Source organism: Taudactylus pleione, unplaced genomic scaffold, assembly GCF_031769625.1.
Source record: "Taudactylus pleione unplaced genomic scaffold, aTauple2 ptg000338l, whole genome shotgun sequence".
Lineage (NCBI taxonomy): Eukaryota > Metazoa > Chordata > Amphibia > Anura > Myobatrachidae > Taudactylus > Taudactylus pleione.
Genome location: NW_028284739.1, coordinates 488749 through 560837, shown reverse-complemented (window position 1 = coordinate 560837; position 72089 = coordinate 488749).

The following is a 72089-nucleotide window of genomic DNA, read 5'->3' as shown; positions in this document are numbered from 1 at the left end:
GTGCAAGGGACACTACTGTGTGGTGTAATGTGACTGAGGGGCATTACTGTGTGGCATAATTTTAATTGGGGTGCTATCGTGTGATCACGCCCTTTCCCAGCGAGACTACACCACTTTTTTTTTAAGCACACCTGCATCGCGCTCTTTTCCTCCTTTAGATGTGGAGGTGGGCAAATGCTCTTTATGTACACAGAACAGCAAAATATGTACTTTCGGCTTTACTTTGGTGGCACAGATGTGTCTTCTTCCGTGTTCAGCTCCACTGCCCTAAAAAATTCATACAGTGATCACTAACACTCTACATCTGCTAAACTAGGGCTTGGTCAGTTGGGAAAATGCATTTCCTTATCCTTGTGTGTGACCTATACCAATGAAGTGCCAGCTTTACCTACCAGAACCAAACACATACCAAATTTCTGACTATGGCACATGTATGAATCCCCTGCAGGATGAGCTCTGTTGTATGTATTTTAATACAGAGAATTATATATAATTGTATGTTGTTACTTATTAATGATGTGATTAATTATATTTATTTATAAAAGTATAGACTAGGAAGTAGGAGGAGTCAAAAATAGTAAGGGGAGAAGTTTACGCCTGGGGCCAGATGCTGACGCCAGTGTGGGCCGTGTGTATTTTTAGTCACAGTCTGGCCCTGGTCTTGGGGTACCTGCTCTGCTGTATCAGTCCAGTGGTGCTGTGCTGCTGCTGTATCAGTCTGGGGGTGACCTGCTCTGCTGTATCAGTCTGGGGTGACGTGCCCTGCTGTATCAGTCCAGTCCAGTGGTGCTGTGCTGCTGCTGTATCAGTCTGGGGTGACGTGCTCTGCTGTATCAGTCTGGGGTGACCTGCTCTGCTGTATCAGTCTGGGGGTGACCTGCTCTGCTGTATCAGTCTGGGGTGACGTGCTCTGCTGTATCAGTCTGGGGTGACGTGCTCTGCTGTATCAGTCCAGTCCAGTGGTGCTGTGCTGCTGTATCAGTCTGGGGGTGACGTGCTCTGCTGTATCAGTCTGGGGTGACCTGCTCTGCTGTATCAGTCTGGGGGTGACCTGCTCTGCTGTATCAGTCTGGGGTGACGTGCTCTGCTGTATCAGTCTGGGGTGACGTGCTCTGCTGTACCAGTCCAGTCCAGTGGTGCTCTGCTGCTGCTGTATCAGTCCAGTCCAATGGTGCTGTGCTGCTGCTGTATCAGTCTGCGGGTTACCTGCTCTGCTGTCAGTCCAGTCCAGTGGTGCTGTGCTGCTGCTGTATCAGTCTGGGGTGACGTGCTCTGCTGTATCAGTCCAGTCCATTGGTGCTGAGCTGCTGCTGTATCAGTCTGGGGTGACGTGCTCTGCTGTATCAGTCTAGTCCAATGGTGCTGTGCTGCTGTATCAGTCTGGGGTGACGTGCTCTGCTGTATCAGTCCAGTCCAGTGGTGCTGTGCTGCTGCTGTATCAGTCCAGTATAGTGGTGCTGTCCTCTGCTGTATATTCAGTCCAAATAATTTTTTACAGGGGCTGCCCTGTGTGGTGTAGGGGTACATTGCCCTGTGCTGTGTATTCACTCCAGTCTCCAAATCAAAAGGGGTGATTTAATTAATCAAAATAATTTTTACAGGGGTTATTTAATTAATCCAAAAATATACAGGGCCTTCCCGTGTGTATTGTAGGGCAATGGGGCCCTGTGCTGTGTATTCACTCCAGTCTCCAAATAAATAGGGGTGATTTAATTCATCCAAATAATTTTTATAGGGCCTTCCCATGTGTATTGTAGGGCTAAGCTGACCTGTGTCCTGTGTATATTCACTCCAAATAAAAAGGGTGATTTAATTCATCTAAATAATATCACTCCATAAAAATAATGCACTCAATAAAAGTAATGGAGGACAAAAATTTGGAGGACAAAGTAGAGAAAGATCAAGAACCACTTCCTCCTAGTGCTGAAGCTGCTGCCACTAGTCATGACATAGGTGATGAAATGCCAGCAATGTTGTCTGCCAAGGCTGATGTCCAATGTTATAGTAGAGGGCATGTAAAATCCCAAAAGCCACAGTTCAGTAAAATAACCCAAAAAATACATTTAAATCATCTGAGGAGAACCATAAACTTGCCAATATGCCATTTACAACATGGAGTGGCAAGGAATGGCTAAGGTCCTTCCCTATATTCATGACTAGTGGTTCAGCTTCACATGATGATGGAAGCCCTCCTCCTCCTGCTAGAAAACTGAAACGGGTTAAGCTGGCAAAAGCACAGCAAAGAACTGTACATTCTAAGAAGATATCACAAATCCCCAAGGAGAGTCCAAGTGTGTCGGCGGTTGCGATGCCTGACCTTCCCAACACTGGACAGGAAGAGGTGGCTCCTTCCACCATTTGCATGCCCTCTGCAAGTGCAGGAAGGAGCAACCACAGTCCAGTTGCTGATATTCAAATTGAAGATGTCACTGTTGATGTACAACAGGATGAGGATATTGGTGGCGCTAAAGAGGAAGTTGACGAGGAGGATTCTGATGGTGATGTGGTTTGCTTAAATCAGGCACCAGGGGAGACAGTTGTTGTCCGTGGGATGAAAAATACCATCATCATGCCTGGGCAGAAGACCAAAAAATCCACCTTTTCGGTCTGGAATTATTTCTATCCAAATCCGGACAACTGTCTTGCGTAGCTTATGTAAAGGTCTAATAAGTAGGGGTTAGGATGTTAACCACCTAGGAACAGCCTCCCTTATAACTCACCTGCAGCGCGTTCATAAAAATTCACTGTCAAGATTAGAAACTGTCACTAAGACCGTAAGCAGTTCAGGGACATCTAAATCCCTTTGTCCTGTTGTATCCAAGTGCCTGCAATCCACACCAGCAACTCCCTCCTCATCAATTTCCTCCTCAATCTGAATCAGAAGTAGTCCTGACTCCTCTCCTATCTGGGATTCCTCTGGAGGATCCTGCATTGCTATGCCTACTGCTGCCACTGCTGCAGTTGCTGCTGGGAGTCATTCATCATCCCAGAGAGGAAGAAGGAACACCACTACTTCTTTTAGTAAGCAATTGACCGTCCAACAGTCCTTAGTTAGGAGGATTAATTATGACAGCAGTCATCCTGTTGGAAAGCGGATAACTGAGGCAAGGACAGCTATGTTGGTGTAAGACACGCATCCGGTATCCGCCATTAGTGCAGTGGGATTTAGACAATTGATGGAGGTAGTGTGTCCCTGGTACCAAATCCCGGCAGGTGATACTGAGAATGTACAGAGACGACAGAAAAAGTGTCCTCAGTGTCTTAAAAAATGTGGTTGCACTAAATGTCCACTTAACCACAGACATGTGGACAAGTGGAACAGGGCAGATTAAGCACAATATGACTGTGACAGTCCACTAAGTAGATGTATCGCCTTATGCAGCAACAACAGCAGCGTCACCAGTAGCAGCATCTCAGAAATGCCAGCTCAGTCCAAGGCAGGCTACGCTGTGTATCACTGGTTTTAGTAAGAGGCACACTGCCAACAACCTCTTAGAGAAACTGAGTGAAATCATCGCCCAGTGGCTTACCCCACTTAGACTCTCCTGGGGATTTGTGATATCTGACAACACCACCAATATTGTGCGGGCATTACATCTGGGCAAATTCTAGCACATCCAATGTTTTGCTCACACAATAAATTTGATGGTGCAGAATTGTTTGAAAAACGACAGGGGTGTGCAGGAGACGCTTTGGGTGGCCCAAAAAATTTCGGGCCACTTTTGCCATTCAGTGACAGCGTGCCGAAGACTGGAGCACAAGCAAACACTTTTGAACCAGTCCTGCCATAACCTGAAGCAAGAGTTTGTAACGTGAAGGAACTCAAACCTCTATATGCTTCAGAGGATGGAGGAGCAGCAAAACGCCATTCAAGCATATAGATCCACCTATGACATAGGCAAAGGAGGGGGTAAGCACCTGGCTCAAGTGCAGTGGAGAATGATTTCCGTGTTGTGCAAGGTTCTCCAGCCCTTCGAACTTGCCACACGTGAAGTCAGTTCAGACACTGCCAGCTTGAGTCAGGTCACTCCCCTCATCAGGCTTTTGCAGAAGCAGCTGGAGAAAGTGAAGATGGAGCTAAGTCAGAGCAATTTCACTCGGTATGTGGGACTTGTGGATGAAGCCCTTCATTCGCTTTGCCAGGAATCGAGGGTGGTCAATCTGTTAAAATCAGACCACTACATTTCGGCTACTGTGCTCGATCCTAGGTTTAAAGTCTATGTGGTGTCTCTCTTTCTGGTGGACACAAGCCTGAAGAGGTGCAAAGACCTACTGGTGAAAACACTATCAGCTGAAGCGGAATGTGACATGGCAACAGCTCCTTCTTCCTTTTCTGCCGCAACTGGGGCTGCCAGGAAACAACTTAGATATCCTAACTAACCTGCTGGTGGTGATACAGGGCAGTCAGGACCAAGTTTGGACATCTGGTCTGGACTGAAGGACCTGGCAACAATTTCTGACATGTCTACTATCACTGCATATGATGCTGTCACCATTGAAAGAATGGTGGAGGATTACACCGGTAACAGCATCCAAGTAGGCATGTCAGACAGTCTGTACCTATACTGGCAGGAAAAATAGGAAATTTGGAGGCCCCTGTACAAACTGGCTCCACTTTACCTAAGTTGCCCCTCCTTCAGTGTGTACTCTGAAAGAGTTTTTAGTGCAGCCGTGAACCTTGTCAGCGAAAGGTGTAGGAGGTAGCTTCCACAAATTGTGGAGAAGATGATGTTCATCAAAATGAATTATCAGTTCTTCCGAGAAGACCAGCCTCCAGAAAGTATAGAGGGACCTGTAGTGGTGGATTCCAGCAGAGACGAATTAATACTCTGTGAGCCAGGTTGTGCAGGGACAGATTAATTGCCAGCTTGTTTTGTGGGGGCCCAAACAAACCAATCATTTCAGCCACAGTCATGTGGAAGACCCTGGCGCTGAAATGATTGGTTTGTTAAAGTGTGCATGTCCTGTTTATACAACATAAGGGTGAGTGGGAGGGCCCAAGGACAATTCCATCTTACACCTCTTTTTTTCTTTGCATTATGTACTATTTGGGGCCTAGTTTTTCAAACTGCCATCCTGTCTGCCACTGCAGTGCCACTCCTAGCTGAGCCATGTGTTTGTGCCGCCCACTTGTGTTGCTTAGCATAGTCATACAGCTACCTCGGTGCAACCTTTTCGCCTAAAAACAATATTGTGAGGTGTTCAGAATAGACTGGAAATGAGTGGAAATTAATGTTTTTGAGGTTAATAATAGCGTAGGAACAAAACACCTGGAAGGGTGGTTTTAGGCAAAACCAATCCAGATCCAAAACACGAAGAATGTTCCAGATCCAAAACCAAAACACCAAAAGTGGCCGGTGCACACCCCTAATAGAAAGATATACATTCGATATTAAAATAATTGTTATGAATTATCCCGTAAGAGATATCCAGTATCTATTATTACTACAGTAATAATCAAACTGAGTTTCTATTTGGATATCTCTTGCAGGATAATTGAATGTATATCTTTCTATGTATGGGTGTATAAATTATTATTAATAAACCTTTTATAGGTAATTTACAATGAGTATGTAATTTTTACCATACCTATCTTCCTTTGTAATATTAGCACAAATATATATTGTATTGAATGTTTGTGTATTGCAGAGAAGCTTGTACTGGGGGGGGGGGGGGGTGAAAGTGGAAAGTGCTACTGTGCACACTCCATTTTCTTCCTCCAGGGAGGTTTCATTACCTTTTCTAAGATGGCCATCAGGCTTAGCTACTGTGCATGCATAGCACCATCTTGTCACTGTGTTGAGTGTCACAGTGGGAGATAGTTGTCTCCCACTTAGCTCCAGGGAGACTCCTGTGTTACCACCACCCACAATACCTTCCAGCATCCCTGTATAGCTACCTGGTCATCAGATGGTGACTTGTATATCACCCTGCTCCACTCACTCAAGCTCTGATCCATCAAACCAGTGTATATCAGTGAGTACAGCTGTATATCATATGACACCAATAAAATCACTCCACAGGTTAAGCAGTTGGGTTGTTCATGGTCTCAGGGCATCTGCTGGTGTGTACTGGAAGTCTGCTACACCTACAAACCTGTACACACATATCTCCAATACATTCTTTTCCCTTTCCTTATTATGGGGGAAGACCACCTTTCCACAGACACCCATGGTGGCCTAGCAGCTGCCTGGGATCACCCTTTATTGGTAACAAAATGAGTAGGGTTCCACTGTAAATTAGGTACCAGCACCCGGCTGCAGGGCCAGTCCTGGTTTTAATTATAGGGGTAAAAAATCTGTGTAGGGGTACCCCTAAAATTAAAATCAGCACTGGACCCATTCTAGCGGGGGGTTGATGCCACAGTGTACCTAATATTTCTATAGACACAAGCTTCTCCACTCTCTCATCAATGGTTCAATATGTAGGAATCAGATAACAGGTGAAAGCAGAAGTGGGGAACACTTGAAGTGTCTTACTTATACTTTTTTATGTTATACATCTATAGGTACTGTGACCCATTACACCTGCTATTACACCAATAATACACTGGGTTCTAAATATGATACTTACCGCAAACGAGAATGTATGCTATTTGAAGTAAACAAGGAAAGAAGTCTAGTACTATTACACTAATTGTCGTTGAACATTTTGTGCAATATCATTAGAGAATATGCAATGATATCTTTCAGTAGGTATCTGTGCAATACTGATGACAACATAATCCATGCAAATAAGGCTTGATGCTATAATCAGTATTAATGTCCTTTTTCAGTCTACAGATTGATTAATAAGGAAATCGAGCAATATAAGTATATTTTGTGCAATTGATTTGCCCTGTATTGATGCCACATGGGACAAATGCAATTGAATTGAGTGTAGCAATGATTACCTCTGCCTCTAATAGATTGGTACAAAATTAACTATATATGTTCTTAAATTCTGAAAAGGGGGACTTGTGCAATATAACAAAATAACTTATACCAACAGTATGAATGACTTCACGGGCGATGTGCAAAATCTTTTTGATTACATGCTGCTATCACATGGGATAGCAAATGCTGTGATGATTATTTCTTTTTCTAAAGAACTGGTGCAATATTGAGTACAAGTGCTCCATATAACTTATGTACATCTATGAACAAGGGAATTGTGCAATATAAAAAGTGCATCATAAATATACAAGGAGGTGAATTCATCATTCTCTATTACAACAGTATTAACGGTCTCACGAGTGATGTGCAATTATTGATAAGCTTTGATTATATGCTGCTGCTTTTAGGGATATGTGCAATCTTTCATAACCTGCTGCTATAAGGGTTTTATGCTCTATCTTACAGTACTGTGATATTGTTGATTGGCATGGATTTATAGATATCTTTATCCCATATATCTACAGCAATTAAAAAACAACACTACCTCATGGAAGATGTGCAATAACTTTACCCCTTATCTATATACATTGCACACTATTGAATGATCTTGTGTCATTGGAGTATATAATATTGCATTTCTACACACTCAAATATTTCTTTTGCAGGTAAGAACCAGACAAGAACCCATATAATATCAGATATCATTTATAGCACTGGTTGTGACCGGATTTTGGTACACATTATATGACACATTATCTAATAATATATGACATATGATCTAGGATTAATGTGCAAACCATTTTAATATTTTTGTCAATATTGTTTTTCTATTGCTTTTTCTGTTTTTCATTTATTTTAGATAAGTAGGTAATTAAAAGTTAAGTTTTAAAAAATCATAATACACTAGTTACATAAAGAGTGCCCCAAAAAGGATTTTTTCTTCTTTTTTTGCCCTAGCAAAAATATTTTTTAGATATATTATTATATTAATTCCTGGGAGCACCACCAACACCTTATTACTAATACGGATATATACCAAGAATAATTTACAGTTGGTCTCAATACATTACATATTACTATCATTATTCCTGTGTGGGATCCATTTTTCCATTTTCCCTATTTCCCAACCACTATATGGAATCCAAAATATCACAATGTATCATTATTTTACATCTGATCATCTCTTTATAACAACTACTTTCACCAATTTCTACATTTACCTGAGACTGCCGGTTCACACATTACCCATACAGTAACAACCATGGCTTTCCCCAGACAACTACAGTAACAAACATGGCTTTACTCTGACACCTACAGTAACAACCATGGCTTTCCCAAGATACCTACAGTAAAAACCATGTCTTTCCCCAGACACCTACAGTAACAATCATGGCTTTCCACAGCCACCTAGAGTAACAACCATGGCTTTCCCCAGACACCTACAGTAACAACCATGGGTTTCCCCAAGACACCTACAGTAACAACCATGGCTTTCCCCAGACACCAACATTAACAACCGTTGCTTTCCCCAGACATCTAAAGTAACAACCATGGCTTTCCCCAGACACCTACAGTAACAACCATGGTTTTCCACAGACACCTATAGTAACAACCATGGCTTTCCCCAGACACCTACAGTAACAATCATGGCTTTCCCCAGACATATACAGTAACAACCATGGCTTTCCCCAGACACCGACATTAACAACCATGGCTTTTCACAGACACCTACAGTAACAACCATGGCTTTCCCCATACACCTACAGTAACAACCGTGGCTTTCCCCAGACACCTACAGTAACAACCATGGCTTTCCCCAGACACATACAGTAACAAACATGGCTTTCCACAGACACCTACAGTAACAACCGCGGCTTTCCCCAGACACCTACAGTAACAACAATGGCTTTCCACAGACACCTACAGTAACAACCATGACTTTCCACAGACAACTACAGTAACAACCGTTGATTTCCCCAGACACCTACAGTAACAACCGTGGCTTTCCCCAGACACCTACAGTAACAACCATGGCTTTCCCCAGACACCTACAGTAACAACCATGGCTTTCCCCAGACACCTACAGTAACAACCATGGCTTTCCCCAGACACCTACAGTAACAACCATGGCTTTCCCCATATACCTACAGTAACAACCATGGCTTTCCCCAGACACCTACAAATACTGTCACGTATGGTAGAATGTCATAGGTGTAAAGCTTACTCCATCTTACTTGCTCACATAATGTAAAACAGGAATCCACCCATCTGTCATTCTAACCCTCTATCCCATGCTCATTATCTATCCCATCTGTGTCACCTCTGTCTGTCTGTCCTTCTCCTGTAAGCTCTCACGAGCAGGGCCCTCTTCCCTCATGTTGTTTTCCTTCCTCAGCTGCTTTTTCCGTGATCATGCCTTGCTGGCGAAACGCGCGTCGGTTTCCAGGTTGCCCTGCATGTGCACGATGTAGGACACCCCTACACTCAAGTTATATTTGGGACTCAATTTCTTTATTGTACCATAGTTTGGAGTTTCTCCCATGTACAGCGTTTACGACATAGACGCTCTATCTGCAGCAGCTGTATACTTATATTGATGTATTGCTTATAACTATTATATGCCTGTGAGTGACTCTAATTGATACTGGAACAGATTTCTGGTGCCCTATTTAGGCTATATACAGATTACTACATTCTGCGGTATAGCAGACTTGGCTACTGTTACATTTCTGTATTATAACTAGGGGTGTGCACCGGCCACTTTTCGTGTTTTGTGTTTTGGTTTTGGATCTGGATCTTTCTTCGTGTTTTGGATCTGGATTGGTTTTGCCAAAACCACCCTTCCGTGTTTTGGGTTCTGGGTTTTGTGTTTTGGATCTGTATTTTTTTTTTAAAAAGCATAAAAACAGCTAAAATCACAGAATTTGTTGGTTTCTCTGCTCCTATGCTATTATTAACCTCAATAACCTTAATTTCCACTCATTTCCAGTCTATTCTGAACACCTCACACCTCACAATAGTGTTTTCATGTCCAAAAGGTTGCACCGAGGTAGCTGGATGACTATGCTAAGCGACACGAGTGGGCGGCACAAACACGTGACCCATCTAGGAGTGACACTGCAGTGGCAGACAGGATGGCAGTTAGAAAAACTAGGCCCCAAACTGTACATAATGCAAAGAAAAAAAAGAAGTGCAAGATGGAATTGTCCTTGGGCCCTCCCACCCACCCTTATGTTGTATAAACAGGACATGCACACTTTAACAAATCAATCATTTCAGCGCCAGGGTCTGCCACACAACTGTGGCTGAAATGATTGGTTCGTTTGGGCCCCCACAAAACAAGCTGGCAATTAATGTGTCCCTGCACAAACTGGCTCTACGGAGGCAAGATGTCATCCTCATCCTCCTCATCCACCGATTCCTCACCCTCTTCAGTGTGTACATCCTCATCCTCACAAAGTATTAACTCGTCCCCACTTGAATCCACCACCACAGGTCCCTCTGTACCTTCTGGAGGCTGGTCTCCCTGGAAGAGCTGATAATTCATTTTGATGAACATCATCTTCTCCACATTCTGTGGAAGCAACCTCCTACGCCTTTCGCTGACAAGGTTCCCGGCTGCACTAAACACTCTTTCGGAGTACACACTGGAGGGGGGGCAACTCAGGTAAAATAGAGCCAGCTTGTACAGGGGCCTCCAAATTGCCTCTTTTTCCTGCCAGTACAGGTATGGACTGTCTGACATGCCTACTTGGATGCTGTCACCGATGTAATCCTCCACCATTCTGTCAATGGTGACAGTATCATATGCAGTGACAGTAGACATGTCAGAAATTGTTGCCAGGTCCTTCAGTCCGGACCAGATGTCCAAACTTGGTCCTGCCTGCCCTGCATCACCGCCAGCGGGTTGCTTAGGATACCTAAGTTTTTTCCTGGCAGCCCCAGTTGCGGGAGAAAATGAAGAAGGAGCCGTTGACGTGTCACGTTCCGCTTCAGCTGACAGTGTGTTCACCAGCAGGTCTTTGCACCTCTGCAGGCTTGTGTCGGCCGGAAAGAGAGACACCACATAGGCTTTAAACCTAGGATCAAGCACGGTGGCCAAAATGTAGTGGTCTGATTTCAACAGATTGACCACCCTGGAATCCTGGCAAAGCGAATGAAGGGCTTCATCCACAAGTCCCACATGCCGAGCGGAATCGCTCCGTCTTAGCTCCTCCTTCACTTTCTCCAGCTGCTTCTGCAAAAGCCTGATGAGGGGAATGACCTGACTCAAGCTGGCTGTGTCTGAACTGACTTCACGTGTGGCAAGTTCGAAGGGCTGGAGAACCTTGCACAACACGGAAATCATTCTCCACTGCGCTTGAGTCAGGTGCATACCCCCTCCTTTGCCTATGTCATAGGTGGATGTATAGGCTTGTATGGCCTTTTGCTGCTCCTCCATCCTCTGAAGCATATAGAGGGTTGAGTTCCACCGCGTCACAACCTCTTGCTTCAGGTGATGGCGGGGCAGGTTCAAGAGTGTTTGCTGGCGCTCCAGTCTTCGGCATGCAGTCGCTGAATGGCCAAAGTGGCCAGAAATTTTTCGGGCCACCCAAAGCGTCTCCTGCACGCCCCTGTCGCTTTTCAGAAAATTCTGCACCACCAAGTTTATTGTGTGAGAAAAACATGGGACGTGCTGGAATTTGCCCAGATGTAATGCCCGCACAATATTGGTGGCGTTGTCAGATATCACAAATCCCCAGGAGAGTCTAAGTGGGGTAAGCCACTGGGCGATGATTTCCCTCAGTTTCTCTAAGAGGTTGTCGGCGGTGTGCCTCTTACTGAAACCGGTGATACACAGCGTAGCCTGCCTTGTAACGAGCTGGCGTTTCTGAGATGCTGCTACTGGTGACGCTGCTGCTGTTGCTGCGTAAGGTGATACATCTACCCAGTGGGCTGTCACAGTCATATAGTCCTTAGTCTGCCCTGTTCCACTTGTCCACATGTCCGTGGTTAAGTGGACATTGTGTACAACGGCATTTTTCAGGACACTGAGGACACTTTTTCTGACGTTTCTGTACAGTCTCGGTATCGCCTGCCTAGTGAAGTGGAAAATAGACGGGATTTGGAACCGGGGACACACTACCTCCATCAATTGTCTAAATCCCACTGCACTAATGGCGGATACCGGACGCACGTCTAACACCAACATAGCAGTCAAGGCCTCAGTTATACGTTTTGCTTCAGGATGACTGCTGTCGTACTTCATCCTCCTCGCTAAGGACTGTTGGAGGGTCAATTGTTTAGTAAAAGTAGTGGTGTTCCTACTTCCTCTCTGGGATGATGAACGACTCCCAGCAGCAGCAACAGCAGCAGCGGCAGCAGTAGGCGTAGCAATGCAGGATCCTCCAGAGGAATCCCGGATAGGAGAGTCAGTCATGCCAGTGACATGGCCTGCAGGACTACTTCCGATCCTGACTAAGGAGGAAATTGACGAGGAGGGAGTTGACGGTGTGGTTTGCAGGCGCTTGGATACAACAGGACAACGGGATTTAGGTGTCCCTGGACTGCTTACGGTCTTAGCCAAAGTTTCTGAACTTGACAGTAACTTTTTATGAACGCGCTGCAGGTGCCGTATAAGGGAGGATGTTCCTAGGTGGTTGACGTCCCTACCCCTACTTATTTCACCTTTACATATGGTACATATGGCAAGACAGTTGTTCTCCGGATTTGGATAGAAATATTGCCAGACCAAAGAGGTGGAATGTTTGGTCTTCTGCCCAGGCATGACCGTGATGGGCTTTTTCATCCCACGGACAACAACTGTCTCCCCCGGAGCCTGATTTAAACAAACCACATCACCATCAGAATCCTCCTCGCCAACTTCCTCCTCAGCGCCAGCTACACCAGTATCCTCATCCTGTTGTACTTCAACAGTGACATCTTCAATTTGCATATCAGCAAGTGGACTGTGGGTGCTCCTTTCAGCACTTGCAGGGGGCGTGCAAATGGTGGAAAGAGCCACCTCTTCCCGTCCAGTGCTGGGAAGGTCAGGCATCGCAACCACCACCACACTTGGACTCTCCTTGGGGATTTGTGATATCTTCTTAGAAAGCACAGTTCTTCGCTGTGCTTTTGCCAGCTTAACTCTTTTGATTTTTTTAGTGGGAGGAGGGCTTCCATCGTCATGTGAAGCTGAACCACTAGTCATGAACATACTAGGGATCGACCTTAGCCGTTCCTTGCCACTCCGTGTCGTAAATGGCATAATGGCAAGTTTACGTTTCTCTTCAGCTGATTTAAATGTCTTTTTCAAGGTCATTTTCCTGAACTTTGCCATTTGGGATTGTATGTGCCATCTACTATGACATTGGGCATCGGCCTTGGCAGACGACGTTGATGGCATGTTATCGTCTGTGTCATGACTAGTGGCAGCAGGTTCAGCACTAGGAGGAAGTGGTTCTTGATCTTTCTCTATTTTATTTTTATCGGAGAAAGTTTGGTCCTCCATTTATGTTATATCGATTTGATATATACGTGCGGCTAAACACAGAAAATTATTTTTTTTTTGGTTTGGACTGGAGTGTACTTTGGGGGTTACAGCACCCTTTATCGGTCAAGCCAGCCGGCCCTTATGACACAGGCGCACTCTTGGCACTACTTTGTTGATGCACGTGCGGCTACTGCGCACACAATTCACAAACACAGAAAATAATTTTTTTTTTGGTTTTACTGGAGTGTACTTTGGGGGTTACAGCACCCTTTAATTGTCAAGCCAGCCGGCCCTTTACTTATGACACAGGCGCACGCTTGGCACTACTTTGTTGATGCACGTGCGGCTACTGCGCACACAATTCACAAACACAGAAAATAATTTTTTTTTTGGTTTGGACTGGAGTGTACTCTCGGGGGTTACAGCACCCTTAACGGTCAAGCCAGCCGGCCCTTTACTTATGACACAGGCGCACGCTTGGCACTACTTTGTTGATGCACGTGCGGCTACTGCGCACACAATTCACAAACACAGAAAATAATTTTTTTTTGGTTTGGACTGGAGTGTACTTTCGGGGGTTACAGCACCCTTTAACGGTCAAGCCAGCCGGCCCTTTACTTATGACACAGGCGCACGCTTGGCACTACTTTGCTGATGCACGTGCGGCTACTGCGCACACAATTCACAAACACAGAAAATAATTTTTTTTTGGTTTGGACTGGAGTGTACTCTCGGGGGTTACAGCACCCTTAACGGTCAAGCCAGCCAGCCCTTTACTTATGACACAGGCGCACGCTTGGCACTACTTTGTTGATGCACGTGCGGCTACTGCGCACACAATTCACAAACACAGAAAATAATTTTTTTTTTGGTTTGGACAGGAGTGTACTTTCAGGGGTTACAGCACCCTTAACGGTCAAGCCAGCCGGCCCTTTACTTATGACACAGGCACACGCTTGGCACTACTTTGTTGATGCACGTGCGGCTACTGCGCACACAATTCACAAACACAGAAAATATTTTTTTTTTTTGGTTTGGACTGGAGTGTACTCTCGGGGGTTACAGCACCCTTAACGGTCAAGCCAGCCGGCCCTTTACTTATGACACAGGCGCACGCTTGGCACTACTTTGTTGATGCACGTGCGGCTACTGCGCACACAATTCACAAACACAGAAAATAATTTTTTTTTTGGTTTGGACTGGAGTGTAGTTTCGGGGGTTACAGCACCCTTAATGGTCAAGCCAGCCGGCCCTTTACTTATGACACAGGCGCACGCTTGGCACTACTTTGTTGATGCACGTGCGGCTACTGCGCACACAATTCACAAACACAGAAAATAATTTTTTTTTTTGTTTGGACTGGAGTGTACTCTCGGGGGTTACAGCACCCTTAACGGTCAAGCCAGCCGGCCCTTTACTTATGACACAGGCGCACGCTTGGCACTACTTTGTTGATGCACGTGCGGCTACTGCGCACACAATTCACAAACACAGAAAATAATTTTTTTTTTGGTTTGGACTGGAGTGTACTTTCGGGGGTTACAGCACCCTTAACGGTCAAGCCAGCCGGCCCTTTACTTATGACACAAGCGCACGCTTGGCACTACATTGTTGATGCACGTGCGGCTACTGCGCACACAATTCACAAACACAGAAAATAATTTTTTTTTTGGTTTGGACTGGAGTGTACTCTCGGGGGTTACAGCACCCTTAACGGTCAAGCCAGCCGGCCCTTTACTTGTGATACAGGCGCACGCTTGGCACTACTTTGTTGATGCACGTGCGGCTACTGCGCACACAATTCACAAACACAGAAAATAATTTTTTTTTGGTTTGGACTGGAGTGTACTTTGGGGTTTACAGCACCCTTTAACGGTCAAGCCAGCCGGCCCTTTACTTATGACACAGGCGCACGCTTGGCACTACTTTGTTGATGCACGTGCGGCTACTGCGCACACAATTCACAAACACAGAAAATAATTTTTTTTTTGGTTTGGACTGGAGTGTACTTTCGGGGGTTACAGCACCCTTAACGGTCAAGCCAGCCGGCCCTTTACTTATGACACAGGCGCACGCTTGGCACTACTTTGTTGATGCACGTGCGGCTACTGCGCACACAATTCACAAACACAGAAAATAATTTTTTTTTTGGTTTGGACTGGAGTGTACTCTTGGGGGTTACAGCACCCTTAACGGTCAAGCCAGCCGGCCCTTTACTTATGACACAGGCGCACGCTTGGCACTACTTTGTTGATGCACGTGCGGCTACTGCGCACACAATTCACAAACACAGAAAATAATTTTTTTTTGGTTTGGACTGGAGTGTACTTTCGGGGGTTACAGCACCCTTTAACGGTCAAGCCAGCTGGCCCTTTACTTATGACACAGGCGCACGCTTGGCACTACTTTGTTGATGCACGTGCGGCTACTGCGCACACAATTCACAAACACAGAAAATATATTATTATTTATTATTATTATTATGACCCTACTCTGTATTCCTTATAACAGCACCTGACCCTACTCTATACTCCTTATAACAGCACCTGACCCTAATCTATACTCTTTATACAGCACCTGACCCTACTCTATACTCCTTATAGCAGCACCTAACCCTACTCTATACTCTTTATAACAGCACATAATTCTACTCTATAGTCCTGATAATAGCACCTAACCCTACTCTATACTCCTTATAACAGCACCTAACCTTACTCTATACTCCTTATACCAGCACCTAACCCTACTCTATACTACTTATACCAGCACCTGACCCTACTCTATATTCCTTGTAACAGCACCTGACCGTAGTCTATACTCCTTATACCAGCACCTAACCCAACTCTATACTACTTATAACAGCACTTGACCCTAATCTATACTCTTTATACAGCACCTAACCCTACTCTATACTCCTTATACCAGCACCTATCCCTCCTCTATAGCCCTTATAACAGCACCCAACACTACTCTATACTCCTTATAACAGCACCTAACCCTAGTCTATACTCCTTATATCAGCACCTAACCCTACTCTATACTCCTTATACCAGCACCTGACCCTACTCTATATTCCTTATAACAGCACCAGACCCTAATCTATACTCCTTATAACAGCACCTGACCCTAATCTATACTCTTTATACAGCGCCTGACCCTACTCTATACTCCTTATACCAGCACCTAACCCTACTCTATACTCCTTATAATAGCACCTAACACTACTCTATACTCCTTATAACAGCACCTAACCCCACTCTATACTCCTTATAACAGCGCCTAACCCTACTCTATACTCCTTATAACAGCACCTTACCCTACTCTTTATGCTCCTTACACCAGAACCTAACCCTACTCTATACTCCTAACAAAAGCACCTCACCCTACTCTATGCTCCATACACCAGCACTTAACCCTACTCCATACTCCTTATAACAGAACATAGTCCTACTCTATACTCCTCATAATAGCACCTAACCCTACTCTAAACTCCTTATAACAGCACCTAACACTTCTCTATACTCCTTATAACAGCACCTAACCCTACTCTATACTCCATACACCAGCACTTAACCCTACTCCATACTCCTTATAACAGAACATAGTCCTACTCTATACTCCTCATAATAGCACCTAAACCTACTCTATTCTCCTGATAACAGCACCTAACACTACTCTATACTCCTTTTAACAGCACCTAACCCTACTCTATACTCCTTACTCCAGCACCAAACCCTACTTTATATCCCTTATACCAGCACCTAACCCTACTCTATACTCCTTATGCCAGCATCTAACCCTACTCTATACTCCTTACACCAGCAACTAACCCTACTCTATAATCCTTATAAAAGCATCTAACCCTACTCTATTCTCTATATAACAGCACCTACCTCTACTCTATTCTCCTTACACCAGCACCTAATCCTACTCTATACTCTTTACACCAGCACCTAACTCTACTCTATATACTCCTTATAACAGCACCTAACCCTTCTCTATACTCCTTACACGAGCACCTACCCTACTCTTTATTCCTTATAAGAGCACCTGACCCTAATCTAAACTCTTTATACTGCACCTGACCCTATTCTATTCTCCTTATACCAGCACCTGACCCTACTATATATTCCTTATAACAGCACCTGACCCTACTCTATACTCCTTATACCAGCACCTAACCCTACTCTATGCTCCTTATAACAGCACATAATCCTACTCTATACTCCTTATAGCAGCACCTAACCCTACTCTATACTCCACATAATAGCACCTAACCCTACTCTATACTCCTCATAATAGCACCTAACCCTACTCTTTACTCCTTATACCATCACTTAACCCTACGCTATAGCCCTTATAACAGCACCCAACACTACTCTATACTCCTTATAACAGCACCTAACCCTAGTCTATACTCCTTATACCAGCACCTGACCCTACTCTATACTCCTTATAACAGCACCTGACCCTAATCTATACTCTTTATACTGCACCTGACCCTACTCTATGCTCCTTATACCAGCACCTAACCCTACTCTATACTCCTTATAACAGCACATAATCCTACTCTATACTCCTCATAATAGCACCTAACCCTACTCTATACTCCTCATAATAGCACCTAACCCTACTCTATACTCCTTATACCAGCACAAAACCCTACGCTATAGCCCTTATTACAGCACCCAACACTACTCTATACTCCTTATAACAGCACCTAACCCTAGTCTATACTCCTTATACCAGCAACTAACCCTACTCTAAACTCCTTATACCAGCACCTGACACTACTCTATATTCCTTATAACAGCACCTGACCCTACTCTTTACTCCTTATAACAGCATCTGACCCTAATCTATACTCTTTATACAGCACCTGACCCTACACTATACTCCTTATACCAGCACCTAACCCTACTCTATACTCCTTATAACAGCACATAATCCTACTCTATACTCCTCATAATAGCACCTAACCCTACTCTATACTCCTTCTAACAGCACCTAACTCTACTCTATACTCCTCATAACAGCACCTAACCCTTCTCTATACTCCTTATAACAGCGCCTAACCCTACTCTACACTCCTTAAACCAGCACCTAACCCTACTCTATACTCTTTATACAGCACCTAACCCTACTCTATACTCCTTATAACAGCACCTATACCTCCTCTATAGCCCTTATAACAGCACCCAACACTACTCTATACTCCTTATAACAGCACCTAACCCTAGTCTATACTCCTTATATCAGCACCTAACCCTACTCTATACTCCTTATACCAGCACCTGACCCTACTCTATATTCCTTATAACAGCACCTGACCCTACTCTATACTCCTTATAACAGCACCTGACCCTAATCTATACTCCTTTATACAGCACCTGACCCTACTCTATACTCCTTATACCAGCACCTAACCCTACACTATACTCCTTATAATAGCACCTAACACTACTCTATACTCCTTATAACAGCACCTAATCCTACTCTATACTCCTTACACCAGCACATAAACCTACTCTATACTCCTTATAACAGCAACTATCCCTACTCTATATAATCCTTACACCAGCACCTACCTCTACTCTATACTCTTTATAACAGCACCTAAACCCAACTCTATACTCCTTATAACAGCGCCTAACCCTACTCTATACTCCTTATAACAGCACCTTACCCTACTCTTTATGCTCCTTACACCAGAACCTAACCCTACTCTATACTCCTAATAAAAGCACCTCACCCTACTCTATGCTCCATACACCAGCACTTAACCCTACTCCATACTCCTTATAACAGAACATAGTCCTACTCTATACTCCTCATAATAGCACCTAACCCTACTCTATTCTCCTGATAACAGCACCTAACACTACTCTATACTCCTTTTAACAGCACCTAACCCTACTCTATTCTCCTTACTCCAGCACCTAACCCTACTTTATACCCCTTATACCAGCACCTAACCCTACTCTATACTCCTTATGCCAGCATCTAACCCTACTCTATACTCCTTACACCAGCAACTAACCCTACTCTATAATCCTTATAGAAGCATCTAACCCTACTCTATTCTCTATATAACAGCACCTACCTCTACTCTATATACTCCTTATAACAGCACCTAACCCTTCTCTATACTCCTTACACGAGCACCAACCCTACTCTTTATTCCTTATAAGAGCACCTGACCCTAATCTAAACTCTTTATACTGCACCTGACCCTATTCTATTCTCCTTATACCAGCACCTAACCCTACTCTATACTCCTTATAACAGCCCATAATCCTACTCTATAGTCCTCATAATAGCACCTAACCCTACTCTATACTCCTTATAACAGTACCTAACCGTACTCTATACTCCTTATAACGCACATAATCCTACTCTATAGTCCTCATAATAGCACCTAACCCTACTCTATACTCCTTATAACAGTACCTAACCCTACTCTATACTCCTTATACCAGCACCTAACCCTACTCTATACTACTTATACCAGCACCTGACCCTACTCTATATTCCTTATAACAGCACCTGACCCTACTCTATACTCCATATACCAGCACCAAACCCTACTCTATATTCCTTATAACAGCACCTGACCCTAATCTATACTCTTTATACTGCACCTGACCCTACTCTATGCTCCTTATACCAGCACCTAACCCTACTCTATACTCCTTTTAACAGCACATAATCCTACTCTATACTCCTCATAATAGCACCTAACCCTACTCTATACTCCTCATAATAGCACCTAACCCTACTCTATACTCCATACACCAGCACTTAACCCTACTCAATACTCCTTACACCAGCGCCTAACCCTACTCTATAATCCTCACAATAGCCCCTAACCCTACTCCATACTCCTTACACCAGAACCTAACCCTACTCTATAATTATTACAACAGCACCTAACCCTACTCTATACTCCTTAAACCAGCACCTAACCCTACTCTATACTCCTTATACCAGCACCAAACCCTAGTCTATACTCCTTATACCAGCACCTAACCCTACTCTATACTCCTTACACCAGCACCTAACCCTACTCTATACTCCTTATACCAGCACCTAACCCTACCCTATACTACTTATACCAGCACCTGACCCTACTCTATATTCCGTATAACAGCACCTGACCCTACTCTATACTCCTTATAACAGCACCTGACCCTAATCTATACTCTTTATACAGCACCTGACCCTACTCTATACTCCTTATAGCAGCACCTAACCCTACTCTATACTCTTTATAACAGCACATAATTCTACTCTATAGTCCTCATAATAGCACCTAACCCTACTCTATACTCCTTATAACAGCACCTAACCTTACTCTATACTCCTTATACCAGCACCTAACCCTAGTCTATACTACTTATACCAGCACCTGACCCTACTCTATATTCCTTGTAACAGCACCTGACCGTAGTCTATTCTCCTTATACCAGCACCTAACCCTACTCTATACTATTTATAACAGCACTTGACCCTAATCTATACTCTTTATACAGCACCTAACCCTACTCTATACTCCTTATACCAGCACCTATCCCTCCTCTATAGCCCTTATAACAGCACCCAACACTACTCTATACTCCTTATAACAGCACCTAACCCTAGTCTATACTCATTATATCAGCACCTAACCCTACTCTATACTCCTTATACCAGCACCTGACCCTACTCTATATTCCTTATAACAGCGCCTGACCCTACTCTATACTCCTTATAACAGCACCTGACCCTAATCTATACTCCTTTATACAGCACCTGACCCTACTCTATACTCCTTATACCAGCACCTAACCCTACGCTATACACCTTATAATAGCACCTAACACTACTCTATACTCCTTATAACAGCACCTAATCCTATTCTATACTCCTTACACTAGCACATATACCTACTCTATACTCCTTATAACAGCAACTATCCCTACTCTATATAATCCTTACACCAGCACCTACCTCTACTCTATACTCTTTATAACAGCACCTAACCCAACTCTATACTCCTTATAACAGCGCCTAACCCTACTCTATACTCCTTATAACAGCACCTTACCCTACTCTTTATGCTCCTTACACCAGAACCTAACCCTACTCTATACTCCTAACAAAAGCACCTCACCCTACTCTATGCTCCATACACCAGCACTTAACCCTACTCCATACTCCTTATAACAGAACATAGTCCTACTCTATAATCCTCATAATAGCACCTAACCCTACTCTAAACTCCTTATAACAGCACCTAACACTACTCTATACTCCTTATACCAGCACCTAACCCTACTCTATACTCCTTATACCAGCACCTGACCCTACTCTATATTCCTTATAACAGCACCTGACCCTACTCTATACTCCTTATAACAGCACCTGACCCTAATCTATACTCTTTATACTGCACCTGACCCTACTCTATGCTCCTTATACCAGCACCTAACCCTACTCTATACTACTTTTAACAGCACATAATCCTACTCTATACTCCTCATAATAGCACCTAACCCTACTCTATACTCCTCATAATAGCACGTAACCCTACTCTATACTCCTTATACCAGCACATAACCCTACGCTATAGCCCTTATAACAGCACCCAACACTACTCTATACTCCTTATAACAGCACCTAACCCTAGTCTATACTCCTTATACCAGCACCTGACCCTTCTCTATATTCCTTATAACAGCACCTGACCCTACTCTATACTCCTTATAACAGCACCTGACCCTAATCTATACTCTTTATACAGCACCTGACCCTACTCTATACTCCTTATACCAGCACCTAACCCTACTCTATACTCTTTATAACAGCACATAATCCTACTCTATACTCCTCATAATAGCACCTAACCCTACTCTATACTCCTTCTTACAGCACCTAACTCTACTCTTTATTCCTTATAAGAGCACCTGACCCTAATCTAAACTCTTTATACTGCACCTGACCCTATTCTATTCTCCTTATACCAGCACCTAACCCTACTCTATACTCCTTATAACAGCCCATAATCCTACTCTATAGTCCTCATAATAGCACCTAACCCTACTCTATACTCCTTATAACAGTACCTAACCGTACTCTATACTCCTTATAACGCACATAATCCTACTCTATAGTCCTCATAATAGCACCTAACCCTACTCTATACTCCTTATAACAGTACCTAACCCTACTCTATACTCCTTATACCAGCACCTAACCCTACTCTATACTACTTATACCAGCACCTGACCCTACTCTATATTCCTTATAACAGCACCTGACCCTACTCTATACTCCATATACCAGCACCAAACCCTACTCTATATTCCTTATAACAGCACCTGACCCTAATCTATACTCTTTATACTGCACCTGACCCTACTCTATGCTCCTTATACCAGCACCTAACCCTACTCTATACTCCTTTTAACAGCACATAATCCTACTCTATACTCCTCATAATAGCACCTAACCCTACTCTATACTCCTCATAATAGCACCTAACCCTACTCTATACTCCATACACCAGCACTTAACCCTACTCAATACTCCTTACACCAGCGCCTAACCCTACTCTATAATCCTCACAATAGCCCCTAACCCTACTCCATACTCCTTACACCAGAACCTAACCCTACTCTATAATTATTACAACAGCACCTAACCCTACTCTATACTCCTTAAACCAGCACCTAACCCTACTCTATACTCCTTATACCAGCACCAAACCCTAGTCTATACTCCTTATACCAGCACCTAACCCTACTCTATACTCCTTACACCAGCACCTAACCCTACTCTATACTACTTATACCAGCACCTAACCCTACCCTATACTACTTATACCAGCACCTGACCCTACTCTATATTCCTTATAACAGCACCTGACCCTACTCTATACTCCTTATAACAGCACCTGACCCTAATCTATACTCTTTATACAGCACCTGACCCTACTCTATACTCCTTATAGCAGCACCTAACCCTACTCTATACTCTTTATAACAGCACATAATTCTACTCTATAGTCCTCATAATAGCACCTAACCCTACTCTATACTCCTTATAACAGCACCTAACCTTACTCTATACTCCTTATACCAGCACCTAACCCTAGTCTATACTACTTATACCAGCACCTGACCCTACTCTATATTCCTTGTAACAGCACCTGACCGTAGTCTATTCTCCTTATACCAGCACCTAACCCTACTCTATACTATTTATAACAGCACTTGACCCTAATCTATACTCTTTATACAGCACCTAACCCTACTCTATACTCCTTATACCAGCACCTATCCCTCCTCTATAGCCCTTATAACAGCACCCAACACTACTCTATACTCCTTATAACAGCACCTAACCCTAGTCTATACTCATTATATCAGCACCTAACCCTACTCTATACTCCTTATACCAGCACCTGACCCTACTCTATATTCCTTATAACAGCGCCTGACCCTACTCTATACTCCTTATAACAGCACCTGACCCTAATCTATACTCCTTTATACAGCACCTGACCCTACTCTATACTCCTTATACCAGCACCTAACCCTACGCTATACACCTTATAATAGCACCTAACACTACTCTATACTCCTTATAACAGCACCTAATCCTATTCTATACTCCTTACACTAGCACATATACCTACTCTATACTCCTTATAACAGCAACTATCCCTACTCTATATAATCCTTACACCAGCACCTACCTCTACTCTATACTCTTTATAACAGCACCTAACCCAACTCTATACTCCTTATAACAGCGCCTAACCCTACTCTATACTCCTTATAACAGCACCTTACCCTACTCTTTATGCTCCTTACACCAGAACCTAACCCTACTCTATACTCCTAACAAAAGCACCTCACCCTACTCTATGCTCCATACACCAGCACTTAACCCTACTCCATACTCCTTATAACAGAACATAGTCCTACTCTATAATCCTCATAATAGCACCTAACCCTACTCTAAACTCCTTATAACAGCACCTAACACTACTCTATACTCCTTATACCAGCACCTAACCCTACTCTATACTCCTTATACCAGCACCTGACCCTACTCTATATTCCTTATAACAGCACCTGACCCTACTCTATACTCCTTATAACAGCACCTGACCCTAATCTATACTCTTTATACTGCACCTGACCCTACTCTATGCTCCTTATACCAGCACCTAACCCTACTCTATACTACTTTTAACAGCACATAATCCTACTCTATACTCCTCATAATAGCACCTAACCCTACTCTATACTCCTCATAATAGCACGTAACCCTACTCTATACTCCTTATACCAGCACATAACCCTACGCTATAGCCCTTATAACAGCACCCAACACTACTCTATACTCCTTATAACAGCACCTAACCCTAGTCTATACTCCTTATACCAGCACCTGACCCTTCTCTATATTCCTTATAACAGCACCTGACCCTACTCTATACTCCTTATAACAGCACCTGACCCTAATCTATACTCTTTATACAGCACCTGACCCTACTCTATACTCCTTATACCAGCACCTAACCCTACTCTATACTCTTTATAACAGCACATAATCCTACTCTATACTCCTCATAATAGCACCTAACCCTACTCTATACTCCTTCTTACAGCACCTAACTCTACTCTATACTCCTCATAACAGCACCTAACCCTACTCTATACTCCTTATAACAGCGCCTAACCCTACTCTACACTCCTTATAACAGCACCTAACCCTACTCATTATGCTCCGTACACCAGAACCTAACCCTACTCTATACTCATTATAAAAGCACCTCACCCTACTCTATGCTCCATACACCAGCACTTAACCCTACTCGATACTCCTTACACCAGCGCCTAACCCTACTCTATAATCCTCACAATAGCCCCTAACCCTACTCCATACTCCTTACATCAGAACCTAACCCTACTCTATAATTATTACAACAGCACCTAACCCTACTCTATACTCCTTATACCAGCACCAAACCCTAGTCTATACTCCTTATACCAGCACCTAACCCTACTCTATACTCCTTACACCAGCACCAAACCCTAGTCTATACTCCTTATACCAGCACCTAACCCTACTCTATACTCATTATACCAGCATCTAACCCTACCCTATACTACTTATACCAGCACCTGACCCTACTCTGTATTCCTTATAACAGCACCTGACCCTACTCTATACTCCTTATAACAGCACCTGACCCTAATCTATACTCTTTATACAGCACCTGACCCTACTCTATACTCCTTATAGCAGCACCTAACCCTACTCTATACTCTTTATAACAGCACATAATTCTACTCTATAGTCCTCATAATAGCACCTAACCCTACTCTATACTCCTTATAACAGCACCTAACCTTACTCTATACTCCTTATGCCAGCACCTAACCCTACTCTATATTCCTTGTAACAGCACCTGACCGTAGTCTATACTCCTTATACCAGCACCTAACCCTACTCTATACTACTTATAACAGCACTTGACCCTAATCTATACTCTTTATACAGCACCTAACCCTACTCTATACTCCTTATACCAGCACCTATCCCTCCTCTATAGCCCTTATAACAGCACCCAACACTACTCTATACTCCTTATAACAGCACCTAACCCTAGTCTATACTCCTTATATCAGCACCTAACCCTACTCTATACTCCTTATACCAGCACCTGACCCTACTCTATATTCCTTATAACAGCACCTGACCCTACTCTATACTCCTTATAACAGCACCTGTCCCTAATCTATACTCCTTTATACAGCACCTGACCCTACTCTATACTCCTTATACCAGCACCTAACCCTACTCTATACTCCTTATAATAGCACCTAACACTACTCTATACTCCTTATAACAGCACCTAATCCTACTCTATACTCCTTACACCAGCACATAAACCTACTCTATACTCCTTATAACAGCAACTATCCCTACTCTATATAATCCTTACACCAGCACCTACCTCTACTCTATACTCTTTATAACAGCACCTAACCCAACTCTATACTCCTTATAACAGCGCCTAACCCTACTCTATACTCCTTATAACAGCACCTTACCCTACTCTTTATGCTCCTTACACCAGAACCTAACCCTACTCTATACTCCTAACAAAAGCACGTCACCCTACTCTATGCTCCATACACCAGCACTTAACCCTACTCCATACTCCTTATAACAGAACATAGTCCTACTCTATACTCCTCATAATAGCACCTAACCCTACTCTAAACTCCTTATAACAGCACCTAACACTACTCTATACTCCTTATACCAGCACCTAACCCTACCCTATGCTCCTTATACCAGCACCTGACCCTACTCTATATTCCTTATAACAGCTCCTGACCCTACTCTATACTCCTTATAACAGCACCTGACCCTAATCTAAACTCTTTATCCTGCACCTGACCTTATATCTATTCTCCTTATACCAGCACCTAACCCTACTCTATACTCCTTATAACAGCCCATAATCCTACTCTATAGTCCTCATAATAGCACCTAACCCTACTCTCTACTCCTTATAACAGTACCTAACCCTACTCTATACTCCTTATAACAGCACATAATTCTACTCTACAGTCCTCATAATAGCACCTAACCCTACTCTATACTCCTTACAACAGTACCTAACCCTACTCTATACTCCTTATACCAGCTCCTAACCCTACTCTACACTACTTATACCAGCACCTGACCCTACTCTATATTCCTTATAACAGCACCTGACCCTACTCTATACTCCTTTTACCAGCACCTAACCCTACTCTATACTACTTATACCAGCACCTGACCCTACTCTTTATTCCTTATAACAGCACCTGACCCTACTCTATACTCCTTATACCAGCACCTAACCCTACTCTATGCTCCTTATAACAGCACATAATCCTACTCTATACTCCTTACACCAGCACCTAACCCTACTCTATACACCATATACCAGCACCTAACCCTACTCTATATTCCTTATAACAGCACCTGACCCTAATCTATACTCTTTATACTGCACCTGACACTACTCTATGCTCCTTATACCAGCACCTAACCCTACTCTATAATCCTTTTAACAGCACATAATCCTACTCTATACTCCTCATAATAGCACCTAACCCTACTCTATACTCCTCATAATAGCACCTAACCCTACTCTATACTCCTTATACCAGCACTTAACCCTACACTATAGCCCTTATAACAGCACCCAACACTACTCTATACTCCTTATAACAGCACCTAACCCTAGTCTCTACTCCTTATACCAGCACCTACCCCTACTCTATACTCCTTATACCAGCACCTGACCCTACTCTATATTCCTTATAACAGCACCTGACCCTACTCTATACTCCTTATAACAGCACCTGACCCTAATCTATACTCTTTATACAGCACCTGACCCTACTCTATACTCCTTATAGCAGCACCTAACTCTACTCTATACTCCTCATAACAGCACCTAACCCTACTCTATACTCCTTATAACAGCGCCTAACCCTACTCTACACTCCTTATAACAGCACCTAACCCTCATCATTATGCTCCTTACACCAGAACCTAACCCTACTCTATACTCCTTATAAAAGCACCTCACCCTACTCTATGCTCCATACACCAGCACTTAACCCTACTCGATACTCCTTACACCAGCGCCTAACCCTACTCTATAATCCTCACAATAGCCCCTATCCCTACTCTATACTCCTTACACCAGAACCTAACCCTACTCTATAATTATTACAACAGCACCTAACCCTACTCTATACTCCTTAAACCAGCACCTAACCCTACTCTATACTCCTTATACCAGCACCAAACCCTAGTCTATACTCCTTATACCAGCACCTAACCCTACTCTATACTCCTTACACCAGCACCTAACCCTACTCTATACTCCTTATACCAGCACCTAACCCTACCCTATACTACTTATACCAGCTCCTGACCCTACTCTATATTCCTTATAACAGAACCTGACCCTACTCTATACTCCTTATAACAGCACCTGACAATAATCTATACTCTTTATACAGCACCTGACCCTACTCTATACTCCTTATAGCAGCACCTAACCCTACTCTATACTCTTTATAACAGCACATAATTCTACTCTATAGTCCTCATAATAGCACCTAACCCTACTCTATACTAATTATAACAGCACCTAACCTTACTCTATACTCCTTATACCAGCACCTAACCCTACTCTATACTCCTTATAATAGCACCTAACACTACTCTTTACTCCTTATAACAGCACCTAATCCTACTCTATACTCCTTACACCAGCACATAAACCTACTCTATACTCCTTATAACAGCAATTATCCCTACTCTATATAATCCTTACACCAGCACCTACCTCTACTCTATACTCTTTATAACAGCACCTAACCCAACTCTATACTCCTTATAACAGTGCCTAACCGTACTCTATACTCCTTATAACAGCACCTAACCCTACTCTTTATGCTCCTTACACCAGAACCTAACCCTACTCTATACTCCTTACAAAAGCACCACACCCTACTCTATGCTCCATACACCAGCACTTAACCCTACTCCATACTCCTTATAAAAGAACATAGTCCTACTCTATACTCCTCATAATAGCACCTAACCCTACTCTATACCCCTTATACCAGCACCTAACCCTACTCTATACTCCATTTGCCAGCATCTAACCCTACTCTATACTCCTTACACCAGCAACTAACCCTACTCTATACTCCTTACACCAGCACATAAACCTACTCTATACTCCTTATAACAGCAATTATCCCTACTCTATATAATCCTTACACCAGCACCTACCTCTACTCTATACTCTTTATAACAGCACCTAACCCAACTCTATACTCCTTATAACAGCGCCTAACCCTACTCTATACTCCTTATAACAGCACCTTACCCTACTCTTTATGCTCCTTACACCAGATCCTAACCCTACTCTATACTCCTAACAAAAGCACCTCACCCTACTCTATGCTCCATACACCAGCACTTAACCCTACTCCATACTCCTTATAACAGAACATAGTTCTACTCTATACTCCTCATAATAGCACCTAACCCTACTCTAAACTCCTTATAACAGCACCTAACACTACTCTGTACTCCTTATACCAGCACTTAACCCTACCCTATACTCCTTATACCAGCACCTGACCCTACTCTATATTCCTTATAACAGCTCCTGACCCTACTCTATACTCCTTATAACAGCACCTGACCCTAATCTATACTCTTTATACTGCACCTGACCCTACTCTATGCTCCTTATACCAGCACCTAACCCTACTCTATACTCCTTACTCCAGCACCTAACCCTACTTTATACCCCTTATACCAGCACCTAACCCTACTCTATACTCCTTATGCCAGCATCTAACCCTACTCTATACTCCTTACACCAGCAACTAACCCTACTCTATAATCCTTATAAAAGCATCTAACCCTACTCTATTCTCTATATAACAGCACCTACCTCTACTCTATTCTCTTACACCAGCACCTAATCCTACTCTATACTCTTTACACCAGCACCTAACTCTACTCTATATACTCCTTATAACAGCACCTAACCCTTCTCTATACTCCTTACACGAGCACCTACCCATCTCTTTTTTCCTTATAAGAGCACCTGACCCTAATCTAAACTCTTTATCCTGCACCTGACCTTATTCTATTCTCCTTATACCAGCACCTAACCCTACTCTATACTCCTTATAACAGCACATAATCCTACTCTATAGTCCTCATAATAGCACCTAACCCTACTCTCTACTCCTTATAACAGTACCTAACCCTACTCTATACTCCTTATAACAGCACATAATTCTACTCTACAGTCCTCATAATAGCACCTAACCCTACTCTCTACTCCTTATAACAGTACCTAACCCTACTCTATACTCCTTATAACAGCACATAATTCTACTCTACAGTCCTCATAATAGCACCTAACCCTACTCTATACTCCTTACAACAGTACCTAACCCTACTCTATACTCCTTATACCAGCACCTAACCCTACTCTATACTACTTATACCAGCACCTGACCCTACTCTATGGCCCTCATTCAGAGCCGTTCGCTATTTGCGGTCGTTCGTTTAAAAACAAGGGGTGGCTATTCAAATGATCCGTACGCACATTGCAGTCTGTTCACACCTCTAAGTCTGAACGAGCGAGCAAAACATACGCTCGTTTATTTGATAAAAACGCCCCCTGGCCACACGCATCCTACGTCATGTCCGCTATTTATTAGATTAATCGAGTACATCGACCAGCGTATGAACTGCTCGCTATTCTTGTGGTTGGTGTTTGCTACCACAAATTTGCGTGCAGTTCTGGCTATAAAATAACCCAGTGACGTGGTCAATGACACTGCTGTTTTAAATATACACACCCATAAAACGCCCGTTTTGACCTTTAAGCACGCCTGCGTTCAGATCTCCACTCCCCATTTTCAAACACCTTCCCCTGTTACCACCCACATACGCCTCATTCTGTCACTCAAAATAGCAGGCACTCGCTATATAGCGTACAAAGGATTTTCGGCCGCACTGACTGGTTCGCGCATGCGTACTAAAAAGCGTACGCATGCGCAGATGTGCAAACATCGCTCGGAACGAGCGTACTGCCGCTAACGAGCGGCTCTGAATGAGGGCCTATATTCCTTATAACAGCACCTGACCCTACTCTATACTCCTTATACCAGCACCTAACCCTACTCTATACTACTTATACCAGCACCTGACCCTACTCTATATTCCTTATAACAGCACCTCACCCTACTCTATACTCCTTATACCAGCACCTAACCCTACTCTATGCTCCTTATAACAGCACATAATCCTACTCTATACTCCTTACACCAGCACCTAAACCTACTCTATACACCATATACCAGCACCTAACCCTACTCTATATTCCTTATAACAGCACCTGACCCTAATCTATACTCTTTATACTGCACCTGACACTACTCTATGCTCCTTATACCAGCACCTAACCCTACTCTATAATCCTTTTAACAGCACATAATCCTACTCTATACTCCTCATAATAGCACCTAACCCTACTCTATACTCCTCATAATAGCACCTAACCCTACTCTATACTCCTTATACCAGCACTTAACCCTACGCTATAGCCCTTATAACAGCACCCAACACTACTCTATACTCCTTATAACAGCACCTAACCCTAGTCTCTACTCCTTATACCAGCACCTACCCCTACTCTATACTCCTTATACCAGCACCTGACCCTACTCTATATTCCTTATAACAGCACCTGACCCTACTCTATACTCCTTATAACAGCACCTGACCCTAATCTATACTCTTTATACAGCACCTGACCCTACTCTATACTCCTTATAGCAGCACCTAACTCTACTCTATACTCCTCATAACAGCACCTAACCCTACTCTATACTCCTTATAACAGCGCCTAACCCTACTTTACACTCCTTATAACAGCACCTAACCCTACTCATTATGCTCCTTACACCAGAACCTAACCCTACTCTATACTCCTTATAAAAGCACCTCACCCTACTCTATTCTCCATACACCAGCACTTAACCCTACTCGATACTCCTTACACCAGCGCCTAACCCTACTCTATAATCCTCACAATAGCCCCTATCCCTACTCTATACTCCTTACACCAGAACCTAACCCTACTCTATAATTATTACAACAGCACCTAACCCTACTCTATACTCCTTAAACCAGCACCTAACCCTACTCTATACTCCTTATACCAGCACCAAACCCTAGTCTATACTCCTTATACCAGCACCTAACCCTACTCTATACTCCTTACACCAGCACCTAACCCTACTCTATACTCCTTATACCAGCACCTAACCCTACCCTATACTACTTATACCAGCTCCTGACCCTACTCTATATTCCTTATAACAGAACCTGACCCTACTCTATACTCCTTATAACAGCACCTGACAATAATCTATACTCTTTATACAGCACCTGACCCTACTCTATACTCCTTATAGCAGCACCTAACCCTACTCTATACTCTTTATAACAGCACATAATTCTACTCTATAGTCCTCATAATAGCACCTAACCCTACTCTATACTAATTATAATAGCACCTAACCTTACTCTATACTCCTTATACCAGCACCTAACCCTACTCTATACTCCTTATAATAGCACCTAACACTACTCTTTACTCCTTATAACAGCACCTAATCCTACTCTATACTCCTTACACCAGCACATAAACCTACTCTATACTCCTTATAACAGCAATTATCCCTACTCTATATAATCCTTACACCAGCACCTACCTCTACTCTATACTCTTTATAACAGCACCTAACCCAACTCTATACTCCTTATAACAGCGCCTAACCCTACTCTATACTCCTTATAACAGCACCTAACCCTACTCTTTATGCTCCTTACACCAGAACCTAACCCTACTCTATACTCCTTACAAAAGCACCACACCCTACTCTATGCTCCATACACCAGCACTTAACCCTACTCCATACTCCTTATAACAGAACATAGTCTTACTCTATACTCCTCATAATAGCACCTAACCCTACTCTATACTCCTTACTCCAGCACCTAACCCTACTTTATACCCCTTATACCAGCACCTAACCCTACTCTATACTCCATTTGCCAGCATCTAACCCTATTCTATACTCCTTACACCAGCAACTAACCCTACTCTATACTCCTTATAAAAGCATCTAACCCTACTCTATTCTCTATATAACAGCAACTACCTCTACTCTATTCTCCTTACACCAGCACCTAATCCTACTCTATACTCTTTACACCAGCACCTAACTCTACTCTATATACTCCTTATAACAGCACCTAACCCTTCTCTATACTCCTTACACCAGCACCTAACCCTACTCTTTACTCCTTATAACAGCACCTAACACAACTCTATACTCCTTATAACTGCACCTAACCCTACTCTATACTCCTTACACCAGCACCTAACCCTACTCTATTCTCCTTTTAACAGCACCTAACCCTACTTTATACTCCTTACACAGCACCTAACCCTTCTCTATACTCCTTACACAGCACCTAACCCTACTCTATACTCCTTACACCTGCACCTAACCCTACTCTATTCTCCTTACACCAGCACCTAACCCTACTCTATACTCCTTACACCAGCACCTAACCCTACTCTATATTCCTTATAACAGCACCTATCCCTAGTCTATACTCCTTATAACAGCACCTAACCCTACTCTTTATGCTCCTTACACCAGAACCTAACCCTACTCTATAATTATTACAACAGCACCTAACCCTACTCTATACTCCTTAAACCAGCACCTAACCCTACTCTATACTCCTTATACCAGCACCAAACCCTAGTCTATACTCCTTATACCAGCACCTAACCCTACTCTATACTCCTTACACCAGCACCTAACCCTACTCTATACTCCTTATACCAGCACCTAACCCTACCCTATACTACTTATACCAGCACCTGACCCTACTCTGTGTTCCTTATAACAGCACCTGACCCTACTCTATACTCCTTATAACAGCACCTGACCCTAATCTATACTCTTTATACAGCACCTGACCCTACTCTATACTCCTTATAGCAGCACCTAACCCTACTCTATACTCTTTATAACAGCACATAATTCTACTCTATAGTCCTCATAATAGCACCTAACCCTACTCTATACTCCTTATAACAGCACCTAACCTTACTCTATACTCCTTATACCAGCACCTAACCCTACTCTATACTACTTATACCAGTACCTGACCCTACTCTTTATTCCTTGTAACAGCACCTGACCGTAGTCTATACTCCTTATACCAGCACCTAACCCTACTCTATACTACTTATAACAGCACTTGACCCTAATCTATACTCTTTATGCAGCACCTAACCCTACTCTATACTCCTTAAACCAGCACCTATCCCTCCTCTATAGCCCTTATAACAGCACCCAACACTACTCTATACTCCTTATAACAGCACCTAACCCTAGTCTATACTCCTTATATCAGCACCTAACCCTACTCTATACTCCTTATACCAGCACCTGACCCTACTCTATATTCCTTATAACAGCACCTGACCCTACTCTATACTCCTAATAACAGCGCCTGACCCTAATCTATACTCCTTTATACAGCACCTGACCCTACTCTATACTCCTTATACAAGCACCTAACCCTACTCTATACTCCTTATAATAGCACCTAACACTACTCTATACTCCTTATAACAGCACCTAATCCTACTCTATACTCCTTACACCAGCACATAAACCTACTCTATACTCCTTATAACAGCAACTATCCCTACTCTATATAATCCTTACACCAGCACCTACCTCTACTCTATACTCTTTATAACAGCACCTAACCCAACTCTATACTCCTTATAACAGCGCCTAACCCTACTCTATACTCCTTATAACAGCACCTTACCCTACTCTTTATGCTCCTTACACCAGAACCTAACCCTACTCTATACTCCTAACAAAAGCACCTCACCCTACTCTATGCTCCATACACCAGCACTTAACCCTACTCTATACTCCTTATAACAGCACCCAACACTACTCTATACTCCTTATAACAGCACCTAACCCTACTCTAAACTCCTTATAACAGCACCTAACACTACTCTATATTCCTTATACCAGCACCTAACCCTACTCTATACTCCTTATACCAGCACCTGACCCTACTCTATATTCCTTATAACAGCACCTGACCCTACTCTATACTCCTTATAACAGCACCTGACCCTAATCTATACTCTTTATACTGCACCTGACCCTACTCTATGCTCCTTATACCAGCACCTAACCCTACTCTATACTCCTTACTCCAGCACCTAACCCTACTTTATACCCCTTATACCAGCACCTAACCCTACTCTATACTCCTTATGCCAGCATCTAACCCTACTCTATACTCCTTACACCAGCAACTAACCCTACTCTATGATCCTTATAAAAGCATCTAACCCTACTCTATTCTCTATATAACAGCACCTACCTCTACTCTATTCTCCTTACACCAGCACCTAATCCTACTCTATACTCTTTACACCAGCACCTAACTCTACTCTATATACTCCTTATAACAGCAGCTAACCCTTCTCTATACTCCTTACACGAGCACCTACCCTACTCTTTTTTCCTTATAAGAGCACCTGACCCTAATCTAAACTCTTTATACTGCACCTGACCTTATTCTATTCTCCTTATACCAGCACCTAACCCTACTCTATACTCCTTATAACAGCCCATAATCCTACTCTATAGTCCTCATAATAGCACCTAACCCTACTCTATACTCCTTATAACAGTACCTAACCCTACTCTATACTCCTTATAACAGCACATAATCCTACTCTATAGTCCTCATAATAGCACCTAACCCTACTCTATACTACTTATAACAGTACCTAACCCTACTCTATATTCCTTATACCAGCACCTAACCCTACTCTATACTACTTATACCAGCACCTGACCCTACTCTATATTCCTTATAACAGCACCTGACCCTACTCTATACTCCTTATACCAGCACCTAACCCTACTCTATACTACTTATACCAGCACCTGACCCTACTCTATATTCCTTATAACAGCACCTGACCCTACTCTATACTCTTTATACCAGCACCTAACCCTACTCTATGCTTCTTATAACAGCACATAATCCTACTCTATACTCCTTACACCAGCACCTAACCCTACTCTATACTCCATATACCAGCACCTAACCCTACTCTATATTCCTTATAACAGCACCTAACCCTAATCTATACTCTTTATACTTCACCTGACCCTACTCTAAGCTCCTTATACCAGCACCTAACCCTACTCTATAATCCTTTTAACAGCACATAATCCTACTCTATACTCCTCATAATAGCACCTAACCTTACTCTATACTCCTCATATTAGCACCTAACCCTACTCTATACTCCTTATACCAGCACTTAACCCTACGCTATAGCTCTTATAACAGCACCCAACACTACTCTATACTCCTTATAACAGCACCTAACCCTAGTCTATTCTCCTTATGCCAGCACCTAACCCTACTCTATACTCCTTATACCAGCACCTGACCCTACTCTATATTCCTTATAACAGCACCTGACCCTACTCTATACTCCTTATAACAGCACCTGACCCTAATCTATACTCTTTATACAGCACCTGACCCTACTCTATACTCCTTATACCAGCACCTAACCCTACTCTATACTCCTTATAACAGCACATAATCCTACTCTATACTCCTCATAATAGCACCTAACCCTACTCTATACTCCTTATAACAGCACCTAACTCTACTCTATACACCTCATAACAGCACCTAACCCTACTCTATACTCTTATGACAGCGCCTAACCCTACTCTACACTCCTTATAACAGCACCTAACCCTACTCATTATGCTCCTTACACCAGAACCTAACCCTACTCTATACTCATTATAAAAGCACCTCACCCTACTCTATGCTCCATACACCAGCACTTAACTCTACTCGATACTCCTTACACCAGCGCCTAACCCTACTCTATAATCCTCACAATAGCCCCTATCCCTACTCTATACTCCTTAAACCAGCACCTAACCCTACTCTATACTCCTTATACCAGCACCAAACCCTAGTCTATACTCCTTATACCAGCACCTAACCCTACTCTATACTCCTTACACCAGCACCTAACCCTACTCTATACTCCTTATACCAGCACCTAACCCTACCCTATACTACTTATACCAGCTCCTGACCCTACTCTATATTCCTTATAACAGCACCTGACCCTACTCTATACTCCTTATAACAGCACCTGACCCTAATCTATACTCTTTATACAGCACCTGACCCTACTCTATACTCCTTATAACAGCACCTGACCCTACTCTATACTCCTTATAACAGCACCTGACCCTAATCTATACTCTTTATACAGCACCTGACCCTACTCTATACTCCTTATAGCAGCACCTATCCCTACTCTATACTCTTTATAACAGCACATAATTCTACTCTATAGTCCTCATAATAGCACCTAACCCTACTCTATACTAATTATAACAGCACCTAACCTTACTCTATACTCCTTATACCAGCACCTAACCCTAGTCTATACTCAATATATCAGCACCTAACCCTACTCTATACTCCTGATAACAGCACCTGACCCTAATCTATACTCTTTATACAGCACCTGACCCTACTCTATACTCCTTATACCAGCACCTAACCCTACTCTATACTCCTTATAATAGCACCTAACACTACTCTTTACTCCTTATAACAGCACCTAATCCTACTCTATACTCCTTACACCAGCGCATAAACCTACTCTAAACTCCTTATAACAGCAACTATCCCTACTCTATATAATCCTTACACCAGCACCTACCTCTACTCTATACTCTTTATAACAGCACCTAACCCAACTCTATACTCCTTATAACAGCGCCTAACCCTACTCTATACTCCTTATAACAGCACCTAACCCTACTCTTTATGCTCCTTACACCAGAACCTAACCCTACTCTATACTCCTTACAAAAGCACCTCACCCTACTCTATGCTCCATACACCAGCACTTAACCCTACTCCATACTCATTATAACAGAACATAGTCCTACTCTATACTCCTCATAATAGCACCTAACCCTACTCTATACTCCTTACTCCAGCACCTAAACCTACTTTATACCCCTTATACCAGCATCAAACCCTACTCTATACTCCTTACAACAGCAACTAACCCTACTCTATACTCCTTATAAAAGCATCTAACCCTACTCTATTCTCTATATAACAGCAACTACCTCTACTCTATTCTCCTTACACCAGCACCTAATCCTACTCTATACTCTTTACACCAGCACCTAACTCTACTCTATATACTCCTTATAACAGCACCTAACCCTTCTCTATACTCCTTACACCAGCACCTAACCCTACTCTATACTCCTTATACCAGCACTTAACCCTACTCTTTACTCCTTATAACAGCACCTAACACAACTCTATACTCCTTATAACTGCACCTAACCCTCCTCTATACTCCTTACACCAGCACCTAACCCTGCTCTATTCTCCTTTTAACAGCACCTCACCCTACTTTATACTCCTTACACAGCACCTAACCCTTCTCTATACTCCTTACACAGCACCTAACCCTACTCTATACTCCTTACACCTGCACCTAACCCTACTCTATTCTGATTACACCAGCACCTAACCCTACTCTATACTCCTTACACCAGCACCTAACCCTACTCTATATTCCTTATAACAGCACCTATCCCTAGTCTATACTCCTTATAACAGCACCTAACCCTACTCTTTATGCTCCTTACACCAGAACCTAACCCTACTCTATACTCCTGACAAAAGCACCTCACCCTACTCTATGCTCCATACACCAGCACCTATCCCTACTCTATACTCCTTACAAAAGCACTTCACCCTACTCTATGCTCCATACACCAGCACCTATCCCTACTCTATAATCCTCACAAGAGCCCGTAATCCTACTCTAAACTCCTTATACCAGCACCTAACCCTACTCTATACTCCTTACAAAAGCACCAATCCCTAGTCTATACTCCTTATACCAGCACCTAACCCTACTCTATACTACTTTTACCAGCACCTGACCCTACTCTATATTCCTTATAACAGCACCTGACCCTACTCTATACTCCTTATAACAGCACCTGACCCTAATCTATACTCTTTATACAGCAGCTGACCCTACTCTATACTCCTCATAATAGCACCTAACCCTACTCTATACTCCTTATACCAGCACCTAACCCTACTCCAGTGTTGACTAACCTTGACACTCCAGCTGTTATGGAACTACATAACCCAGCATGCACTGCTACAGTTTTGCTATTAGGGCATGCTAAAACTGTGTCAGGGCATGCTGGGATATATAGTTCCACAACAGCTGGTGTGTCAAGTTTAGCCAACACTACCCTACTCTATAGTACTTATAACAGCACCCAACACTACTCTATACTCCTTATAACAGCGCCTAACCCTACTTTACACTCCTTATAACAGCACCTAACCCTACTCATTATGCTCCTTACACCAGAACCTAACCCTACTCTATACTCCTTATAAAAGCACCTCACCCTACTCTATTCTCCATACACCAGCACTTAACCCTACTCGATACTCCTTACACCAGCGCCTAACCCTACTCTATAATCCTCACAATAGCCCCTATCCCTACTCTATACTCCTTACACCAGAACCTAACCCTACTCTATAATTATTACAACAGCACCTAACCCTACTCTATACTCCTTAAACCAGCACCTAACCCTACTCTATACTCCTTATACCAGCACCAAACCCTAGTCTATACTCCTTATACCAGCACCTAACCCTACTCTATACTCCTTACACCAGCACCTAACCCTACTCTATACTCCTTATACCAGCACCTAACCCTACCCTATACTACTTATACCAGCTCCTGACCCTACTCTATATTCCTTATAACAGAACCTGACCCTACTCTATACTCCTTATAACAGCACCTGACAATAATCTATACTCTTTATACAGCACCTGACCCTACTCTATACTCCTTATAGCAGCACCTAACCCTACTCTATACTCTTTATAACAGCACATAATTCTACTCTATAGTCCTCATAATAGCACCTAACCCTACTCTATACTAATTATAATAGCACCTAACCTTACTCTATACTCCTTATACCAGCACCTAACCCTACTCTATACTCCTTATAATAGCACCTAACACTACTCTTTACTCCTTATAACAGCACCTAATCCTACTCTATACTCCTTACACCAGCACATAAACCTACTCTATACTCCTTATAACAGCAATTATCCCTACTCTATATAATCCTTACACCAGCACCTACCTCTACTCTATACTCTTTATAACAGCACCTAACCCAACTCTATACTCCTTATAACAGCGCCTAACCCTACTCTATACTCCTTATAACAGCACCTAACCCTACTCTTTATGCTCCTTACACCAGAACCTAACCCTACTCTATACTCCTTACAAAAGCACCACACCCTACTCTATGCTCCATACACCAGCACTTAACCCTACTCCATACTCCTTATAACAGAACATAGTCTTACTCTATACTCCTCATAATAGCACCTAACCCTACTCTATACTCCTTACTCCAGCACCTAACCCTACTTTATACCCCTTATACCAGCACCTAACCCTACTCTATACTCCATTTGCCAGCATCTAACCCTATTCTATACTCCTTACACCAGCAACTAACCCTACTCTATACTCCTTATAAAAGCATCTAACCCTACTCTATTCTCTATATAACAGCAACTACCTCTACTCTATTCTCCTTACACCAGCACCTAATCCTACTCTATACTCTTTACACCAGCACCTAACTCTACTCTATATACTCCTTATAACAGCACCTAACCCTTCTCTATACTCCTTACACCAGCACCTAACCCTACTCTTTACTCCTTATAACAGCACCTAACACAACTCTATACTCCTTATAACTGCACCTAACCCTACTCTATACTCCTTACACCAGCACCTAACCCTACTCTATTCTCCTTTTAACAGCACCTAACCCTACTTTATACTCCTTACACAGCACCTAACCCTTCTCTATACTCCTTACACAGCACCTAACCCTACTCTATACTCCTTACACCTGCACCTAACCCTACTCTATTCTCCTTACACCAGCACCTAACCCTACTCTATACTCCTTACACCAGCACCTAACCCTACTCTATATTCCTTATAACAGCACCTATCCCTAGTCTATACTCCTTATAACAGCACCTAACCCTACTCTTTATGCTCCTTACACCAGAACCTAACCCTACTCTATAATTATTACAACAGCACCTAACCCTACTCTATACTCCTTAAACCAGCACCTAACCCTACTCTATACTCCTTATACCAGCACCAAACCCTAGTCTATACTCCTTATACCAGCACCTAACCCTACTCTATACTCCTTACACCAGCACCTAACCCTACTCTATACTCCTTATACCAGCACCTAACCCTACCCTATACTACTTATACCAGCACCTGACCCTACTCTGTGTTCCTTATAACAGCACCTGACCCTACTCTATACTCCTTATAACAGCACCTGACCCTAATCTATACTCTTTATACAGCACCTGACCCTACTCTATACTCCTTATAGCAGCACCTAACCCTACTCTATACTCTTTATAACAGCACATAATTCTACTCTATAGTCCTCATAATAGCACCTAACCCTACTCTATACTCCTTATAACAGCACCTAACCTTACTCTATACTCCTTATACCAGCACCTAACCCTACTCTATACTACTTATACCAGTACCTGACCCTACTCTTTATTCCTTGTAACAGCACCTGACCGTAGTCTATACTCCTTATACCAGCACCTAACCCTACTCTATACTACTTATAACAGCACTTGACCCTAATCTATACTCTTTATGCAGCACCTAACCCTACTCTATACTCCTTAAACCAGCACCTATCCCTCCTCTATAGCCCTTATAACAGCACCCAACACTACTCTATACTCCTTATAACAGCACCTAACCCTAGTCTATACTCCTTATATCAGCACCTAACCCTACTCTATACTCCTTATACCAGCACCTGACCCTACTCTATATTCCTTATAACAGCACCTGACCCTACTCTATACTCCTAATAACAGCGCCTGACCCTAATCTATACTCCTTTATACAGCACCTGACCCTACTCTATACTCCTTATACAAGCACCTAACCCTACTCTATACTCCTTATAATAGCACCTAACACTACTCTATACTCCTTATAACAGCACCTAATCCTACTCTATACTCCTTACACCAGCACATAAACCTACTCTATACTCCTTATAACACCAACTATCCCTACTCTATATAATCCTTACACCAGCACCTACCTCTACTCTATACTCTTTATAACAGCACCTAACCCAACTCTATACTCCTTATAACAGCGCCTAACCCTACTCTATACTCCTTATAACAGCACCTTACCCTACTCTTTATGCTCCTTACACCAGAACCTAACCCTACTCTATACTCCTAACAAAAGCACCTCACCCTACTCTATGCTCCATACACCAGCACTTAACCCTACTCTATACTCCTTATAACAGCACCCAACACTACTCTATACTCCTTATAACAGCACCTAACCCTACTCTAAACTCCTTATAACAGCACCTAACACTACTCTATATTCCTTATACCAGCACCTAACCCTACTCTATACTCCTTATACCAGCACCTGACCCTACTCTATATTCCTTATAACAGCACCTGACCCTACTCTATACTCCTTATAACAGCACCTGACCCTAATCTATACTCTTTATACTGCACCTGACCCTACTCTATGCTCCTTATACCAGCACCTAACCCTACTCTATACTCCTTACTCCAGCACCTAACCCTACTTTATACCCCTTATACCAGCACCTAACCCTACTCTATACTCCTTATGCCAGCATCTAACCCTACTCTATACTCCTTACACCAGCAACTAACCCTACTCTATGATCCTTATAAAAGCATCTAACCCTACTCTATTCTCTATATAACAGCACCTACCTCTACTCTATTCTCCTTACACCAGCACCTAATCCTACTCTATACTCTTTACACCAGCACCTAACTCTACTCTATATACTCCTTATAACAGCAGCTAACCCTTCTCTATACTCCTTACACGAGCACCTACCCTACTCTTTTTTCCTTATAAGAGCACCTGACCCTAATCTAAACTCTTTATACTGCACCTGACCTTATTCTATTCTCCTTATACCAGCACCTAACCCTACTCTATACTCCTTATAACAGCCCATAATCCTACTCTATAGTCCTCATAATAGCACCTAACCCTACTCTATACTCCTTATAACAGTACCTAACCCTACTCTATACTCCTTATAACAGCACATAATCCTACTCTATAGTCCTCATAATAGCACCTAACCCTACTCTATACTACTTATAACAGTACCTAACCCTACTCTATATTCCTTATACCAGCACCTAACCCTACTCTATACTACTTATACCAGCACCTGACCCTACTCTATATTCCTTATAACAGCACCTGACCCTACTCTATACTCCTTATACCAGCACCTAACCCTACTCTATACTACTTATACCAGCACCTGACCCTACTCTATATTCCTTATAACAGCACCTGACCCTACTCTATACTCTTTATACCAGCACCTAACCCTACTCTATGCTTCTTATAACAGCACATAATCCTACTCTATACTCCTTACACCAGCACCTAACCCTACTCTATACTCCATATACCAGCACCTAACCCTACTCTATATTCCTTATAACAGCACCTAACCCTAATCTATACTCTTTATACTTCACCTGACCCTACTCTAAGCTCCTTATACCAGCACCTAACCCTACTCTATAATCCTTTTAACAGCACATAATCCTACTCTATACTCCTCATAATAGCACCTAACCTTACTCTATACTCCTCATATTAGCACCTAACCCTACTCTATACTCCTTATACCAGCACTTAACCCTACGCTATAGCTCTTATAACAGCACCCAACACTACTCTATACTCCTTATAACAGCACCTAACCCTAGTCTATTCTCCTTATGCCAGCACCTAACCCTACTCTATACTCCTTATACCAGCACCTGACCCTACTCTATATTCCTTATAACAGCACCTGACCCTACTCTATACTCCTTATAACAGCACCTGACCCTAATCTATACTCTTTATACAGCACCTGACCCTACTCTATACTCCTTATACCAGCACCTAACCCTACTCTATACTCCTTATAACAGCACATAATCCTACTCTATACTCCTCATAATAGCACCTAACCCTACTCTATACTCCTTATAACAGCACCTAACTCTACTCTATACACCTCATAACAGCACCTAACCCTACTCTATACTCCTTATGACAGCGCCTAACCCTACTCTACACTCCTTATAACAGCACCTAACCCTACTCATTATGCTCCTTACACCAGAACCTAACCCTACTCTATACTCATTATAAAAGCACCTCACCCTACTCTATGCTCCATACACCAGCACTTAACTCTACTCGATACTCCTTACACCAGCGCCTAACCCTACTCTATAATCCTCACAATAGCCCCTATCCCTACTCTATACTCCTTAAACCAGCACCTAACCCTACTCTATACTCCTTATACCAGCACCAAACCCTAGTCTATACTCCTTATACCAGCACCTAACCCTACTCTATACTCCTTACACCAGCACCTAACCCTACTCTATACTCCTTATACCAGCACCTAACCCTACCCTATACTACTTATACCAGCTCCTGACCCTACTCTATATTCCTTATAACAGCACCTGACCCTACTCTATACTCCTTATAACAGCACCTGACCCTAATCTATACTCTTTATACAGCACCTGACCCTACTCTATACTCCTTATAACAGCACCTGACCCTACTCTATACTCCTTATAACAGCACCTGACCCTAATCTATACTCTTTATACAGCACCTGACCCTACTCTATACTCCTTATAGCAGCACCTATCCCTACTCTATACTCTTTATAACAGCACATAATTCTACTCTATAGTCCTCATAATAGCACCTAACCCTACTCTATACTAATTATAACAGCACCTAACCTTACTCTATACTCCTTATACCAGCACCTAACCCTAGTCTATACTCAATATATCAGCACCTAACCCTACTCTATACTCCTGATAACAGCACCTGACCCTAATCTATACTCTTTATACAGCACCTGACCCTACTCTATACTCCTTATACCAGCACCTAACCCTACTCTATACTCCTTATAATAGCACCTAACACTACTCTTTACTCCTTATAACAGCACCTAATCCTACTCTATACTCCTTACACCAGCGCATAAACCTACTCTAAACTCCTTATAACAGCAACTATCCCTACTCTATATAATCCTTACACCAGCACCTACCTCTACTCTATACTCTTTATAACAGCACCTAACCCAACTCTATACTCCTTATAACAGCGCCTAACCCTACTCTATACTCCTTATAACAGCACCTAACCCTACTCTTTATGCTCCTTACACCAGAACCTAACCCTACTCTATACTCCTTACAAAAGCACCTCACCCTACTCTATGCTCCATACACCAGCACTTAACCCTACTCCATACTCATTATAACAGAACATAGTCCTACTCTATACTCCTCATAATAGCACCTAACCCTACTCTATACTCCTTACTCCAGCACCTAAACCTACTTTATACCCCTTATACCAGCATCAAACCCTACTCTATACTCCTTACACCAGCAACTAACCCTACTCTATACTCCTTATAAAAGCATCTAACCCTACTCTATTCTCTATATAACAGCAACTACCTCTACTCTATTCTCCTTACACCAGCACCTAATCCTACTCTATACTCTTTACACCAGCACCTAACTCTACTCTATATACTCCTTATAACAGCACCTAACCCTTCTCTATACTCCTTACACCAGCACCTAACCCTACTCTATACTCCTTATACCAGCACTTAACCCTACTCTTTACTCCTTATAACAGCACCTAACACAACTCTATACTCCTTATAACTGCACCTAACCCTCCTCTATACTCCTTACACCAGCACCTAACCCTGCTCTATTCTCCTTTTAACAGCACCTCACCCTACTTTATACTCCTTACACAGCACCTAACCCTTCTCTATACTCCTTACACAGCACCTAACCCTACTCTATACTCCTTACACCTGCACCTAACCCTACTCTATTCTGATTACACCAGCACCTAACCCTACTCTATACTCCTTACACCAGCACCTAACCCTACTCTATATTCCTTATAACAGCACCTATCCCTAGTCTATACTCCTTATAACAGCACCTAACCCTACTCTTTATGCTCCTTACACCAGAACCTAACCCTACTCTATACTCCTGACAAAAGCACCTCACCCTACTCTATGCTCCATACACCAGCACCTATCCCTACTCTATACTCCTTACAAAAGCACTTCACCCTACTCTATGCTCCATACACCAGCACCTATCCCTACTCTATAATCCTCACAAGAGCCCGTAATCCTACTCTAAACTCCTTATACCAGCACCTAACCCTACTCTATACTCCTTACAAAAGCACCAATCCCTAGTCTATACTCCTTATACCAGCACCTAACCCTACTCTATACTACTTTTACCAGCACCTGACCCTACTCTATATTCCTTATAACAGCACCTGACCCTACTCTATACTCCTTATAACAGCACCTGACCCTAATCTATACTCTTTATACAGCAGCTGACCCTACTCTATACTCCTCATAATAGCACCTAACCCTACTCTATACTCCTTATACCAGCACCTAACCCTACTCCAGTGTTGACTAACCTTGACACTCCAGCTGTTATGGAACTACATAACCCAGCATGCACTGCTACAGTTTTGCTATTAGGGCATGCTAAAACTGTGTCAGGGCATGCTGGGATATATAGTTCCACAACAGCTGGTGTGTCAAGTTTAGCCAACACTACCCTACTCTATAGTACTTATAACAGCACCCAACACTACTCTATACTCCTTATAATAGCACCTAACCCTACTCTATACTACTTACACCAGCAGCTAACACTACTCTATTCTCCTATTAACAGCACATAACCCTACTCTATACTTCTTATTACAGCACCTAACCTTACTCTATACTCCTTACACCAGCAACTAACCCTACACTATACTCCTTACACAAGCACCTAACCCTACTCTCTTAACTCCTTATAACAGCGTCTAACCCTAATCTATACTCCTTACACTATTACCTATACCTACTCTATACTCCTTACACCAGCACCAAACCCTAATCTATATTACTTATACCAGCACATAACCCTACACTATACTCCATATAACAGCAACAAACCCTACTCTGCACTCCTTATAACAGCACCTAACCCTACTCTGTATTCCTTATAACAGCACCTAAGCCTACTCTATACTCCATATAACAGCAACTAACCCTACTCTATACTCCTTATAACGTAACCTAACCCTACTCTGTACACTCCTTACCCCAGCACCAAACCCTACTTTATACTCCTTATAACAGCACCTAACCATACTCTATACTCCTTATAACATCATCTAAACCTTCTCTATACTTCTTATAACAGCACCTAACCCTACTCTATACTCCTTATAACAGCACCTACCCCTACTCTATATACTCCTTACACCAGCACCTAATCCTACTCTATTCTCTTTAGAACAGTATCGAACACTACACTATAGTCCTTACACCAGCACCGAACCCTACTCTATACTCCTTACACCAGCACCTAACCCTATTCTATATACTCCTTATAACAGCATCTAACCCTACTCTATACTCCTTATAACAGCACCTTACCCTACTCTATACTCCTTACACCAGCACCTAACCCTTCTCTATATACTACTTACACAAGCACCTAACCCTACTCTATGCTCCTTATAACAGCATCTAACCCTACTCTATACTCCTTATAACAGCACCTAACCCTACTCTATACTTCTTACACCAGCAACTAACCCTACTCTATACTCCTTATAACAGCATCTAACCCTATGATATACTTCAAATAACAGCACCTAACCCTACTCTATATACTACTTACAAAAGCACCTAACCCTACTCTATACTCCTTATAACAGCACCCAGCGACTGACCCTGCTCTATACTCCTTACACCAGCAACTGACCCTACTCTATTCACCTTATACCAGCACCTGACCCTACTCTATACTCCTTATACCAGCACCTAACCCTACTCTATAAACTCCTTACACCAGCGCCTAACCCTACTCTATATACTCCTTACACCAGCGTCTGAACCTACTCTATACTTCTTATGCCAGCACCTAACCCTACTCTTTACTCCTTATAACAGCACTTATCCCTACGCTATATACTCCTTACACCAGCGTCTGACCCTACTCTACACTCCTTACACCAACATCTAACCCTACTCTATACTCCTTACACCAACAGCTGACCATACTGTATATACTCCTTACACCAGCACCTAATCCTACTCTATACTCCTAACACCAGAACCTAACCCTACTCTATACTCCTTACACCAGCGCCTAACCCTACTCTACACTCCTTACACCAGCACCTAACCCTACTCTATACTTCTTACACCAGTGCCTATCCCTACTCTATACTCCTTACACCAGCACCTAACCCAACTCTATATATTCCTTACACCAGCACCTAACCCTACTCTATATACTCCTTACACCAATGCCTATCCCTACTCTATACTCCTTACACAAGCGCCTAAACCTACTCTATACTCCTTACACCAGCACCTGACCTTACTCTATACTCCTTATACCAGCACCTGTCCCTACTCTATACTCCTTATACCAGCACCTAACCTTACATGTATACTCCTTATACCAGCCCCTAACCCTACTCTATTCTCCGTACACTGGCCCCAAACCCTACTCTATACTCCTTATACCAGCACCTAACCCTACTCTATACTCATTTTATCAGCACCTAACCCTACTTTATACTCCTTATAATAGCACCTAACCCTTCTCTATACTCCTTATACCAGCAACTGACCCTACTCTATACACCTTATACCAGCACCAGACCCTACTCTATACTCCTTATACCAGCACCTAACCCCACTCTATATACTCCTTACATCAGCGCCTAATCCTCCTCTATATACTCCTTACACCAGCGTCTGAACCTACTCTATACTTCTTATACCAGCACCTAACCCTACTCTTTACTCCTTATAACAGCACCTATCCCTACTCTATATACTCCTTACACCAGCGTCTGACCCTACTCTATACTCCTTACACCAACAGCTGACCATACTGTATATACTCCTTACACCAGCACCTAATCCTACTCTATACTCCTAACACCAGAACCTAACCCTACTCTATACTCCTTACACCAGCGCCTAACCCTACTCTACACTCCTTACACCAGCACCTAACCCTACTCTATACTCCTTACACCAGTGCCTAACCCTACTCTATACTCCTTACACCAGCGCCAAACCCGACTCTATAATCCTTACACCAGTGCCTATCCCTACTCTATACTCCTTTCACCAGCACCTAACACTACTCTATATACTCCTTACACCAGCACCTAACCCTACTCTATATACTCCTTACACCAATGCCTGTCCCTACTCTATACTCCTTACACAAGCGCCTAAACCTACTCTATACTCCTTACGCCAGCACCTGACCTTACTCTATACTCCTTATATCAGCACCTGTCCCTACTCTATACTCCTTATACCAGCACCTAACCTTACTCTATACTCCTTATACTAGCCCCTAACCCTACTCTATTCTCCTTATACCGGGCTCTAACCCTCCTCTATACTCCTTTTATCAGCACCTAACCCTACTTTATACTCCTTATAATAGCACCTAACCCTTCTCTATACTCCTTATACAGGAACCTAACCCTACTCTATACTCTTACACCAGCACCTAACCCTACTCTATACTCCTTACACCAGCACCTAACCCTACTCTAAACTCCTTATAACAGTACCTAACCCTACTCTAGTCTCCTTTAAACAGCACCAAACCCTACTCTATACTCCTGATACCATCACCTAACCCTACTCTATACTCCTTATAACAAGACCTAACCCTACTCTATACTCCTTACAGCAGCACCTAACCCTACTCTATACTCCTTATAACAGGACCTAACCCTACTCTATACTCCTGATACCAGCACCTAACCCTACTCTATACTCCTTATTACAGCACCTAACCCTACTCTATACTCCTTGTAACAGCACCTAACCCTTGACTTTTGCCATCCTGCTACTGTTGCAGCAATGTTTATATACCATGTACTAGTCCTGCAATGTCTTATACTGTATGTCAGTGTTTTCTTGTTCTGTTCAACTGTTTATATAGTGTTTCTGTACTTTGTGCTTTTACTTGTTAGGTGCTTCAGAACCCTTTTGGCACCATATAAATAAAGGATAAGAATAATAATAATAATTGTTACAGTATCACTTATTACAGCTCCGGGCTTGAGCTATCAGTAGTGCAGGGATGCCAGCCAATCAGCGACGGCTTCCAATTGTGGCCGCTAATTGGTTGGGACCCATGTAGAGGAGACGCTCATTGGCTAAGCCCTCATGGTTCCCAGCCAATGAGCGGCCACTAGTGGAAGCTGGCGCCCCAGCACTAGTGATAGCTCAAGCCCGGAGATGTCATTAGCGATACTGTAACAATATGCTGTAGCGTCTTGTTACAGTGTCTCCGGGGCCCTCTTTGGAACACTGCGGAGATCATCGTGGGACAAAAGGTGAGTATTGGATTGTATGTTGAGACAGGGACGTGAACATCTGGGAGCAGGTAAGTCTGTGTGTTTATGTATGTATGTAATAAAACTTTATTTTCACGGTTTGTGTTGTGTTTTTAAACACATTTCTTTACAGGTGAACTACATATACCATTGAGCCCTTAATGCCCTGCATGCTGGTACTTGTGGTTCTCCAAATACCAGCATGCGGGGTAGGCTTGCTGGGACCTGTAGTTCCACTGTCATGACAATGTCAATTCATTTAATTTTTATACACTACACCTACACTATCAACCTGCCACCCACCGCCCAGGGGTGGTGGGGATAGCCCCAAGGTATCAGCCTTGGCCAGGGGTTTCCTGGAGAGGGGGACCCCCTTTATTGGAGGGGTCCCCAACTCCCCAGGGATCCCTGACCTGGGCTGACTAGTGGCCAGGGCTGATGCTGTGGCTGGGGGCCCAGTGAAAGGTCTCCCCTGGCTGTGGCACAAGTCCCCTTCTAGAGAGGGTCTGGAGCTGGTTTTAAATATAGGGTGAACCTCACGCAATTTTTTTGAACCCTATATGTAAAAGAGGTCTGGCCCTGCTGCCTGGTGCTGGTTCTTTTATTATGGTGGAACCCTATTCATTTTGTTCCTCATAATTTTAGGAACCAGGCCTGGCTGTCAAGTCTTGGGCTGGTTATGCTTTAGGGGGGGACCCTATGTCATTTTTTTATAATAAAAACACTTTATATTAGGTATTCATCCAGAAACATACACAAATCACACTGATCTGTGTATGTTTCTGCCAAACTCACAGCTTAGGAGGTGAGTGTTTAAAACTTCAATTTAAAAGTGAGTTTGCTACAAACTCACCCGAGATTGTAAACTCGATTCTTTGTAAATTTGCGAGTTTCATCTTTTCCATGTAAAGTACTTCCTAGTTTGTCCGATGGTGAGTTTAGTTGAGTTTGCAAATTCGCATGAGTTTTAACAGTGAGAAGAGGAAACTCACACCTGTTTGTTCTTAGTAAATTTGCGAGTTTGAAAAAAAGGCTAAACTTGAATGAGTTTGCAAACACAACCAAACTCGATTCTTAGTAAATTTACCCCTAAGAGTGACGTGGATATACTGGTATGCTGAATAGCGGCTGAGAGGGATATCTGGAAATTCTGTGATGATGGCTGAAAGGAAAATCTGGTAATGCTGTGATGATGGCTAAAAGGAGAATCTGGTAATGCTGTGATGATGGCTGAAAGGAGAATCCGGTAATGCTGGGAAGATGGCTGTGCAGGAATGGGTTAACTATGAAGACAGGTTTAGGCAGGAGTGGGTCTGGTGGAAGGTGCAGGGCTGATCTCCAGTGGAGTGTAAGGCAAGGCAAGGCAGAGTGGTGCAGGCTATGCAGGGAGACAGAGGCTGAAAAGGAGATCGTGTAAGTACCGCAGCACAAGTCTAAGGTTCAGGAGTGCAGAGAGCTCTCTAACAGCTGATGCTGTGAACACATTGCACTGACAACTACAGGGCGCTCCAAACACCATTAAGTACCCAGTAACGGAACATGACGGGCCAGAGTAAGCAGGTGACCCACAGACAATTGGCTTCTATGTCACATGGCTAAAGACAACATGGTGGTGCCCAGACAGCCATGACGTGGAGACACCACTAGACTTACCCTTGCCAGGATGGCCCAATGCTGGCAGACCTCTACGTACATGCAATGCCAGTCTCTACACACCAGCTCCCCTGCCAGAAGGACTGCACCACAGCACCCTCACCAATAAGGACCACCAGTCCTTGTTGTGAAAAAATGGAGGACAAACATAGGGGTCCCCCATATTAAGTCCAACCAGCACCAGGGAAATCAAAACCAAGCCTGGTTGCCAAAATATGGGGGACAAATGATGTAGGAGTCCCCCATATTCAGCACAACCAGCACTGGGCTCTGAGGTGATCCTGGTTCTGAAAATACAGGGGAAAAAAATGAGTAGGGTTCCCCTGCATTTTCCAAAACCAGCACCAGACTTTTTCTAGTGGGGGGCTGATGCCACAGCCAGGGGAGCACTTTCACCAGGCCCTACTCTTCAGGGCACCCTAGACCTAGGCTGATAGCCTGGGGCTATTCCCAGCACCCCTGGGACAGTGGGTGCTGGGTTGATAGTGTAATGTGGTGTAAAAAATAGAAGTATAATATTGTCTTTTTCAGAAAAACTACAGGTCCCAGCAAGCCTCCCCCACATGCTGGTACTTGGAGTACCACAAGTAGCAGCAAGCAGGGAATTAATGGCCTGCTGGTATCTATAGTACCCCTGTAAAATAAATATAAAAAAAACAACAGTTTGTTTTATTATTTTATTGTTCTGCACCTTTACCTGGGAGGTGGCATCCTTTAAGTTCTTTTACATGGCTGCTGCCTGCCCCAGGACTTCCACAGCGACTTCACCTGGAGAACGCTGTACCAACCAGGACTTCCCCAGCAGCTTCTCTCTTCGGCAGCTCTTCACTGCTGCATCCCTGCTAACAGACTGGCCTGATGGTGCCTCAAACTGGCTTTATATAAGCCAGCCGTGGGGGCAGGGCGATGATGTTGTGAGCCATTATTGGCTCACGGTGGCCATCTTTAAATTAAAAAATGGTGCTAAGGCACCATTTTTGAAATGGGCACGCAGTCAATGGTGAGAACTACTCATTGGCTAAGAGGCAGAATGCTCTTTCAGCCAATGAGTGCTCAGCGGTGGAGTTTCAATAGTGAAATCCCACTGCTAAGCTCTCATTCGGGTAGTACACTCCTTGTAGGATAGTACCAATGACCGTGAGTCGCGTATTATGTTTTTTTGTTTTGCCAATCCCATGGATTGCTTACTTTGGACACAGTCCAATTTGCATATGATGCGATCTCAAATGCAATTGTCCTTGAACTCTCTCCGGCAGCTGAATTGAACGATTTGCAGCAAAAGCTGCATGATGTTCACCCAATGTATTGTGCACAATCTAATGATTTGAATACTCATTAGATCAAGTGTGCTATGACACAGATGCATGTAGCAAGGACCAGGGAGATCTGTGCTACATGCATCTGTGTCATTGACATAGAACATGGACAGGATCAGAGAGACCTGTCTGTGCTGCTGCATTAAAAAAAAAAACTGTGAATAAAAAGAAAAAAAAATGGTGCACCCTCCAAAAGACCAACCAGCCCTGGGATTTTAGTGACCCGCTGCTGGTTGAGCTTATATACAGGGGACAAATGACATAGGGGTCCCATGTACTTGAGGACAACCAACACCGGACAAATCAGAACCAGCCCTGGTTGCCAAAATATGGGGGACAAATGACATAAGGGTCCCCCGTAATTTGCACAACCAGCACTGGGCTCTGAGCCTGTCCTGGTTCTAGAAATACAGGGGAAAAAATGAGTAGGGTTCCCCTGTATTTTCCAGAACCAGCACCGGACTTTTTCTAGCAGGGGCTGATGCCACAGCCAGGAGAGCCCTTTTACTGGGCTCCCCCAGCCGAAGCATCAACCCAGACCACTAGTCAGAACAGGCCGGAGATCCCTGGGGAGCTTGGGACCCCCAAAAAAGGGGTCCCCTCTCCAGGGCACCCCAGGCCTGTGGGTGACAGGTTGATAGTGTTAAGTGGCCCCCTCCCCCTAAAGCACAATGAGAGACAGGGTCTTCACTGCCGGTCCTGGTTGTGAAAATGCAGGGGAAAAATTACATAGGAATCCCCTGTATTTAACACATCCAGCACCGGGATAATAAGAACCAGTCCTGGTTGCCAATATACAGATGACAAATGACGTAGGGGCCCCCTGTATTCTGCGCAACAAGAACTGGGCTCTGATCTGGTCCTGGTTCTGGAGATACATGGGGAAAAAATGCCCCTGTATTGTCCAGAACCAGCACCAGAATTTTTCTAACAGGGGGATAATTTTTCTAACAGGGGGATAATGCCACAGACAGTGGAGCCATTTCACCAGACCCCACAGCCAAAGCATTAACCCTGGCCGCTAATCAGCCCAGGCCAGGGATCCCTGGGGAGCTGAGGACCCCCCAATAAAGGGGTTCTCCTCTCCAGGGCACCCTAGGCTGATAGCCCAGGGCTATCCCTGGCACTCCTGGGTGGTGGGTGCTGGGTTGATTGTGTAATGTTGTGCAGTTTAAAGAATATTGTCTTTTGCAGGTAAACTATACTGTAGGTCCCAGCAAGCCTAACCTGCATGCTGGTACTTGGAAAACCACAAGTACCAGCAAGTGGGACATTTAGGGCCCACTAGTATCTGTAGTACCTATAAAAGAAACATTAAAATGAACAGACTACACCAATATTTTAAATAAAATTTATTTTGTCTGCACCTTCACCTGGGGGACGGCAGCCTCTAAGCACTTTTTTGTGGCCGCTGCCACCCCAGGGCTTTGGCGTCTTCACCTAGCAGGCACCAACCCACCAGGACTTTGGCATCTTCACCTGGTAGGTGCCAACAGTCGGCAGTCTGTTCCAGCTATTTTTCATGGCTGCCAGCCACTAGGACTTCTGGCATCTTCGCCTGGGCTTCGTTGTTTTCACCTGGTGGGCACCAACCCACCAGGGTTTCAGCATCTTTGCCTGGTGGGTGCCAATCCACCAGACCTTCAGCATCTTCACCTAATGGGGAGCAACCTGTGTCAGCTCTTTTTCATTGATCCCGCCCACTAGGACTTCCGGCGTCTTCACCTGGTGGACGCAAACCCACCAGTGCTTCAGTGTCTTCGTCTGGTGGGCGCCAACAGGACTTCTGGCATCTTCCTTCTTTAGGAGCCCTTATGTTTTCCCTCCCAGCCGTTGGACTGCCATGCCGCCTCCTCATGCTGGCTTATATAAGCCACCTGAAGTGCCAGGGTGATGATGTTGCAAGTGGCCATCTTTGAATTTCAAAAGATGGCGTTGAGGCTCCGCTGCCGAACTCTGTAGAATGGCAGGGTAGGACTGGATCCTCTTGGATCCAAGCCCGCCGCCAACACGTGCACCGCCGTCAGTTCCCGCGCAGGGTCCTGCTGACGCCCACACTGCATGCTAACACCCATGCCACCTAAACCACTAACACCCACACTGCCATCGCTGATGTCCGCACCACCGCTGCCACCAGGTCTCCTCTGCTGCTGCCACCCGCTACCATTGTCGGTCCGTTCCACCGCTAATGCCCACTAAAGGTAGCCATCTTGTTGCACCCAGGTGAAGCCACAGTGAGTACACCTGCTGGAGGCTCCTACTGAGGCAGCGCAAGGAATTGAATCTTCCTATCTCTATAATGGCACAATTGTGAGGTAATAGTTTAAAAACTGTAACCTTAATGATCTGAACCCCTAAAGGCCCTACCCTTGAACAATAGCTACCTAATAAAATAAAACCCCAAATCTAAATTTGCCCCCTACCCAGAGTTATGCCTTCCCAAAAATCCCCCATAGAGAACATCAGAAAAGTGGTCCAAACTAGAAATCAGTGGGTTCGGATATCAGAGACCCGCACCCACCCGAATTTTGAGATCCTGGCCGAGAACTGAATGTGCATTCAGTTCCCCCACCGGCCCTGGATCTCAAACCAAGACAAAACCATAGAGACAAAATCTCGCGGCTCATGAGCTTTTGTCTATATGTAAATAAGGGACCACGCGGCGGCCGCCATTTCACTCCGGCTGATGGTGGGTAGTGTAGAGCTGGGAGAGGTAGTACTACTTACCTGTGCTGGTGCTGTGCTGTCTGCTATATCCTGGGCTGGTGCACTGCTGATCCAACTGGTGCTGCCACTGCTGTGCTGTCTGTTGCATCCATCTGGGCAAGTGCTGATCCATCTGGGCTGGTGCTGTGCTGTCTGTTGCATCCATCTGGGCTGGTGCTGATCCATCTGGGCTGGTACTGTGCTGTCTGCTGCATCCATCTGCGCCCAAGTTCTGGACCCCCCCCCAAAAAATATATTATCTTTATATTTTTTTTCTGTGTGTGCATGTTAGGCTTTGCCGCACAAGATACAGCAATGCAACCTAGTGCTGCCCGACTCCAGTCATCATCAATCTGTGTTCTGGACCTAAGTTCTGGACCTGAAAAAAAAAATAGTGTATTTTGTCTATTTATATTCTGTGTTTGTGTGTGTGTGCATGTTAGGCTTAGCCGCACAAGATACAGCAGCAACGCAAGTTCCAATCTAGTGCTGCTTGACTCCAGTCATCATCAATCTGTACTCTGGGCCTAAGTTCTGGACCTGAAAAAAAAAAAAAAATAGTGTCTTTTGTCTATTTATTTGCTGTGTGTGTGTGCGTGTTAGGCTTAGCTGCACAAGATACAGCAGCAATGCAAGTTGCAATCTAGTGCTGCCCGGCTCCAGTCATCATCAATCTGTGCTCTGGGTCCAAGTTCTGGACCTGAAAAAAGCAAACAAAAAAAGGTGTATTTTGTCTTTTTTTTTCTGTGTGTGCGTGTTAGGCTAAGCCGCACAAGATACAGCAACGCAACCTAGTGCTGCCTGACTCCAGTCATCATCAATCTGTGCTCTGGGCTCAAGTTCTGGACCTGAAAAAAAATAAAACAAATAGTGTCTTTTTTTGTGTAATTTTTTTATGTGTGTGTGTTAAACTTAGCCACACAAGATACAGCAATGCAACCTAGTGCTGCTCGACTCCAGTTGTCATCAATCTGTGCTCTGGGCCCATGTTCTGGATCCCCCCCAAAAAGTGTCTTTTGTCTATTTACTGTCTGTGTGTGTGTGCGTGTTAGGCGTAGCCACAAAAGATACAGCAGCAATGCAAGTTGCAACCTAGTACTGCCTGACTCCAGTCATCATCAATCTGTGCTCTGAGCCCAAGTTCTGGACCCCCCCAAAAATTGTCTTTTGTCTATTTTTTTCTGTGTGTGTGTTAGGCTTAGCTGAACAAGATACAGCAACACAACCTAGTGCTGCCCAATTCCAGTTGTCATCAATCTGTGCTCTGGGCCCAAGTTCTGGACCCGAAAAAAAACAAATAGTGTTTTTTTTGTCTAATTTTTTTCTGTGTGTGTGTGCTTGTTAGGCTTAGCTGCACAAGAACAAGATTCAGCCAGCAATGCAAGTTGCAACCTAGTGCTGCCTGACTCCAGTCATCATCAATCTGTGCTCTGGGCCCAAGTTCTGGACTTGAAAAAAAAAAATTTGTCTTTTGTCTATTTTTTTTCTGTGCACGCACGACTGCACGTGTGTGAATTTTGTAACCGCACCTTGGATACACTATTGGTGCTTGTGACACTGCTTCAAGACTACAGAAAATATGGAGGGCTGTCACATGACAGGAGAGCAAGGCCAAGAACCACATGTTGTAGCTGCTGCCAGCAGTCATCATGGTAATGCAAGGCCGTCAACTTCCTTGTTCTCTATGAAGGCCCATGCCCCAGGGCTTAAGTCCTGCTATATATATGGTAAAGCTACTTTTACTGTAGTAAAGAAAAAAAAAATCAAAAGGCAAGTTGCCTGTAGATAAACAAAAAATTGGCAATATGCCATTCACTACACGAAGTGGCAAGGAAAGGATATGGCCTTACCCTTTATTTATGATGACTGCTGGTTCCCAAAGCCTTTCTGCTTGTAGTAGTGGTGGTGGTGGTGGTACCATTAAAAAAAATAGTTGTTAAGAAGACTTCCTACCTATATATCTGTCTGTAATTATCCAGTTTTGTTCTATTAATGCTTACAATTGTAAAGCGCAACGGAATATGCTGCGCTATATAAGAAACTGTTAATAAATAAATAAATAAATAATAAATAAGAGTAAGACAACTTCGGAAAAACCAACTTTGTGCCCTGAAAAATCTAAATCACAAATCCCAGAGGCAAGTGCGTCCACAGTTGCCATGTGTGAGCCAGACCTTAATACTAGTGTACTGGAGGATCCTCCAAGTTCCAACATTTGTGTGCCCTCTGTAAATGTGGGCAGTCAACATCTTGCAGATGTAGTCAGTGAGGATGCTTCTGTGGAATTGAACATGGAGAAGGAGGATATTTTGGTAGTTGAAGGCACTAATGATGATGAGGATGGTGAAGATGAAGATGTTGGTGATGAGAATGTTGATGCCGAGGACGTCCTTTGTGTAAGTAAGGCAACAGCTGTTGCCCATGGATTGAAAAAGCCAAAGCCCATTGTTGTCATGCCGGAAAAAAGACAAACAAAATCCACTTCTCATATCTGGAATTATTTCTACCCCAATTCAGACAACAGTTGTCAAGCCATATGTAACCATTGCCAAGCAAGAGTAAGTAGAGGAAGGGACCTGAACCACCTAGGAACCTCCTCCTTGTTACGTCACTTGGAGCGCATTCATTAAATATCAAAGTGTATGTCACCAAGTTCTAAAACTCAAAATGTAACAAGGCCGGTGTCATCTACCTGCTCCCTCTCTGTGGAATCCAAGCGCCTTTGATCTCCACCACCAACACCTGCATAATCAACATCCTCATTCATCATCAGGAGTAGTCCTGCTGCATCCAATGTTGTTATTCGAAGCATGATTGACTCCTCTCCTATCCATGATTCCTTAGAAGGATCCTTGATGACTATGCCTGTTGCTGCTGCTGTTGCTATGAGTGGATCTTCATCCCAGAAGGGGACCAGGAGGAAGATTACTTGCAGTGTATCCTCCAAAAAACAATTAACTGTCAAACAATCATTTGCAAGGGCAAACAAGTATGACAGCAATCACACAGTTGCACAGTGGATTACTGATGCCATAACAGGTATGTTGGTATTAGATGTGCATCCAGTATCCACCATTACTGCAGTGGGTTTTCAACAGTAATTTGAGGTCCTGTGTCCTCACTACCAGATCCCTTCTAGATTCCACTTCACTAGAGCAGCAATTCCAAGTCTGTACAAGGACTTTAAAAAAAACCTTATTAATGTCCTCAGCAATGCCGTTGTACCCACTGTCCACTTGACCACTGATATGTGGACTAGTGGGACAGGGCAAACTAAGAATTACATGACTGTGACAGCCCACTGGGGTGGTGTATTGCCTACAACAGCAACTGCAGCAGAAACATCTACCAAAAGATAGTTGATACAGAGGGAGACTACTCTTTGTATAACTGGTTTCACTAAGAGGCATACCACTGAAAACCTCTTAGAAAAACTCAGGGAAATCACAGCTAAATGGCTTACCCCAGTTGGACTCTCCTCAGGGTTTGTGATTTCGGACAATGCCACCAATATTGTGAGAGCATTACATGTTGGCGAATTCCAACACGTCCCATGTTTTGCTCACACAATTAATTTGGTTTTGCAACATTTTTTTTAAAATGACAGGGGTGTGCAGGAAATGCTCTCGGAGGTCTGAAAGATTTCGGGACATTTTTGACATTCAGCAACTGCGTGTCGAAGATTGCAGCATCAGCCAGTACTGTTGACTTTGCCCTGCCATCAGCTGAAGCACGAGATAGTAACTAGGTGGAATTCTACCCTCTATATGTTTCAGCATATAGAGGAAAAGCAAAAGGTTATCCAGGGCTATACAACAGCCTATGACATAGGCTGTGGAGGGGGAATGCACCTTACTCAAGCACAGTGGAGAATAATTTCCGTGTTGTGCAATGTTCTCAAACCCTTTGAACTTGCCAAACGTGAAGTTAGTTCAGACACTGCCAGCTTGAGTCAGGTCATTCCCCTCATCAAACTTGCAAAAACAGCTGGAGAAACTGAAGGAGGAACTGAAACGGAGCGATTGCGCAAGGTATTTCGGACTGGTGGATTCACTTCACCAGGATCCAAGAGTCGTCAATCTATTGAAAGCTGAAAAATATATTTTGGCCACCGTTCTGGATCCTAGGTTTAAGTCCTACATTGTGAGTTTTTTTCCAACAGACCAAAATCTAAAACTTCAAAAATCTGTTGGTAAAAAAAATTGTCAGCTGTAGCCGCACGTGAAATGCCATCATCTCATACTTCAGTTTCTGCAGCTGCCAGGAAAAAACTCAATTTTCCTTACAGAATGCCTGCTGCTCATGCAGAAAGTTCACCAAAAAATGACATCTGGTCGGGCCTGAAAGAACTGCCTACTAGTGACATGTCTTCTATCATGACTATGTGTAATACGGTCTCCATTCACAGAATGGTGGAGGACTATTTCAGAGATAACATCCTAACAGGCATGTCAGACAGTCCCTTTCAGTACTGACAGGAAAAAGAGGCAATTTGGAGTTCCATACATAAACTGGCTTTGCATTACTTAAGTTGCCCACCCTCCAGTGTGTACTCCAAAAGAGTTTTCAGTGCAGCTGGCAACCTTGTCAGTAATCTGTGTAGGAGGTTACTTCCTCAAAATGTGGAAAATGAATTACAAATTCCATGAGGAAGACCTCTACCAACAATTACATAAAAAAAATGACAGAGGCGCCTATGGTGGATTTCAGCGGGGATAAATTAATATTGTGTGAAGAAGAGGATGTACACACTGATGGGGATGTCGAGGATGAGGACGACAACAACTTGTAATGTAAAGCCAGTTTGTGTAAGGAATCAATTTCATCTCCATGTAAAATGCACATTGGCAGCTTGTTTTATGGGGGTCCAAACAAACCAATCATATCAGCCACAATTGGCAGTCCTTGTCGCTGAAATGATTGGTTTGTTAAACTGTGAATGTCCTGTTTTTTATACAACATAAGGTGGGTGGGAGGGCCCAAGGACTAATCCATCTTGCACCTTTGTCCTTTCCATTATGTGCTGCTGGGGGCATTGCTGCCTGACATTTTAAATTAATGTTATGGTTGGTTCAGGAACCAATGATTGTTTTTAAATTAATTTATTATCAATTTTACAGCCAGGGGCTGCACCAATGAATTTAATTTTATTATTAATTATTCAGCCCGGGGCTGCACCAATGAATTGTTTTATAACTTATTTTTTATCAATTTTATAGCCAGGGGCTGTATTAATGAATTGTTTTTTAATTAATTTATTATCAATTTTACAGCCAGGGGCTGCACCAACTATCAATTCTTCAATCCTCAAGAGTATCCCAACCATCATCTTTGCACAGTCTTCAACTCTATTAATAATTATATCAATCAGTTTTGAGCCAGCAAGCTGGATGCAACCTTTTGGCCCTTTAACTAGATGAAAAAATCATTATTGTGAGCTGTGAGGTGGTCAAAATTGACTGGAAATGAGTGGAAGAAAATGTTATTGAGGTTATTAATACTGCTGGAACAAAAAAACCCATTTTATGTGATTTTAGCTGTTTGTTTATTTTTTAAGAAAAAAATCCAGATCCAAAACCCGAAAACAAAACATGGAGGTGAGGTTTTGACAAAACCAACCCAGATCCAAAACCAGGGGAGATCCAAATCCAAAACCAATACATGGGGGTCAGCTCACATTCCTAGTCCTAACTGAGAGTGTTAGAAAAAACTGACAGTTGGAATATTAGATTACTCCCAAATCCTCATTTTTTATATTTTTACCCTGAAATTTGGAATGCAGCACCAAGAGACAGCTCTACCAATCCATGCCAAATTTCAGCTTGGTACTACCTATAGCTTTTGAGGTGTAGACCCTTAAAAACCATGACCCCCCCTCCGGAATTCTCTATTCCATTTTTTTCGATTCAGCCTTAATATAAGGGCATGACTATGCTCATATATATATATATATATATATATATATATATACTAGAGATGTGTGCTGACCCAAGTGTTTTGGATCTCTATCTCCTTGTGTTTTGGATCTGGATTAGGTTTTGCCAAAACTGCCCCTTGATTGTTTTGAATTTGGATCTGTAGTTTCTTTTCAAAAATTTATATAATTGCTAAAATCACATAATTTGTTTTTGGTTTGTTTCTGCAGAAGAATTAACCTCATTTCCAATCAATTTTGAATAATACATAGCTCACAATATTGTTTTTATCTGGTTTAGGCCCAAAATTTACACTAAGCTAGCTGGTTGACTAAGCTAAGAAGCAGCCGGGGGTCGGCACAAACATGTGGCACTTCAAATTCCAAAAAGGCACATCTGGAAACAAATGTTTTTATTATTCAAGAGGCCTGAGGGAGTTGGAGTATGTATGTAGTTGAAGGCAGGGACAGGAAGGGTAGATTTGTAGTAAATTTAATTTAATTTTTTGATTCCAAAGCATATGTTTGAGGGAGGAGAGAAGGGGAAAGGGGAGGAATTTACTAAAAATATTTTTTTCATTCAGATCAGTCCTGGTCCCAGAAGAATCCTTGAGTGCTATGCCTGCTGCTGCTGGGAGTGGATTTTCATCCCAGAAGATGACCAGACAATTGTTTCAAAAACAATTGACTGTTAAACAATCCTTTGCAAAGATTTCACTTCAATAGAAAAGCATTTCCTAACCTGTACAGGGACATTAAAAAAAACTTATTTAGTGACCTCCAAAATGCCATTGCATCCACTGTCCACTTAACCACAGATATGTGGACAAGCCAAACAGAGCAATTGCAAGATTTAAGTCTTACGTTGTGTCTTTCTTGAGAATCCTTGAGCGCTATGCCTGCTGCTGCTGCTGGGTGTGGATTTTCATCCCAGAAGGGATTAAGACATTGTGTTTTTCTTCCAAATGGACACAGATCTGAAGAGATGCAAAGAGCTGTTGGTAAGCAGCACATGATGCAGTGGTGACTTCTCCTTTAATTTCTCCAGCAAGTGCATCTGCCGAGAGAAAACTAAACTTTCCCATAAAAAACCACTGGTGATGCAGATGAGTCAATACAACCAAGTTTTTTTGTCTTGTGCCCAGGCATGACAATGGTAATTTCCTTATCATGGGCAACAACTGTTTCATCTACTGGTGACTAATTTACACAAACAACATCCTCATCAACAACATCCTCATCATCAACATCCTCATCATCAATATCCTCTTAAATGTCAGCTACACAAATATCCTGCTCATCCTGGTGCACTTCCACAGAAGCATCCTCAATATCTATGTCAGCATGTTCACTTGTGCTTACATCATCATTAGAGATAGTACCACCAGTCATAAATAAAGGCCTTAGCCTTTCCTTGCCACTTCATGTGGTGAAACTGGCATATTGCCAATTTTATGTCTTTCTGCAGCTAACTTTCCCTATGATGTATTCTCCTTTACCACTGTAAAAGATTGGTTCTCGATTTGGGACGCCCTGACTTAAGCCCTGTGTGCATCGGTTTTAGTAGATGATGTAGATAAACTAGTATCATCATGACTGGTGGCACTGGTATCAGCTATGTGGTTCCTGCTCTCCTCTCAAGTCTCAACTGATCATTCTCCATATCAACAAATGCAAATGAAGTGGGGTATAGTACACATGTCAATTTGTGCCAATTTTAAATATTACACTGCGGTATCAATGACCTACAGCAGGGGTGGGGAACCTTTTTTCTGCCGAGGGCCATTTTGATATATATAACATTATTTGTGACCCTGGTGCAGGCCATGCCCCTCCACATGATGTCACACAGGGGCAGGGCTACAATCACCGATGATTATAGCATCTGTGGATGCTCCGGAGAGTTGTTAGGGCAGCATTGTGAATATCTGAAGCATCTTAAGCAAGCTCCAGGTGGCACTTCTGCATAGAAAGAATCTCCAGGTGGCACCCTCCCCTTAGAATGTAAGCTCTTGTGATGCAGGGCTCTCTTCCCTCATGTGCTTCTTCTTACCGTACTTTTACCTTCATTTACAATGGCACCTGAAACTTACTGACACCCTGCTGCTTATTAAGGTGTTATGCAGCATTGTTTATAAACCATATAAATAAAGGATAAAAATAATAATAATAATAATAATAATAATAATAATAGATTCTGGCTGCAGGGTGCCATTCTACGCACAGTGATATCCAGATGAGGCTAGCAGAAAAAAGCTCAGAGGGCCAGATTAAATGATTCAGAGGGCCAGAGGTTCCCCATCCCTGACCTACAGTGTCACAAGATTATTTATGAATAAGAATAACACACTGCGCTACCATTATGGGGCATATTCAATTAGCCGCGAGGTTTACCCCGCCGCTAATTGTCGTGCTGGTCGGGATTCAATTAGCAGGGGATATCTCGTGGAGGAGTCCCCAAGACCCTGTGCGTGAGTCCCCGCTTTCGGACTTTACCTCGCACCTCATGGAGAAGCGAGGTAAAATCTGCGGAAAAGCGGCCTATTTTGACACGCGCGAGGGGTAAAAACACACTGATTCCGCAGTTCTCGCGGAATCAGTGTGTTCACGCGCGCAAGACCAGAGTTAATGGCGTGGGAAAAAAGCTAATTAATTGAATAGCTTAACCCCGCGCTGCAGGACTATTGGCTGGAAATTAGTCAAGGATGAACAACCGCGGCTAATTGGATATGCCCTTTAGTGTCACAAGATTAATTATTTATGAATAAGAATAACACACTGTGCTATGACTTATAGTGTCACAATACATGGATGATAAACTGCGGTCTGGCCGGCAGTGTCACCAAACAAGAATAGCGCAGCTAAGTTGCTAACACACACACACATATATATATATATTTTGTGGATTGATAATATTAATATTATTTCACTTTTATTTTTTTACACTATGGATTAGCACCCCTGAATGAGGCAGCAGCCCCTTGATGAACAACACAGATAGCACCCCTTCTTTATGGACAACAAAACACCCCTGCCGAGTGCGGACAGACCACCTGCAGAATCACAAATACGTGGACGATAAAAACTGCGGTCTGGCCAACAGTGTCACCAAACAATAATAGCACAGCTAAGTTGCTAATACACTGGGGAAGAGCACCTCTGAATGACAGAGCACCCCCCCCCCCGGACAACACAGAACCCCTTTATGGACTGCAGTCCTAGGACCTTGATGGACAGGACAACAACAGCCCTTATGTATAACACAGCAGCAGCCCTTTGATTTTCAGGACAAGTGACACAGCAACTGCAGCACCCACTGAAGCCCCTTTTATATACTGCAGCCCCAGCCCCTTTAAGGACAATGTAGCACCAGCCTTCAGCCCCAGACCCCGACAGGACAAGTTGAACAACACACTGACACAGACAGTGACAGCAACACGTCTGTTCAGTTCACCATCCACATCCGGAGTGAAATTGGCACCAATCACCGGGACCTTTATAGAAACCAAAACCTGCGAGAATCCAACAGTGGGAGGATGATGTTTTACCTCGTTTTGACATCCAAGTCATGTGGGAAAACCCGAGCCTAACTTGGTAATCGCCTCAGATCTAGAAGTTCGGGTGGTTCCGGTTCTCTTAAAACTGGACACGCTCATCTCTAATATATATTATTAGGGCACAGTCGTGCCCTTATATAAAGGCTGCATCTAAAAAACTGCAATTCTCCCATAGAGAATTCTGGAGGGGGTTTATGGTGTTTTAGGGGCTACACCTCAAAAGCTCATGGAGGTACTGAGCAGAAATTTGGCACGGACGAGTAAAACTGTTGCTCGATGCTATATGCCAAATTTCAGGTCATAAACATAAAAAATTAGGATTTGGGAGTAATCTAAAATTCCAACTGTCACTTTTTTCTTACATTCTCAATTAGGTTCACTTTTGTGCTGTTCTCTATGGGTTTTTTTGGGGGAAGGCATAACGAATTTTGACTTGGGTTTTGTTTTATTAGGTAGCTATTGTGCCAGGGTTGGTGCTTTTGGGGTTCAGGTAAATTAGAAAGTTACAGTTTTTAAACTATTATCTCAAGAATGCGCCACTCAATAGATAGGAAATTTCAATTTGTTGCGCAGTCGCAGTAGGAGCCACCATCACTCACTGTGGCTTCACTTGGGTGTACAAAGATGGCCATCATTTGCAGGCTTTAGCGGTGGTGGGCTTGGGGGAAAGAAGTATCCATTAGCTGCAGCGGGACCCAGGGGTAAGGCGTGGTGGGGTAGCGGGCATTAGCTGTTGCCAGAACCCAGGGACAGTAGCAGGCCTTAGTGGCGGTGGTGCAGGTGGCAGTGCAGTCAGTGGTGGGGAAGGCATTAGGACCCGGGGGAGGTAGCAGCACACAGTTGCAGACTCGGATCTGGAAGACCCGTGATACCTGCTTCTGTGTTTAAAAAAAAAATTGTCGTGGCCCTGCCCCCCAAAATAACAACCAGCACCGGGGTTTGTAGACCCAGTACTGGTTGTGCTAAATACAGGGGACAAATGATGTAGGGGTCCCCCGTAAGAAGCACAACCAGCACCAGGCTTTTCAGAACCAGTCCTGGTTGCCATAATACGGGGGTCAAATGATGTAGGATTCCCTCGTATTCATTACAACCAGCACTGGGCTCTGAGCAGGCCCTGGTTCTGGAAATACAGGGGGAAAAATGCATAGGGCCCCCCTGTAGTTACTAGAACCAGCACTGGACCCCTTCTAGCGGGGGGTGATGCCACAGCCAGGGAAGCCCTTTCACTGGGCCCCCCAGCCGAAGCATCAGCCCTGACCGCTAGTCAGTCCAGGCCAGGGATCCCTGGAGAGCTGGGGACCCCCGCCAAGAAAAGGGTCCCCCTCTCCAGGGTATCCCAGGCCCAGGCTGATAGCCTGGGGCTATCCCCAGCACCCCTGTAGCAGTGGGTGCTGGGATGATTGTGTAAGGTGTGGTGCAAAGTAAAGAGTTAAAATATTGGCTTTTGCTGTGGAACTACAGTTCCCCGCATACTGGTACTTGAAGAACCATAAGTATCAACATGTGGGTATTATGGGCTTGCTGGTACCTGTAGTTCCACAGCAAAAGCAATATTAAAAAACCACAGAACACACACACACCGTAGAAGAGTAAAATGTTATTAAAAAATTCATGCACACACATACATGTACTCACACATGCACACACTATCTCACATACTCACTTAGTATCCCTGAAGCCAATCTGTCCTCTTCTCCAGTATATAATTTTATGGATAGGGCCAAAACTAGGATATCCATCACCCGGTGCAAGGCAGCAATTTTGCGCCCGCTCCCTTCCTGTACCTGGATTTTGTCCTTGCTCCTGCATAAGGCAGTGTACTACTCAGACTTCCCTGGTATAGTGACTTACATTATTCCACACACCATAATGCCCATTACACATTATGCCACACACTGTAATGCCTATTACCAAAGTGCCACTTACATATTTGCCCAACACCATTTTATATCCCACAATAAGACTTCTAATTACTTTAAAATCACCTGCTTGTTGCATGGGGGTTTATGCTCGTTGCCATGGGGTTTCATGCTCATTGCCATGGGGGTTTCATGCTCGTTGTCAGTGAATTAATGCTCGCTACCAGGGGTGCCATGCTCGTTGCCAGGGGTTTCATTCTCGTTGCCAGGGGTTACATGCTCATTGCCATGGGGTTTATGCTCATTTCCAGGGGGGTTTATGCTCATTTCCAGGGGGTTTATGCTCGTTGCCAATGGATTTTATGGGAGAAGATGCAGCTTTCAGCATCTTCTCCCAGCAGCATCAGCGTTCCCGGCACTTCCGGGAACACTGTGTGTATTGCGCTCTGCTAACAGACACTAGAGGTCCAGTAGGACCTCTAGCATCTGTTTCTGTCTTGGCGGCAGCCATTTTTGGATGGCCGTTTTCAGCAGAGTCCATGCAGACAGCTAATCCGCATGGAATCTGCTGAAAACAGCCATCCAAAAATGGCCACTGCCAAGGAGGAGACAGACACTAGAGGTCCAGTAAGGACCTCTAGCATTTGTCTCCTCTTTGGCGGCGCCATTTTCAGATGGCCGCCGGATGGCTTTTTTCACCCCCCTGCAATCCCCACCCAGTGCACGTGCACCTCTAGCCCCCCCCCCTAGTTGCAGTCCTGCTATGGATTACCTGTATTAAAAATTCCATACTCACCTCCTCCTATTCGTGGATCTGTCCTCCTCAGACAATCCAGGGTCTTGGCATAAAAAACCCAAAAATATGCAGACCCTCGTACATTAGTAGTGTTCTTAGAGAACACTACTACCCGAATGACAGCTCTGCCTCGGATTTCAGTTCATATATATATATAAAGTGGCAATAAATAGGTGGCACTCGCAGCTGCACAATCAGTCATAAAAAGTCGGAGGTCCCACTCCCCTCAAGGTCAACGTTTCAAATTTAATGTAAATTTTTCATCAGGAACAATTAAAACCATACAAACTCTTACCTTAAATACATGTGAGTGTCACCCACCAGACCGTGTGCACCCATCACCACTTGTGTCCGGACTTCTGCTGATGTCACTGAAAGTGTGCCATGTCGCGGCAGGCCTGACACCAGATGCCAGAGAAGTTGCTTAGCAACCAAAGCTTGTGTGTGTCCAGCTCCATGGTAACAGCTTCGGAACCTCACACAGGACTTACAAAAGACCATCTGTAGAAAACGAGGGGACAATGTAAACATAACAAGAATAGCACAAGTAACACAAACAGCTATATAACCTGACTGACTAAGTACAGTGAAATACAGTAAAATACAGTAAAAAACAAAGACTCATAAGAAGAATGACAAGGAAAGATTCTCGTTAAGACCAAACGGTCTGACAGTATTTAAATCATGAATCCATCTTGCTTCCTTTAGCAATAGCTTCCTAGCCCGATCTCCTCCCCTAATATCAGCTGGCACAAAAACTAGACTATGGGCCTCATTCAGAGCCACTCGCTAGCGGCAGTACGCTCGTTCCGAGCGATGTTCGCACATCTGCGCATGCGTACGGATCGTTATACGCATGCGCGAACCAGTCAGTGCGGCCGAAATTCATGTGCTCGCAATATAGCGAATGCCTGCTATTTTGAGTGACAGAATGAGGCGTATGTGGGTGGTAACAGGGGAAGGTGCTTGAAAATGGGGAGTGGAGATCCGATCGCAGGCGTGCTTAAAGGTCAAAACGGGCGTTTTATGGGTGTGCATAATTAATACAGCAGCATCATTGACCACGTCACTGGGTTATTTTATAGCCAGAACTGCTCGCAAAATTGTGGTAGCAAAAACCAACCACAAGAATAGCGAGCAGTTCATACGCTGGTCGATGTACTCGATTAATCTAATAAATAGCGGACATGACGTATGGTGCGAGCGGCCAGGGGGCGTTTTTAACAAATAAACGAGCGTATGTTTTGCTCGCTCGTTCAGACTTAGAGGTGTGAACAGACTGCAATTTGCGAACGGATCATTTGAATAGCCACCCCTTGTTTTTGAACGAACGACCGCAAATAGCGAATGGCTCTGAATCAGGCCCTATGTCTGCAAATCGGGTTCCCGATTTGAGGTTTGATTAGGCTACTTCGGAGAGGTAAGGAATACAGGTCCCACCCAATGATAGTTCAGGGAGCAGTCCAAGTTCCGGCTAATTTAGTGGAACTAGTGGGTATATTACATCAATAACTTATAGATTCAAGGTATATTACTGTAAATTAAAATCTCATTACAAGCAAATATTTTTCACTCAATAAACAACTTTAAGGACAAAAAAATGGTTTATTGTACAGGAACTGTGGGACCCAACGTCGTCTGTCACGGTTGATTAGATGCAATTATTTGACCAGGTTACATGACATCAATATGCTAAATCACACACTTATGAACAACTTACCAACAATGTGCCTATACTCAAGTATACACTTCAGTAGTCAGGTTAACTTGTGGAAACACTTGACATATGTGAATACATGATAATGATGGAATAACTCAATACTCTTACTTAATTTCTCTTGCTCAAGCAAATAATATATTCAGTAAATCAACATTAACTCAGAGCATGTCCATGTACCTGTGCACAGGTTTGGAGTCCCTCTTTCGTGTGGACCGGTATGGATATATATGCATATATATTTAATTTTAAATGTGTCACCGTAGTGGGGATAAGTTCCTGTCCTGGCAGTGGTCACGCTGAGTGGAGAAGGTTATTCCAGAGACACGGTATATTAACTGTGTATATTTCCGCTACTCTGGGGTGATACGCTATTCTTTGAATCCAAGAGATGATCTATCACAGCTGTTATGCAGAGTAAGGCTCAGTACAATTATCCAACATGCAGTCCTAGTTTTGTCTGCTAGGTGGTACTATACTCCACACTTTTCTTACATCACTCTTTCTAGCACAATTTTAGAGCACCGTCCTTCAAAAACATGGAGTCACTCCTGGGCAGTTATCACACTGTCTGTCCTTAACTGTGTATATATATATATATATACACACACACACATAAGATGCAATGCCGTTGAAAGTGAGTTTGTATGTTTTAGCTTCCCTGCCACTGCTGGGTTTACAGTGCTCATGTGAATTCTTACAGGTTTCTCCTGCTGGTCTAACTCCAAAAGATCACTGATCTGTAGGGTGTCACAGGCAGACAAGGATTATACTGGAGTTGGTCTATTCCTTTACTAAGGTTGAGTGCTGGGACATAGCAGAAGAATAGTACTGGCTGACAATAAGCTACCCTGTGCCTTAGAGTAAAATGAGAGCTTCCTACTCTCCAGAACAATTCAACTGAGGTGTGTGTAAGAGATGCATGAATAGTGTCCCGATTACTTGTATAGGATTTTTCTTGGAAGCATGCCAACCCACCTCCCATGGCTGCTAAAAACACTGTGCTGGCTCTGTATTCATATCTTCCTCTCTCAGGGCTCTCTCTTGCTGCAACTGCCCCTAATCCTCCATATATGGGCAGCAGGGTGTCACTGGTAATGGGGAAGCTTTACTCTGGCTGCTCTGCCTGTTTCCTCTCAATGGGGGATTTCCCTCCTGTGTCTTCCCAGGTCTCTGCAATAGCACTGAAGAAATCAGCACACTTCAGTCTGCAGCCTGCTTTTCTTGCTGCTGGGATCACTGCTGCTCTCACTGCACAGAACAGCAATGGCTGCTCTTCCTAGTCTGCCTCAGCATTCTCTTTCCTGTCTCTGCTGCTGCTCCATCCAATCAGGTGAGGAGTGCTGGCTGTTCCCTCATTAACACCTCCCCCTGCTGCAGCCAAGTTTCCAATGAAGAGAGGGGAGGAAGACTAAGTTGAGGGCTTTGTGCTTGTGTGCCTGTCAGTCCAGGGGCACACCACTTATATTTTAGTGGCACAGGGAGGGCTATGTGAGTTCTCCCAGGCTATAGGATAATATATCTATTTTTTTAATGTATATACTGTGGGCTGTCATGCACCCTGTAATTTCTGGGGGTACCACAAAAATGTCCCCTCCACTCTGCAGTTCCAGTGACTGACATACTCCACATCTTCTACAGTTTACTATAGTCTGAGTCCTCTTCATAGCATAACTTCCCCCTAAGGCTG